Source organism: Myotis yumanensis, unplaced genomic scaffold (assembly GCF_028538775.1).
Source record: "Myotis yumanensis isolate MYYU_CA2020_CCGP unplaced genomic scaffold, mMyoYum1.0.hap1 SCAF_7, whole genome shotgun sequence".
In the NCBI taxonomy this organism is placed as follows: Eukaryota; Metazoa; Chordata; class Mammalia; order Chiroptera; family Vespertilionidae; genus Myotis; species Myotis yumanensis.
Genome location: NW_027223758.1, coordinates 39,072,605 through 39,143,228, shown reverse-complemented (window position 1 = coordinate 39,143,228; position 70,624 = coordinate 39,072,605). Strand labels below are relative to the sequence as shown.

The following is a 70,624-nucleotide window of genomic DNA, read 5'->3' as shown; positions in this document are numbered from 1 at the left end:
AGGGAGTTAGAAATCCGGTTGAAGTGGTCCAGGCAGAAGAACCACCAGTCAGATGCCCTAATGCAGAAGCACGCCAAGGGAGTCCGAGGCTCAGGGGAGCCTGGTGTGGCGGCAGTGGAGTGTCCAGATGCAAGAGTATTAAAGATGGGGAATCGAAGATGGCGGCATAGGTAAACACCGGAGACTGCCGCCGTGGACAACCACTTCAAAAATACAACTAAAAGTCGGAGCGGACATCAACCAGAACCACGGGAAGGCTGGCTGAGGAGAGTCTCTTCAACTAGAAGCAAAAACAACAGCATTCCGACGCTCAGCGGAGGCGCAGTGTGGAAAATTTAAAGGTACGGCGGTGCGGTGGTGAGGGTGCGAGCGCAAAGCCGGCTGGCGGCTGAGGGCGTGATTGTCGTTTTCAATCAGGAGCGAGTCTCAGACTCTGGGCTACAGATCCGGGCAAGTCTCTAGGGACCCAGACTCAAACGGGAGAAGGGGGACTGTCTGGCTACGGCCCCTCCGAGGTTTGCAGCGATTGCTGGGACAGAGAGGCAGAGCCCCTGGGGACGGACTGAGAGCGGCCATAGCTGCTCCCTCCCCCCGCCCTGTTGAGCCCGTCCCGCCCAAACCCTGTGCACAGCCATTTGCCGATAGCCTCAGGCAAGGGCTGGACTAGTGCCTCCCCTGAGGACTGAAGTTTTCCCACAGCTGATTTCCACAGCCAGTTGGCCTGGTGGTCAAATCCCTCTAGTGTTAACTACAACAATTAAGGCTTGGCTAGAACAAGACTGCGCACAGAGACCACAAGGGGGTGCACCAAGAAAGCATAAAAGATGCGGAGACAAAAAAACATGACAGAAATGGAGGATATGGAGCTAAGAATCGCAATTTTGAGGGCTTGCCATAAATTTGTGCAGAGCCTCACGAAAACTAATGAGACCCTCGATGCTACGATAAAGAAATTAGAAAGTAAGCATACACGGACTGAAATATAGAATATTATACCCAATAGCAGACCAGAGGAGCACAAGAATCAAATCAAAGATTCGACAAAAAACACCCAATTGGAAAAGCAAAATGAAAAAAGAATCCGAAAGTGTGAAGATAGTGTAAGGAGCCTCTGGGACAGCTTTAAGCGGACTAATATCAGAGTCATTGGAGTGCCAGAAGATGAGAGACAGCAAGATATTGAAAACCTATTTCAAGAAATTATGGCAGAAAACTTCCCCCACCTGGAGAAAGAAATGGACTTACAGGTCCAAGAAGCGCAGAGAACCCCAAACAAAAGGAGTCCAAAGAGGACCACACCAAGACACATCATCATTAAAATGCCAAGAGCAAAAGACAAAGAGAAAATCTTAAAAGCAGCAAGAGAAAGAGGCTCAATTACCTACAAGGGAATACCCATATGACTGTCAGCTGATTTCTCAACAGAAACTTTGCAGGCCAGAAGGGAATGGCAAGAAATATTCAAAGTGCTGAATACCAAGAACCTACAACCAAGATTACTTTATCCAGCAAAGCTATCATTCAGAATTGAAGGTCAGATAAAGAGCTTCACAGATAAGGAAAAACTAAAGGAGTTCATCACCGCCAAACCAGTATTATATGAAATGCTGAAAGGTATCCTTTAAGAAGAGGAAGAAGAAGAAAAAGGTAAAGATACAAATTATGAACAACAAATATGCATCTATCAACAAATGAATCTAAGAATCAAGTAAATAAATAACCTGATGTACAGAATGAACTGGTGACTATAATGAATCAGGGACATAGAAAGGGAATAGACTGACTATTCTTGGAGGAAAAGGGGTGTGGGAGATGCGGGAAGTGACTGGACAAAAATCATGCACCTATGGATGAACTCAGTGGGTGAGGAGTGAGGGTGGAGGGTGGGGTGGGAGCTGGAAGGAGGGGAGTTATGGGGGGAAAAAAGAGGAACAAATGTAATAATCTGAACAATAAAGATTTAAAAAAAAAAGTAAAAAAAAGGAAAAAAGAGTATTAAAGATGAAGCCAAGAGATGTTATGGGACTGAGGCATGGAGAGGGTGACCATGAAAGAGGAAGGTCAGGCAAGGGCATGGGTGGAGGCTTTGGAGGGTGTGACTTGGGTGTGGCAAGAGGGGTGGGTTATTGGGGGCGGGGAGACGGACGGAGCAGATCTTATTACTTCTCTGAGCAAAATGGGGAGGAGCCACTGGAGTGTTGAAGAATGATTTATAATGATTCCAATCATATAATGATATGATGTATAAAAAGCATCCCTCTGGCTTCTTTAAGAATAGCCTGAAAGTGGGTTGCAAAGGCATAAAGAAAGCAAAGTTTATCAGCTCCTGAAACAAGACAGGAGCAACATGTGGCTTTGACCAAGAGAGCGGCAGTGGAGGTGATACGAATTGGTCAGGTCCCATTGAACCTGCACATTGAAGCATACTTCCTTTCAACAGGGAAGAATGTGAATAAAATAATAAAATGATAGATCTGTTGCCAGGAAAATTAAGTTGGGCATCAATGGGCCAAGATAAGAGATGTGTAGGACACCTGTTGAGGCCATTTGGGGTTTCTTGTTAATATTAAAAAAAAAAAACACCAGAATTCAAACACTCTTATCTGGATGTTTAAACTTCGGAGACTAGAATGAAGTCCCACCCCAGACAAAAGTAGGTTAAAAGAAATTTTATGAGAGTCATGAAACATTTGAGGACAAAGGACTGTTAAGACACTGGATGAAAATCACTGAAGGGGTTGTGTGCTGCCTTCTCAGGAAATATGAGAGAATAATATAGACTAACCTCTTTAATTTTTTTTTTCGTTATTTGTTACTATGGACTCCCTAACATAATCTAAATGAAAAACAAAACAAAACACCTTCTTTTGAAAACTCACAATTAGGGCTGAATTCATCCTGGGAAGGGGTGGGGAGGGAAGAGAAATACAGAACTGAATAAGAAACATTTACATTAAAACTTCTCTGAGGACACATCTTACATTTTTTTGTCTATCTTAGCACAATGCTAAGTGCATAGTAAAGGCACAGTTGTTGTTTTTTTAAAGTGAGCAAGAACCCCATAAACACAATGAGTAATATTATATGATTCCACTTATACGAGGTACCTAGAACAGACAAATTTATAGAGGCAGAAAGTAGAATAGAGGTTACCAGGAGCTGGGAGCAGAGAGGAATGGGCAGTTAGTGATCAATGGGTACATGATCACTAACTGTTTGGGATGATGAAAAAAGTTCTAGAGATGGATGATGGCAATGACTACACAACAATATGAATGTAGTTAATGCCACTGAATTGTAAACTTAAAAAGGGTTAAAATGTGCCCTGGCCAGTGTGGCTCAGTTGGTGGGGGTGTCGTCCCATACACCCAAAAGTCACAGGTTCCATTCCCAGTCATGGCACATAACCAGGTTGCAGGTTCCTCCCTGGTTGGGGCATGTAAGTAAGGCAACTGATCAATGTTTCTGTGAGCAATTTATGTGCAATTCAAAAGCACAAATTGGTGCAGCTTCACCCCCCCCCCTTTCTTTTTTAATTTTTTAAAGCAATCCTATATAATAAAGAGCTAATATGCTAATTAGACTGAACAGCAGAACAACCATCCGGAAGACCTTCCAGATGAAGCCAGGACTGCGAGGACCAACCGAGGCAGCCGGGGCTGTGAGGCCCGAGCCCCTTGCAAGAATTTTGTGCATCAGACCTCTAGTAGTATTATAATGCTGAATCATTTTCAAGCATTGAGAAATTAGGGTCGTTGGGAAGCAAGTTAATCAGTAACAGTAACTATATTTCTTTTCCTAATCAGTTGGGTGATAAAAAGTACCCTTCTCAGAAAAGTGTGAGAGAGTGTGAACAAAGAAGCTTTCATAACCATCTTCTACTACTTAGAAGCAATAAGGAACATTCAGGGTCAGGGGCTGTGTTTCCTACCCTGGGGTTCCTCTATTTAAATTTAAATTGATTCATGCCATTCAATTATTCAAAGCTATTATTGAAAGACAGTTCTTTAAATATTTTTTAAAACATTTTATGTACAATTCATAAAATGTTTCAAATGAATCAAATGTGTGTATAAAATGGTGAAGGCCCTAGCCTGTTTGGCTTCAGGGCTAGAGTGTTGGCCTGCGGACCAAAGGGTCATGTTCAATTCGGGTCAAGGGTACATACTGTGGTTGCAGGCACCTTCCCAACCTGGTCCCTGGCTGGGGTGCGTGCAGGAGGCAACCAATCAATGTGTTTCTCTCACATCGATGTTTCTGTCTATCTTTCCCCTCCCTTCCTCTCCCTCTAAAAGATCAATGGAAAAATATCCTCAGTTGAGGATTAACCAAAAATAAATAAAAAATTAAAAAAACAAAATGGTGAAGGTGAGTTCAATTTGTTCCGTTTTAAAAGAGATTTTTAGTCAAATGTCTGGTTTTTGCCTGAATGAGGAGCAGCAAATAATCAGTGTGACTGGCAATTCACTCTTCAATGTATTGATTTGGTAATAAATAAAGTAGGTATACCAAAAAGCCTAAAAGCACTTGATTTTTAATGGGTTGCCCTAGAGAAAAAAAATTGTATAAAAAACAGAAATTGGCATTCCAAAAAGAGGAAAAGGACTGAAATTAGAACAGCCATATGAAAGTTAACATATCTTCCCATAAAATACCAACAATATTCCAATTAAATTGTTTCCATTAGATTTTTATTTTTAAGATTTTTTAAAAGTACATAGTGAATTGGATTCCTAATCATATTTTAAGGATGCATAGAGGAAATCCAATAATGCTTCAAATACATAAAACTGTAAGAACAGATTTCATTTAAAATTACAATGGCAAAAAATATATATAAAGATGCATAGAATCTTTATTAAATGATCACACAGTAACCTGATGCAATACTTCCTGATACAAGAAAATAGAATATGAACTGGTTTATAATATATGAAGGAATTCTCAAAACAAAATCTATAATAATAAAAGTGTAATATGCTAATTAGACTGCACATCCTTCCAGACGTCCTTCCGGATGAAGCTGGGGCTGCGAGGGAAGCCTGGGTCCCGGGTGCCGGAGGGAAGCTGTTGCTGGCAGCTGGGGGAAGGAAGGCCTACACTTGCTCAAATTTCCTACATCAGGCCTCTAGTTTGTACATAAAAATCTGTCTCTGCGTTTACCTCTTATGACTATTTCCCTCTATCTTACATCCTCCTTCCATACACCCATTGCCCTGTGCTATTCCCTGCACCTTCCCAAGCATGTTCCTCCTCCCTGATGGTGATCAAGTCCCTTTGTCTGGGGAGGGGGGGTAAGGGTATTTTTTACAGAAAAGTTTTTCGTGTTTTTTCCAATCGCCATTTATCCCCTCTATGCCCTCTTCCACCTCTGCCCACTGCCTCCCCTCTTCCCCCACCTTCCATCATCATCACACTGTTGTCCTTGTCCATGAGTGATTAATAAAAAAAAAATACATGCATGGTACTAAGATTTACTGATGTGAATTAAAGGAATGGCTTTTCATTTGGAGTAATAAATTTGAAGTAAAAAAGAGAAAAACAAATATATACACACATACTAAAATCCATACAAAAATATAATGTAATCTATTGGGGGTGTCCTCTGTGGACCTACTAATCTGCACAGACAACACATGAACTGTCCGCAATCGCTGTCAGCTAAGTGAGCCCACCGGGCTGCTTCACACCCGCGTCCCCCCTTCCACTGTGTGAAGAGCTCCAGGTTCCTTAGGCAAGTCCTTCTTTAAAAACAATGATAACAAATGAAGAACAGACATGAACTCATCAGCAAGCCTAAGGCAGGTTGATTGCCTGGTCCTCCTTGAATTTGGCGATCTTCTTAAACTCACTTTGTTTCTTGAAGAAAAGCTGGGCCAGGATGTGGTCTGCTGTGGCCTGGAAATAGTCGTCCATGTCAAGGGTTTGTAGCTGACAATGGAAAACAAAAGAAGCATCAGCACCGAGCTACTCGGGTTCCTACAGACACCTTACAGCCTCAGAACGGCGAATACTTGGCTGTGTGACTCCCCAGCTACAAATTCCTGCCAATGCTCACCTTGTGTGCCTGGTCTTCCCTTGCCATGGGGAGCTCACCTTTTCAACTCTGAGAACCAGGAAAGTCTGACTGGTGGCTACATGTGCGGGGGCAGCGGAAGCTTTCTCCATCCTCCTGAGAGATAGTTCCCTTCGAGGAGGGAACAGGACTCTCTGTCTTCCTGTCAGCAGGGACTAGTGCCAGAACTTCTCAGAGCACCATGCCCTGAGGCACAGGATGGAGGTGAATCTGTCCACCAAGTGAGTGGACCTCCTGCTCCACAGCCAGAGACTAACTAGATGGATAAACTGGGCATGCTCAGTTTAGCTTACTCCTTTATGCTTGGGAGCTGCAAAGCTTCAAAGAGCATGCCCAGTTTCTTTATGCCACAAGGCATACAGGGCCTGCCTCAACTTGAAGAAGCCAATCCAGTTCCAGACATTAATATTAGAAACCCACCTTCCCAAGATATTAGTCACATTCTCTAATATCTGCTTTATTAGAAAGAAAAATTACATCATGGATCTCTATATATGACTCTTTGGTCTTTTGTTCTTGGTTCAGAACTTGGGAAATTAAGAGGGGAGGTGATATATTGAATCCCTTTATAACCAAATAAAAAGATTACTTGATTCTCCTCTTTTCACATTGGCTCTGCCAATTTATTTATTTATGCACTCATTCAACACACATTGACTGAGGGCCTCCTATGGTCCAGATACGTTGTTTAGCAGAGTGTTCTGCCCATCCCCAGCACTTACTCATCTCTCTTAAGTGAGTTTATTCTCACCTGGTCTCTGGTGCTGAAGGCAAGAATGAAAAGCAAATCCTCATCGCATGCATTCTTGATGTAATGCTGGGTTCCAATAGGGAAAAATATCACATCGCCAACGTGAATATCAAACTCTGTGGTACCCTGAGTATTAATAATGCCCACCTAAGGAAGAAAAGAATATCTTGAAGTGAAGCAAATAAAATCAAATATTCATTAAGGATAAGTATTAATAGTGAAAATCAGATGAATAAAAGCCTGTGACTTTAAAGAGACTTATTAGAAAGAGTAAACGGCAGAAGACAGAGACCATCCTTTGCATAAAATCTCCTATTTCCAAGAGGTAGTCCCACAAAAATCAAAAGATACTCTATTTAAGGAAATGTTCCTCAAAATGCCATTAGCAAGTTCAATACTGCAGAACAACATGCAAAAAGAGCCTCAATCACCATGTTCTAATTAAGGGTTATAAATTACCCTTACATAATTACCTAATTAGGCAAAGGATTTAAATTTGAGTGTTTTACTCCCCTGCCTTCCTCTCTACTTGTTTGGAAAAATGCAGCCTTTAGGAGAGCAGCATCCTAACAGTCTTCCCTAAAAGAGGTAGAGATTAAATGTGCACACAAATGCACGCACACAAGCACACCAGAAATAAAATCTGTTCTTGAAATATAATTTGTGAATGATTACAACGCCTTTTTCCAATTTATTAAAGCCTTCACCTCCAAAAACATACAACAAAACTTCTGCTACGAATGATATAATAGGTGAAGTGCAGTCTTGTTTGAGTCTTTCTGTCAAGATTGAGACAGGTACAGGCTAGAAAAGGCCATTTTACCTGTGTATACCATGTAGGTTTCCCCAAGGAGCCCTATGAAAGTCCAGAACCAAATCACTATGGTAACAGGCGACTCAGTTTGGCTTTTACTAGGTAACCATATAATTGATCATCCAAATCAAGACTCTCTGAAGAGTGAAAGGGGGTGCTGTTAATAGTTTCACCTGGGTAGACTGGGACCTGCGGCCACTCTACCAACATTTCACACTCCCCAGCCACCCTGACTCACATTATACTGAGAAGCAAAGAGTCACTTCACATTCTCCAAAGGCAGAACATTAAACCCTTGCATTACCTGAGAACGCAAAACTCTGAAACGTAAGCAGGTGTTTCAGACCCTCCACCATGAGGGATAACTCTGTATCATTTCTGAAATGTTCGCAGCCTCTCTTCACGCTAAGACGTGGACGCTGTTCCCCAGAGCCTGCACGGTATCCTCTAAAAACTGTGCCCAGAAAGGCATTAGCACCCAGCCCTTCGATGTTACCAAAAACTGAACCAAAATAAAGAAACACCTCCCATTTGCTCCTTTCTGCATTAAAAGGAAAGTTTTTTTAAAAAGCTGTTCACAGAAAAATTACCTTTGCACATCCACTTATCACATATCCCATTTCATTGGCATTAAAATGGAAATGAGGCTGTCTCAATCCATTGTTGTAAATCCTGAGTGTACACAAAGTGAGGGCATTTTGATGCTTAAAAAAAAAGAACAATGAAATCCAGTTAGTTAGCCAACATCCTACTCAGCAACATAGCCATTAATTTAATTATAATTAATATTTATGAAGCCCTCACCAAAACATGCAATTTTTTATGTCCTTTACATTTATTATCTTACTTGTTCCTTATAACAGTTTTGTAAGGTTGGTAGTATTAGTCTCCCCAGTTTATGAGTGATGAAATTAAAATCTAGGTTGGTTGAGTAGTTTACCGAGAGTCACACAGTGACAGATCTGAGATTTGAATCAGGAAATTTAAAACCATAGCTGCCCTATTGGTCATTATGCAATACAGCATTTAAAACAAATGAAAAGCGATATTTCACAAGCACCCAGTCTTTTCGTTAATGTAACTATCAATGCCAAAAAATTAAGTTCCCAAATCCACACTGAGTCCTCAATTAATAGTGTACACTGATCAAATCAACCAATGTTTGACTACATCTTTCTTTTTCTTTTTGTCCAAAAGAATGCTGAATCCAACCTAAATATTTTATTTCATCCATGTTAATAATGATTAAAATATTTTTCTCAATTACCTGATTCAGGAATCTACTGAAAATTTTTTCATTATTGCTTAGTCCACTTTCATTTTTCCAATACTGTGCCAGCTGTATTATTCCTCCTGGAAATCGATACTCTTTTGAACCTGAGTCAGATGAGGTTTAAAAACAAAATATGATAAAATACTTCAAAATCATACTATCAAGGACATAGCTCTTCTATAGTCACCAAAACGTATGTGGTGGGAACTGCTGACACCAGATCCTATGTGCCCCCAAGATATTGACCGGATGTGCTCAGGTACTATCCTACCTCCCAAGCTCTCCTGAAATTCCTAACAAACAGTGGCCTCTTTCAGGCAGACAGTTCAACTCAGGGGACCTGACTAGGAAACTTGAGAGTCATCCGAAGTACCAACCCTGCTCTTCAAGTCAGTCACCTACGTCCTGTCAGCCCCATCTCTTTAAAGTCTCTTTGCTTCATAACAGTTCTCTCCCTATCACATCTGTCAGAGTGCAGGCCAGCATCACCCCTATCTGAGGGACTGGGGAGTCCCTGCCTCATCTCCCTGCCTCTCAGTGGCCCTTCCAATCCATTCTCCACAATCCAGCAGGATTGGCCATCACTTCAAGTCACAAAACTAACACTAACTCAGAAAGATATCTGCACCCCTATGTTCACTGCAGCATTATTTACAATAGCCAAGATATGAAAACAACCTAAGTGTCCATTGACTAGTGAATGGATAAAGCAGATGTTGTACAGATATGCAATGGAACACTGTTCAGCCATAAAAAAAAAAAATAAGAAACCTTGCCATTTGTGACTGGATAGACCTCAATGGCATTATGCAAAGTGAAATAAATCCAAGAAGGACATATAACAACATGATCTCATTCAAATGTGAAATCTAAAAAAAAAAAAAAGCTTATAGATACAGAGAACAGATTGAATGGGTGAAGGAAGTCAAAGGTACAGACTTCCAGTTATAAAATAAATAAATCATGGGGATGTGATGCACAACATGGCAACTATGGTTACTAATATTGTTTTGCATATTTGAAAGTTGCTTGACAGTTCTCACTACAAGAAAGAGTTCTGTGTGATGGTGACAATATTAACTGACTTATTGTGATCATTTCTCAATATATACAAATATCAAATCATTATGTTGTACACCTGAAACTCATATAATGTATATCAGCTATATCTCAAATAAATAAATAAATCTATAATAATAAAAGTATAATATGCTAATTAGACCGGACGTCCTTCCAGACATCCTTCCTTCCAGACAAAGCCACAGCTGGCAGGGGTCTGAGGCAGAGGCGACAGAGGCCCTGCAGCCACGGCCACATCAGGCGGGTCCGGGGCCAAGGCCCTTGCACAAATTTTGTGCATCGGGCCTCTAGTAAATAAATAAATAAATATATATATATATTATTGTGTCACTCTTCTATTTAAAAAACCCTAATTGCTCTTCTTTTCCATCAAGATAAAGTATAAACTCATTTGCAAAATAACCTACATAATTGGACCCCTCCTCTCTCATCAGCTTCTCCTATAATCCCCTCCCACAGCTCCAACACACACCCTCACACTTTGAAATCTTTTGCCATGATCTCTTTTACTTCCAGGCCTTTTTTCACATTTCTTACTCTGTTGAAAAATGTTTTTTTCAAACTTCTCTTGACTGTGACCCATTGTAAAAAAAAAAAAAAAAAAATACATCTCAGTCCAATACACCTATATCGTCACCTATATAAATATTTAAATAAGAAGGCTTCATAAAATAACATACTATACCTTTAAGGTCATAAAAGTATCTCCACACAAGGCTGTCTGGAGACTGTGCATAACTGGCATTCATAACCAGGTCTGCCAGGTTGGGAGGGAGGTTCACGCCCTGATCCTCCTTTTGCTTGTGGAATGACCTAATAAAATTGATTCCGCCTTCAGGCTGAAACACATAAGAAACGACATAAGATATCTGTGACACATCCTATAAATGTTAGCAGCAGAAGGGTAGGTAGCTGAGGGTAGGGTGGTATTGGCACCCTCTGGTTTCCAGTGGCCCAGTTAAAAGAGCTGACCTCAGTTAGCCTGATTTGTGATATTTATGAAAATTCTCCAAGTTTTCAATGTATTTTGATTTTAAATGTGTTGGTATTTTATAGTCAATAAAAATTCCTATGGGTTCCATGTTTACCGATACTCTCCCTAATAACTCATTTCTTCTCCCTATAACATGAGACCAGGACCTGCTGCAAAATAGACCTCAGGACTTTACTAGACAGATTTCTAAATTTTCCATGGAGCCCCTTTCAATTGCCAGTCATGGGCCATCACCAATTCTCCTGATCACTCATTTGCAATGTCAGCCTCCACATCTGACCCTCTGCACCCAGTGTTATTTATGAGTAATCCCTCCAATGATAACATAAATATTTGAAGAGACCCAAACCAGCTGTTCTTCAGGAAAATGGTGGGATCCTCTACATCAGATCAAGAAAACACAACATCATCTGTAGCAAACTTCTCCTTGTATTAGCTTATGGCGTTTCAGAGATGAAGATTATAGCAATTTTTATCAATTATATTATAACCTTTCTACCAAATTTATCATAGTTTTCTATGGAAGTCCTTCACAAAAGAAAGTATAGACACTCAACTTCAACAAGTTTTATATCCTTAGTGGGAACACAAGGTATGTTTTTGAGTTCATTAGCCAACTGTTACACTATTGATGGCTGCCCTAGACACACGAACACACATGCTCTCTTTGTGCCTGTGTAATGCGTACGCACATCCTGGGATGAGTTTTCAGTACAGACCTTAAGTGACCTGGAAGCAATGTCCTCGGGTGTAGAAAAAAAGACATCATCAACATCCAGCGTCTGAAGTTCATCATGTGTGGAAAAGAAGAGCAAGAAAAAGCAGTCTTCATCGCCCACGTTCTTTATCCAGTGAAGCGTGTTTTTAGGAAAGAAGATCACTTGTCCAGCTGTAACATTGTACGTGGTAATGACATGACCGTCATCAACCACCCCGATCCATGCTGTCCCCTGAAACATACACAGAGAAGCACATCCAGCACCACCTTAGAGCGATTCTCAACCTTTTTCCATTACCTCCTTCCTAAGGTAACATTTTAAGACTCTTTCTAATCACCAGCTCATGAAATTTTAATACTACAGACATACTATAGATCCGTACACTATATACACCTACTGCTTATGTGCTATACATATATTATACTTTAATGCATAAAAAGAGTCAGTACTTTTGCCCCCCAAAACCAGTTTATGCCCCCTTGGGGGCAATATTACCCCCATTGAGAATACATGCTTTAGAGTTTAAAAAGACTGCAAGCACATGTGTGCTCATATGCAATTAGATAGACATGCATGTTTGTGTAGATGAAAACAGTTGTGTATGTATTTTCAAGTTAAGAAAAAGTCTGCATACAATTTTTATAATAATAATATTAACAATACTAGCACTTAGTGCTTTTACTGTGTTCAGTTCAGGTAGTCTTCTTAGTACTTTACCTGATTTAACTCAAGTTCCTTACATCAACCCTGTGAAGCAATTTCTATTATTACCACCACTTTACAGGTGAGAAAACTAAGTCCAGAGGGAATATATCGTTTGCCCAGGGTTACTCAGCTAGTCGATGGCAAAGCTGGGATTTGGACCTAAGCAGTCCAGCTCTAAAGTCTACAGGTTTTTTATTAATTGTGGCAAGAACACCTAAAATGAGATCTACCCTCTTGATAAATGTTTAAGTGTACAATACAGTATTATTAATTATAGATACAATGTCGTGTAACAGTTCTCTAAAACTTAACTATCTAGTCAAATTACCCAGTTAAAATTATTTAATCAAATTATCTAGAAAGAGAGAGTAAAATGGCGGTTGCCAGGGACTGAGGGAAAGCCTATATGTTTAATCCGCACCATACTTTGATTCTGCTCATATAGAATTGTATCCTTTCTCTCATTTTCTCCTCTGTTCCTTAGTATTATCCTGTGAAGTAGGTAGAGAAGGTACCATTGTTTCTGTTTTACCAGAGACTCATGGTCACATAGTGGAGCATCCACCAGGGTGAATGAAAAGGAAGTCTTGGTTCTCTCTGTTCAGACATGTAAACAGTGGGTATTAAAGATGCAGGGGAAAGGTGAATCTCTAAGGAGCTCTCTCCAAGTCCACATGCAGCCAACAGCAAAAATATGCATCTATTCCTATTGGGGCATCAACTACTCCAGACAGAGCAGAGACAGCACGGTGGCCAATGGCACACCCACTAGTCACCTCACTGCCCCACTTCTCTCAGGAACACTCATCCCAAAGCTCTCATGAAGATACTCCAAAGCAAAAGCAATCTTCCTGGGTGAGTGTGCAGAGGAGGGATTTCCTTCATGCCCTGTTGCTTGCTTCCTTACCCTGATCAGGAGAGTGAGTGACCCTAGATTTCCTGGGATCTAGAGAATATTCTGGCCCACATTATTTTTTCTAGTTGAATTATTTCATATGTTTTCACTAAGATTGACATATAACATTATATAAGTTTCAGGTGTATAACATAAAGAGTCAATAATTGTATACACTGTGAAATGATCGCCATAATAAGTCTGGTTAACATCCATCACCACACAAAGTTATAATTTTTTATAACTTTGAGAACTTACAATGTTGAGAACTTTTAAGATCTACTCTTTTAGTAACTTTCAAATAAACAATACTGTACTATTAACTATAATTGCCATGCTGTATATTACATCCCCCAGATCGACTTTATAACTGGAAGTCTGTACCTTTTGATCACCTTCTAGCCCACATTTAGAAGCTCAGACCATAAACTCTTCTGAGCTGAGTCCCAAGCCTTTGATCTGTGGTACATTCTCCAGACTAATTCCTCTGGCTTGGACTTTGTTTTTTAGGGGCCCCCCTCCAGGAAAGCTCACTTAACTGCCTTTCTTTCTGCCTACCACTCTGCCAATACTCAGCCAAAAAATCCTTTGAAGATTATCCTCTTTTACATATTTTACACATGTGGAAAAGACAAGGAGTCAAAAAATATGGACTTTGTCCCAGTCTGGCCAACAACGACAGCTACAGTTTATCTTTATCTTTCTGAGCCTCTATTCTTTTATGAGAAATAAAAAAGGATTCAATCTTAGGTAGGTGAAACTCTAATCTCTCTTCTTGTTGTAAACTATAAAATTGAATGAATTGTCAAAAATAAAAAGAGGAGTTTTATTAACAACAACAGAAATATGTCACATAATATTGGCTGACCTATTAATAAGATTATTAGGATGAGACCAAATTCTGTAAGTTCTAGGGGGGCTTTAGTCACTACTGGGTCCCCAGTGTCTGAAATGTAGAAATATTTGAAATTCAAATAAGCACACTCATTTCACCTCCAACTCTTTCTATTTCCCTTGACTTCCAGAAAATTCCAAAAGTTCTGAACCACAATTGGCCTGATCTTAGGGATTCCAGGCTGAACATCTGCAAATTGGTTTGTCATCCAGTGCTGCTTTTTTTCTTAGAGCAAAGCTGCCTTCTCTTTGATCATTAGATCCGAGCCACCAATTTTAGCTTTGGCTCAAAGGTTGGAACAGTGATCTTATTTTAAGAACAGTGTCTGAAAAATGATTTCATACTAAAGAAAGAAGTTCAAAGCAATGCCAAGAATAATTAAAACAGCCAGGCTGGTGTGGCTCAATGGTTGAGCATCAACCCATGCACCAAGAGGTTGGAGGTTCCATTCCCAGCCAGGGCAAATGCCCGGGTTGCAGGTTCAATCCCCAGCAGGGGGAGTGCAGGAGGCAGCCAATCAATGTTGATGTTTCTCTCTCATCAATGTTTGTATCCCTCTCCCTCTCCCTTCCTCTCTCTAAAATCCATTTTAAAAAGGAATAATTAAAACAAACAGGTTGATGTTTCAAGGCATTGCTAACAAATCTAACTGAATACTTAGCCAAAGCCTGGATGTTGTCAATCACTTAAGCAGCTTTTGCAACAACTAAAATAATAACCTGAGGATACAACACACCAGCATAAATGCTGAAGTATAGAATGGGGCAAACTGGTTATACCTGTGCGAGATAGCCATGCTCATTTGCATTAAAGTGCCAGTGAGGGGCACGGAGGCCATTGCTTTTTATTCTCAGGGTCCCCAGCGTCATCTGTGACCTCTGGCTGTTCAAGCTGCTGCCAAAGGCCTCTTCTTCGATGCTGAGATAGTCTTTGATGTTGTTCCTGTACCGGGCCCACTGGATTGCACCACCAGAGAACTCAAACACCTGAAAAGTCATAAACAGGAAAGGCAGTGGAGATGAGGGGAGTAATGGAATTCCAAAAGGGAAAAAGAAGGATAGGTCAGCAAGACGCCAGGAATGACCATAGTGGTACAGGCTGTGCTCTCTGTCTAGTCCCTGTTAGACATAAAAAGAACACCTATTGCCCAGCTGGTGTTGTTCAGCGGTTAAGCATCAACCCATGAACAAAGAGGTCACAGTTTGATTCCCAGTCAGGACACATGCCAGGGTTTGGTGCTCGATCCCCAATGGGGGGCATACAGGAGGCAGCCAATCAATGGTCCTCACTCATCATTGATGTTTCTATCTCTCTCTCCTTCTCCCTTTCTCTCTCTGGAATAAAATAAAAGAATACCTATCTTGACAAGAGAAAAGAAGGCTTTCTATTTGTCCATCTGCAATTCTCCTCTCCAGCCAGTCAGAAGACTGGAGAGGACTACCTATCTATTAAAGAAAAGTTCTGCCTGGAACCAATATCAACTCAACTTTCCCTATTCCCTATCTCTCCTCTCCCTTCATGCAGAGAGAACGCACCTGATTCCTCCCCATGAAGACAGAGCAAAGCTTAGTAAAAACACAATGGAAACCTTGTTTTGAAATAGCCATTGAGCGTAGATGATGCTTTTCCTAGTGTGTGTCATTCATACCTTGGATTTAGGTAAATGATTAAGAAACTGGAACTTGGGGTCAACAGCTTTTTGCAGTGTTGGAATTGTTGTTTGTGGTTTGGGTTCCGAATGAGGCTGAGAGTTGTTGATATACACCAAGGAGAGGATCAGGACTCCCACTGCTGTGGTAACGGTGCAAGCCAAGAGACACACCAGGAAAATACTCATCAATGACCACTGCTTCTTCTTTTCCTAGGAGAGATGATCAAATTAGGGAAAATGAAGCCATCATTCTCTACTCATGATGCATTAAAATACTGCCTCCTGATATGGAGAGTAACATGCTAAGTTAAATAACTCAGTCAGAGAAAGACAAGTATCACATGGTCTCACTCATATGTGGAATCTAAATAACAAAATAAACTGATGAACGGAGTGGGTCCAGAGACATGGAAGCATGGAACAGAGTGTGGAATCTCAGAAGAAAGGCGAGGGAAGGTGGGTGGGTGGGAGGTAATCAACCAAAGACCTTGTATGCATATATGCATAACCCATGGACACAGACGATGGAACAGTGAGGGCCTGGGGCAGGGGGACATATGTAATATTTTTAACAATAAAGAATTATTTTTTAAAAAATATTGCCTCCTTTCTCATTTACCAGTTTCTTCACCTAAAAATTAAATAGGTTATAAAGAGTATTTTCCAAGAACTCCTTTCATTCCAGAACATACATCTACATTTACATGTACAGGTACATGCGTAGGAATAAGTAGCTTACCTGCAAAGAACTGGCCTGCAGGTCTCCGTTTCTCTCCCTCCTTTGTTTAAACAGCTTCATGGAACTCCCCTCCCTACAGGAGTAACTAACCCATCTACCAAGTCTGAGCACAGTATTTCCATGTATTTCTATGTTACTATTTCCTGGTTTCACGTCACAAATATGTGCTGAAAACAATAGTATCACTTCTGTGACTTACCATGCACATTACCGAAAGCTGCCAAGAGAAAACACATCCTAATCTTTGGGCCAATTTGCCCTTGTTTCTCTGACCATTAAAATGATACTCATAAGCACCGATGCCAAGGTGTCTTGTTCCACTGCCCTCTGAGTTCCTGACCTTTCTCTCTGAGCAGGCAGGCCTATCTCTGATCAGTAATAACTCTACCACAAACGTCCTTAGTACTTTAGCCTTCTTAAATGGCATATGTGGTACAGCATAATCATTTATCCACATATTCCATTTAACATTGCATAAGGGTATTATATGGGACAATAAATAACTCACTCGTACTATGAGCAACGATTCATAGAGAGTTGGGCCACGAAAGAGCTAAAGGAGGTGTGAGTTCAGAGATTGTAAGAAGGCCAATCAGGAAATACTGAGAGCAGGAGATGCTGCCTCGGTGAGGAAGGTCGCTGAGGAAAGCTGGTTGAAGAGATTCTTTCCTGAGCTCTGCAGGAAGGTTTGGAGGAGAACTAATCTCAAGATGGAAGCCCCCAACTCACCATTCTGGGGATGGCGCTCATCTTCCCCACATAGGAAACATTTGGTGCGGTGCCTTCATGCATTTCAAATGCTGCGTTGTCCATTGGCAGACGGGAGCAAGCAATTCACCAAAAAAGAAAGAGGGAGAAATGTCGCTTCAGCACACAGGGAGACCCCTGATGTCTCTGAGAGGAGCCGATGATGATGCTTAAGTAAGGGAGTGCTTATATAGAGCGGAAAGTTAAGGAAATGAAATAAGGAAGCTGCCTCTTAAACTATAATCTTGGTTTAAAAAAAACACCTAGAATTAATTGCCAAATTAGAGGCCAATAAAATACTCTGTATGGTCCCCAACTCTGCCCATTGATGACGCATACAGAGGTAATAATAGCAACACTAACATTTATTTCCTTATCTCCCTGTGTGCCAGGCAGCGTGCTAAGTGCTTTACATACATTATGTAACTTAATTATTAGTGATCCTAGCAGGTGCTACCATTATTCCCATGTTGTAGGTTAGGAAATGGAGGCCTGTAGAGGTATGGCAACTGCCCCCAAATCCCACAGCTAGTTTTAGTGTCAGAGCAAAGCACCCTTAAGCAAAGACTTCTCCGTGACACCGGTCCTCTGCAGCTCCCTGTAGGTGCTTAGTCTAGCACAATCTCTTTTTACCCAAAGCAGGCCTGCCTCTAAATAAGGTAACTGGTTTTTCTTCATGGTTTAGTGAATAGTTTGTTAGCTGAAAGTTAAATATTTGTTTAAAATTCATTTGCATTATATTACCCGGGGATGAGTAGTGGCCTGAGTAATCTGAAAACTGCTGCTATAAATCCACAAAGCAGTCATCCGTCCTTCTTTCCTTTCTGTCTTCCTCCCCTTATTCCTTCCATAGACATGGCTGCGTGCCTACTGTAATCCAGACACGAAGAGGCCCTGGAGTAGCTTACCATCCAGTAGGAAAAAAAGAAAGTCATTACCCCAGAAGGGGGTCTGTTATGCCAGATGTGCGAGGCCCTGCCAGGGTAGAGAAGAGTGGTTGTGTCTCGGGTGGGAAGGAAAGGCAAGGCTTCTCTGATGTCCTCATTTTAAAAATGATTTTATTGATTTCAGAGAGAGGAAGGGAGAGGGAGAGGGAGAGAGACAGAAACATCAGTGATAAGAGAGAATCATCAATCGGCTGCCTCCTGCATGGTCCCCACAAGGAATCGAGCCTGCAACCTGGGCATGTGTCCTGACAGCGAATCTAACCATGACCTCTTGGTTCACAGGTTGACACTCAACCACTGAGCCACACCAGCCGGGCTGAAGTCCTCATTTTGAGGACTAACACGGCTTCACTCGGCCGCACGCTTAGTCGATTGCATTTTATTCCATATTTGGGGCTTGTCCATAAGCAGCTCTGGAACAGACCCCGTGTGGTAAAAGTGTGGACCCTACCTGAGTTGAGCAGCTCAGGCACCACGGTTACTCTGTGTTCACCTGCCAGGGCGTTAACTTGGTGGCTTTCCTACCATAGCTCATGAAACCTAAGACACTTCAGTGCATCCTATCAATTTAATCTTTCCCACAAAGACTTGGAATGTAAAGGTGTGGCATTGATTTTGAGATAATAAGATACTTAAAATCCCTGCTTACCTGTGAGGCCGGCATGGTGATTTTCTCACCTTGTCATCGGGGTGCCATCAGGGATCACTTTCCTCTTTATTCCTCCTCCTGCAGCGGTGGGCCGGAGTGTGGTTCGTAGTGAGTGTTCTCTGAGACGCAATGACATATAGTTTGCTGCGTTTCTCAGGTCTTATCAGCAAATGGCACTATGTGAACTGTCAAAACAAGTTTCACTCCATTTCATGTTTTGCTGCTCTTTCCTTGGAATAGGAGAGCACAGCCCTCTGTCAACAGCATTATCTGGGAGCTACGTTTAGCGTTTATTTAAAAGACAAGACAAGGAAAGCATCAACCAAACTGTACGGAGACTCATTTTAGCACTGAATTAACGAATGCTGCGGCAGGGTAAAGTACTTCCATCTTTGCAGATTGAAGTCTATTTCCCCCAAAGTCACCTGCAGAGCCAGAACGGAAGCCCAGCTCTCCCACTTCCGGCCAGAGCTTTTCCTACATCTGCTGCAGGAGAACCTCATGCCTTTGACATACTACATGCAAATAGTTAGCGATGTTCAACCTTTTCCATCTCATGGCACATGTAAACTAATTACTAAAATTCTGTGGCACATCAAAAAATATATTTTTTGCCGATGAAAAAAAGATAGGTATAATTTTGATCCTTTCACACTGCTCAGCTATTGCGTTGGCTGTTGTCATTTATTTTATTTGACCATCTAAGGGAAAAGAGGTCAGTGCCTCTGACTAAATAGTCAGGTATTGTATCTTTTAAAAATTCTTGCAGCACACTGTTGAAAAATCACTGAAATAGTCTGGCAGGCGTGGCTCAGTGGTTGAGCGTCGACCTATGAACCAAGAGGTCACGGTTCGATTCCCAATCAGAGCACATGCCCGGGTTGTGGGCTCCATCCCCAGTGGGAGGCATGTAGGAGGCAGCCTTCCTCTCTGAAATCAATAAAAAAATATTTTTAAAGCAAGAAAAAAATATCACTGAGATAGGGCAAAGTGAATTGAAGCAGGACGACTCAAAGAAGGATAATTACAAAAATCATTTTAGGGCGTGTGAATGTAACGCTGTGGTGCAGCCCAGCGACCCCCAAAGCCCTCAGAAATGGAGTGTTTTCTATGAGACCAGAAACGCTTGTTTAAGGACCTGAGCCAGCCCCACTACTCAACTCCAATGAAGCCCCTTTGAGGCCCTATATGGGAGACTCTTCCTTTATTCTGACCTAATGTTTGAAGAAGAAATAACTAAAGCCACCATTTACTTCATATCACTAGCCAAATTTCAACAAGCCTTACAAGAATATGATCACCAAATAGACCTCACAGCTGCCCATACCCCTCTTTTATATGAGCCCTGCTCACAGGTCCTCATTAAGACCTGGAGAGATGGATCTCCTGGTTTGCAGCTCACACCCTTAAGGTAGGGAACAGACCCTGTCTTGCTTTCGACCCCTTACAGTAATCAAAGTGCCCAGAATTGCCAGCTGGATACATCATTCTGGCATAAAACCCTACTGTCACTCAGAGCCCATCGAGAAGGGAAACGAAGAAACTGAATTTACCAGTGAGCCCTTGGGAAACCTTAAGTTTCTTTTTAAAAAGGAAAACAGAACCACCAAGCAAGATAAGTAATGTGGTGGGTAGGATTCACTATAGCCGATTTCCGTGGGGGGATTTCAATAATTTTTATACTGCCTTGAAAATACTGCCACGTGCCAGGGAAGGCACATTCTGTTCCCGATGGGTTTAAAGGTGGGACAAGTTAACATGTACATGCTTTGACTAATTGTTGCTTACTGCTGTCCATCTCTAGCTATCATCTGGAAGAATAATTCTCCCTTCCTGACAACCCAAGGAATATTATCACAAATATCTAAACCCAGTTGTTGGGTATGTTCCCAACAGCCCACCCCAGAGCACAGGACACTGAATTAGGACAACCCCCTGATCCTACTAATATCCTTCTAAACTGCCCTTATCAAGTCCCTTTACCTTCCCCTAATGTAGACATTCGAGTTTCTGCATCAGAGGGAAGGAGGCTTGGTTCCCAAGTCACTGTGTAGAGCAGTGGTTCTCAACCTTCCTAATGCCACAACCCTTTAATACAGTTCCTCATTTTGTGGTGAACCCCAACCATAAAATTATTTTCGTTGCTACTTCATAACTGTAATTTTGCTACTGTTATGAATCGTAATGTAAATATCTGATATGCAGGATGTATTTTCATTGTTACAAATTGAACATAATTAAAGCATAGTGATTAATCACAAAAACAATATGTAATTATATATGTGTTTTCCGATGGTCTTAGGCGACCCCTGTGAAAGGGTTGCTCGACCCCCAAAGGGGTCGCGACCCACAGGTTGAGAACCACTGGTGTAGAGGAAGCCCACCTGCCAACCAAAAACATCGATCTCAAATTCGTGCTTAAACAAGTAACAATGTATTGCACCATTTTACTTACACTTGGGCTATTTTTACCACAAACTAAAACAAACATATTTATACCCTCTCTAGCCATTATTTTCACTGAGGTATGCTGCCAGGTTTATTCTTTGACATGTTTATCAACACAAGGGCTAGGAGCATACTAATACTAAATTTGGCAAGTGCTAAGAGCTGCTGGTTGTAATATCTATGAAAGGAATAAACTGAATATATATTAAGACATAACTCTCCATTAAATGACTTGAGTTTATTTTCCTGGAACACAGCCAATCACAAAAGTATAGTGCTTTCCTTAGAAAAACTGAGCCAAATAGGTCCTTTCTCCTTGCCACGTTGGTAGGGGAGAGAAGGCGGTGCGTCTTTGTTCCAGGAAGAACATTTCTCCAGCCTCCCCCATCTCTAAGTTGTGTGCCTCCTATAGTCATTCAGGGGGAAAAGCTGGTAAGACAATGTTGGGCAATTCTTTCTGATTACTTCCTTTTACATGTCTACCAGTAACAAGACTGACCAATGTTCTCATTACACAAATGCTTCTTATCTATTGCTTAACTTTCAGATGACCACTGGACATCACAGACATATGAGAATGTACTATAGACCAGGCGCTGGGTAGGGTTCCCAAAATCATGGAATTCATAGACCTCACAGACTTTACAATATAATGATTCATTCCAGTTAACAAATGCATGAGGAAAACTAAACAGGAAAACATTGTTTTATGGTACCCGGATAACAAGATGGGGAAATCACCTTCCTGGCCCCACAGATAAAATTTAAACAATTATTTTAAAATATGCATTGCTTCGAAGTCAATGCCATACATTTAAATTCCAGATCTTTGTGGGCAAAGGCTCAATAAATATTCCCACCACTCCCACAGCCCACCGTTTCCCATTCCAGAATGTTCTCAGGAAGAACTCTAACATTACCAGTGTTATGTGAGTATGGGCTTCTACAGTAAGCATCAGAAAACACTGGGAAGAGGCTCTGAACTTGTGAAGTTAAGAAAATGGAAAAGTCTATTCATTCAATTCTACCTAGCCGTATGATCTTGGACTAGTTCCTTAACGTTGCTAACTCAGTTTCCTTGTGTGTATAAAATTAAAGCTAGATTAAACCACTGTGTAGATTATTTTGAAAAATAACATTCAACTTCTAGCTTCCCAACACTCCCAGTTTTTCAAGAGCCCATTAACATAATTCAAGATATTTAACATTCCGAGTGTTTGTTCCCCAAAATAAGTGCTTCATATGTAATTTATAGCATAATAGAAGAGAAGGCCACTGAATGATGATAGGAATAACAATTCAGCTGAGGCCACCTGCAGAAAATTTCTGCTATTGCTCACATGCATTCATTCAACAAACATTGAATGAATGCTCATTATGTGCCAGGCACTGTTCTAGGCACTTGGGATACATCAATAAACCCAACAGTGCAGCTTACACTTTTGTAGAAGAGTCAGAACAAACAAACAAAAAAAAAAGTGGTAACTTAAATACTAAATTAGAAAGTGATGTGCTCTGGGGGGAAAACATAAGCAGGGACAGCAGGAGTATGAGGTGTGGGAGAGAGCAATTTTAATAAGGTGATCAGGATGGGCCTTGTCTGGAGTTTGGTAAAATTTCCTAGAAAATGGAGTTTTATGCTAGTTTCAGCTTTACTGATGACTAGCTAGGTGCCTGTAGGCGAGGAATATAAATTCTTCGTGTCTTACTTACTCTTCAGGTAAATGGGTAAAGTCATAAGGCCTTTCCAACAATCCACCTCAGATGGTTGTGGTAAAAAGACACAGAAAAAGCCCGGCCGGCACGGCTCAATGATTGAGTATCGACCTATGAACCAGGAGGTCACATTTTGATTCTTGGTCAGGGCATATGCCCATATTGTGGGCTCGATCCCCAATGTGGGGCATGCAGGAGGCAAACCGATCAATGATTCTCTCATCACCATTGGTGTTTCTATCTCTCCTTCTCCCTTCCTCTCTGAAATCAATAAAAATATATATTTTTTAAATTTATATAGAAAAAAAATGCTTTAGAAAACTTTTAAACTCACCATAACATTGAAGGGATTAGCAATTCTTGGTCTTTCCCCTTCAGAGAGAAATAAATATACATCTCGATTTCTCACACTCCTGGCATGACTTCCACATTATTCTTCCTTCAAGTCTTCACCCATTCTATCTGCTGTTGGGCCATTCCAGACGTGTGTTGAGATCTATCCTTTGAATAAAATTAAGAGAGTTTGCCAAGAAGAAACCTGGAAAACATAAACTATGATTCCTACCCTCAGTGAATAAATGGAAGTTTTCCTTTTTCATAGCAACTGACCTGAGGAAAACATAAACATACCCCCAAGCCTCGGTACTGTCCCAATGCCTTGCTGACTAATGACTGTGTATGCCATGTGAGTCATACACATTTGGGGGAACTTACTGTAAACAATGTCACTGCATATATGCTGACAAACACTGTCGTTATGACTGCAGTCACCATGGTGGCACATTCTCACCTCTTTTCATTCTAAGCGTAAATCAATAGTTTGTAAACTTTGAGCCTGTGAGACTATTGTACATTTACAAAACGTTGGAAGAAAAAATAATAAATTATTTCTTTAAGAGCAACATAGCTATAATTTCACCTCTTGCGTGTATGAGCCCTTTAATGTCTCCAAGTAGAGCAACTTCCTTCTGAACCTGGTTCCCTGCTCTTTCTCATCCACCTGACAAGTGCCATTTTCTTGCTTCCATCTATCTAAGCGCTCTGACACTTCAAATCAGGTTGTCCTATAATACATTCTCAGGACCGCCTATGTTTCCTTTGAAGTCCTCATTTAAGTTAATAGCTACATGAATGCCTCCACTGCCCGATCTAGGCTACACGGAGCAGAGGCATCGTCATTAAAGCATAGCATAAGGCCTAGCACTTCATAGGCTGAAATGAATAAATGATTTATCATTACATAACCTTTACATTCAATATGACCATATCCCTCCCCCAAACCACTGCCAACTACTGATTTATGCATCCAGCTTCCATCAGCCTCCCTTTATCTTACCCTTTCTAGAATGCTGTTAAATAGAAGAAAATCTAAGTGGTTGATGAGATTATATACATAAATGTTTTTTTGTTAAGTTATGGTATAGCAACATGATGAGCTAAATAAGAAGTATCAATGTGAATTTGTGTAGACATTTCTAGCTCTGTCACGACTAAAAGCAACACCTGCAGTAGCTATACTTTTGCTCTCCATCCACACTCACATGTGCTTCTCTAGTGTCCAGACTTTGGTCTCTAACACAACCCTCTGCTATGAGAACAAGATCTCCTGGTTGCTTGGGAGGAGATTATGATTATGTTTTATGGCAGGAAAAAACCAGGAGGATTGAGAAAATCTTGTTGTTTCCAGGAAGCAAAGATGCTTCAAGAATGTCAACACCAGTGAGGCTTTCAAAGACCCCCACAAACCAGAATGTTATTTGAGCTTCAAATAATAGTTTTATTGTGGTTAACTGGGATATATTGAAGCTGTAAAAGGTTCTAAGTTCATAATGATAATCAAAAGATAAAAGGTAATAAAAAGGTAGTTGTAATATCAAAGGATTAAGTATAATAGAATATATTCTATATTTTAATAAGTAGGAGAGTATTAGTATATAGGGACTTTATTTCTTCTACTAATGATATATGTTCTTATTCATTATAGATATACTAGAGGCCTGGTGCTGCACTCGAAGGGGTCCCTCAGCCCGGCCTGCATCCTCTCAAAATCCAGGACCCCTCGGGGATGTCCACCTGCCCACTTAGGCCTGCTCCCTGGGGGATCATGCCTACACTGGCAGTCAGACATCCCTCTGGCAGCCCAGGAGCCCTCGGGGGATGTCTTACTGATGGTTTAGGCCCACTCCCTGGGGAATCAGGCCTAAGCCATCAGTCAGACATCCTTAGTGTTGCTAAGGAGGCGGGAGAGGCTCCTGCCACCTCCACTGCACTCGCAGCCGTCAGCCTGGCTTGTGGCTGAGCGGCTCGCCCCCTGTGGGAGCACACTAACCACCAGGGGTCAGCTCCTGCATTGAGCATCTGCCCCCTGGTGGTCAGTGCGCATTATAGTGACCGGTCGTTCCGCCATTAGGGTCAATTTGCATATTACCCTTTTATTATATAGGATACTGATTTCTATGTAGATACCACAGTGAACACAGGAAAGAACAGTGAGTGAGCTGAGTAATCCTGGGAAAAGCAGCTACTGTACCCACACCAGGAAGGACTAAAGGTCACACATAATAACTGTGGGAAGATGAGCTCAACAGTTAATCAGCACCTGTTGTTAGACACAATTACCAACTAAATGAGGATTTAGCTGTGTGTCCCAAAGGGATGGATTGGCTAAATTTCTAAAGAGAAAAGTTCATTATAGAGTCAAACCTTATCTCCTAGGAGAAAAAACTTCTAGATGGTCCTACTAATTCTGATAAAATTCTTTGAGGAATGCATGTGTTTTAAAAATGCCAACACACCAGGTCAACAAAATATAATATAAGCAATGGCTCAGGCACTATTGGCCATGGTAAATTTAAAGGTTAAATTATTTCTGGGGGAAATGCCAAGTTTCAAAAATTGAAATCTGTAAGAAAGCTAAGTATTTAAGATCTCATGATATAAAAGGTAAAATTCATGATGTAATTGTAAAAAAACAAAACTACTCCATCTAATGCTCTTATAAACAGGTCCAATATCTCAACCAATACTCAACTGTTGATACTCAGCTCCTGCAAGAATCAAAATATTAAAACCCTAGGAAGCTATCAAAGAAAGTATAACAGTAACCCTTGGAAAGCACAGGACCTAAGACAGAAATAATTAAAATAATAGTGTTGATGTTCTATGGTTTAACCATAACCCTAGAAATACTTTTTAAATCATTGTATTTAAATGCATTTTATCTATTTGAAGTCAAAAGCATCAGATATACTAGTTTGAAAATGCAGTTTAAATTACTTCAACAAATTTAGTCAGTTTGCAATCATTTAAATATTTGGAAAAGTTAGATTTTAAATTGTATATGTTTACAATGTAATCATTTGTTGGTGGTAGTGTTCCTATCCTTGTTCAGAAGTCTCTGGGGAAAAGAGTCTATCAATAAGAATTTAAAATATGTAGAAAACTTCCAGCCTCAGGCCTCAATTGAGTCTCTACCGAGCTATTGGTATTCACTGTATGTTTCTGCCATGTTACTCCTCAATCCTATGTTCCAAGAACATTCCTCTCAAGCAGGGGTTCAATCAAATCTTCCTGTAAAGAACCAGATAGTAAATATTTTAGGCTTTGTGGACCAAGAAGCAAAATCAAAGATATGATTACATATGTACTTCTATATCAAGAGAGAAAATAAATTTCCACAAATGTTTTCACAAAACTCAAAACAATGAGTATAATTATTTTTTGTAATAAAAAACCTACATAGAAAAACAAATCAAGTTCTTGGGGGCCAGGTAACATTTTGCTTAACTGGGTTTCAAAATTAGTGCTCTTCATCAAAACCAATTATAAATGTTCAGCTGTTAATGTTCATCCTTATGGTGTTTTATACATTTCAACTTTGAAAAAGTCTTCTCACACAGACAGTTACTGGCAAATATGGGAACCATTCCACAAGCATACTATTTTAGTCGAGCATCATCATTATTTGGAAAGCATTTATAGAATTCTATTAGATTCTTTTCTTGATATTTGCCTTTTTAAACACATCATTATGTTAATCACCTCCAATGGAAGGTAAGTGGAAAGTTATTGAATTGCACCATCAAATGGATTTTTAAATTTGGAAATCTCCTGGAACTAGTCTGAGCTTAGAAAATGTGTCCACTGCAAGTCTGTGTGGGAGTGGAGACCTGGATTCTTGCTTTAACGTTTGAAAGCATGGGAATTGTTTGACATTACTTAAGATTCAAGGTGCCCACTCTTATGAGAGAGCTGATAGAAATTCCTGGCTTCCAGCAGACCCAGTGGCCTGCCCAAGAGGGTCTTAGCCTGGCTGAGGACAGGGAAATAGTCTGGGCACACATCCTCCACCTGCCTTAGGAAGGCCCCGTGCTGCTAAAAAGCCAACCTGGGAGCTCAACTTGGCTCCTCCTGTGGGCAGATAAGCCCAGTAAAAGCAGCTGCAAGCTGCGGGTCACATAACACTTTAAACAGGATGCTGATAGCTATGCTTGGACAGCTTCTGACATTGGCTGGCACAAAATACTTCCTGGAAGCCTGAAATCAGCATACAAAATGGTTAGCCTCAGATGGCATAAGAGCAGGACCCAAAGGGAAATCCTAGCAGGCACTAAAATCTGCTGGGACAAACTTCACTGCAGAATATACATTCTTCTCAAGTGCACATAGAACATTCTCAAAGATAAACCACATGTTAGGACATAAAACAAGTCTACAAATTCAAGAAGATTGAAATCTTATCAAGCATCTTCTTAGATCACAACACCTTGAAGATAGAAATCAACTATAATTTAAAAACTCAAAAACATTCAAACACAAGGAGGCAAAATAGTATGTTATTAAACAATGAATGGCTTACCAATGAGATGAAGAAATGAAACACTTCCTGGAAACAAATGAAAAAGAGCCCACAGCAGTGCACAGTGAAAGAAGTCCTGAGAGGGAAGTTCACAGCTTTATAGGCCCACCATAAGCAACAAGAAAAAGCTCAATTAAATGATCTAACCCTACAACTAAAATAATTAGAAAGAAAACAACATGAAAAAAACCCACAGAAGTAGAAGGAAGGAAATAATAAAGATCAGAGCAGAAATAAATGACATGGAGACTAAAAAAAAAAACCAATACCAAAGACCAATGAAACCAAGAGCTGGTTCTTTGAAAAGATAAACAAGACTAATGAACCTTTAGCCAGACTCACCAAGAAACAAAAAGAGAGGACTCAAATAAATGAAATCAGAAAAGAAAGAAGCACAGTAACAACTGACACTACAGAAATATAAAGGATTATAAGAAAAAACGATAAGCATCTATTTGCCAACAAAGTAGACAACCTGGGCGAAATGGACAAATTCCTAGAAATATGCAATTTTCTAAAACTCAATCAGGAGGAATCAGAAAACCTGAATAAGCCAATAAGAACTAATGAAATTGAAGAAGTAATAATAAAAAACAAACAAACAAACCAAAAAAACCTCCCAACAAACAAAATCCCTGCACTGGATGGATTTACAGGCAACTTTTACCAAACATTCAAAAAAGAACTAACACTTGTCCTCCTCAAACTATTACAAAAACTTCAAGAAGACTTAAATTTGAGAAGACTTCCAAGTTCTTTTTACAAGGCCAGCATTATCCTAATTCCCAAACCAGAGAAAGACATTACAAAGAAAGAAAATTATGAGCCAATATTCCTAATGAACAAAGATGCTAAAATAATCTTCAAAATATTAGCAAATCAGATCCAACAATACATCAAAAAGATTATACATCATGACCAAGTGGGATTTATTCCAGGGATGCAGGCTGATATAATATTCACAAATCAATAAATGTGATTCATCATATAAACAAAATGAAGGATGAAAATCACATGATCATATAAATAGATGCAGAAAAAGCATTTGACAAAATCCAACACCCATTTTTGATAAAAACTCTCAGCAAAGTGGGAATAGAGGGAATATACCTCAACATAATAAAGGCCATACATGAAAAACCCACAGCCAACATCATACTCAATGGGCAAAAACTAAAAGCGTTGCCCTTAAAAACAAAAACAAGACAGGGTTGTCCACATTCACCACTTTTATTCAACTTCTATGTTGATCAGACAAGAAGAAAAAAATAAAAGGCATCAAAATGAAAAGAAGGAAGTAAAATATACCCTAAGAATCCTGAAACACCAATCATAAAGAATATATGCACCTCTATAGTCATAGCAGCATTATTTACAATAGCTAAAATCTATAAATAGCACAAGTGCCCATCAGTAGATGAGTGGATAAAAAAGCTGTGGTACATTTACACAATCGGATACTATGCAGCAGTGAAAAAGAAGGCTCTCTTATTCTGAGACTGTGTGGATGGACCTGGAGATTATTATGCTAAGCAAAATAACCCAGTCAGAGAAAGACAAATATCATATGACCTCACTTATATGTGGAATCTAATGAGCAAAATAAACTAATGAACAAGTAGGTCCAGAGACATGGAAGCAGGGAACAGACTAATAGATCTCAGAGGGAAGGGTGGAAAGGGGGCTAGGAAGAGATTAACCAAAGAATTTATATGCATATATGCATAGCCAAGGACACAGACAATAGTGAAGGCCTGGGATGGGGCAGGAGCCAGACACGGGGGGGGGGGGGGGGGGGGGGGCTGTGGGCGGGCAAAGGAGAAGGAAATGGGGGACATCTGCAAAACCCTTAACAATAAAAATAAATTTTAAAGAAAGATTCAAGCAACATTGATTGCTATCAAAATGACTACTACAGTTTAAGATTGTATATCATTGATATTTTGCCTTGCAATTTTAGGTTCCATTCATTAGGAAACATTATGTCTGCCTCAAAAGCTAATTTCCCAAGCCATTCAGTATTCCATTATAGTTGGGGCTGGTTCTTTTCATTAAGAAAAAAATTCAATATTAGATAAGATTTTTAAAAATCTGCAATGAAATTTTGCTACTGCCAAGCCGAGAGGGAAGATTCCTGACAAAATTTGACAGAACTGATGGTTAAGTCCACAAGAGCAAATGAAGTTCACCATTCACACTACTGTTTCAGCAACACATGAAACAGTCAAATATTTTCTGCAAAGCACCTGCTAATGAATAAGCCTTAAACGTTACATTTTCACAAGCTTTGTAAATTTGTGAAGTAAGCTTTTTTCTGCTTCACACATATTTTTATAACGATAAGTTTAATACATCTTAGCACAAAGAAGTTGTAGTACTTCCCCTTTAGTTATAACAGACTATTCATAGAGACTAATTCTTTTTTCACTTCAAAGTCAGCATTGACTTTTAGAATAAAAAACAACCTAGTAGTATCAGTAACATCTTTTGGATTCATCAAGAGTCAAAAAAAAAAAAAAAAACTTGAAAAATCATTCACCCTGATTTTTAATTGACTATTAATGTTGTTCCCCATATCATCAATTCTTTGGTCAACTAGTCTCCCAAAAAGAATAATAGTCTTAAACAAGTTTATTTTCTCTGGACACATTCCTTCAGTAGCGGCAATCAATCACTATTTAATTAACCCACTCTCGGTTTTCCTTATTTGGCTAACAAATAAGCCACTCAGACTTACTGTGGCTTCAACCTCGTCTTCACTGTTTATTTTTGTCAAGAAATTCCACTGTGATGATTTAAATGTTTTTTCTAATTGTCACTTCGCTGTGAGTTGGGAATATTGTAATGAATGCTTAGTTTAGTAATGTTGATGTAGATTGTACTTAATTTTGGTGTCATAAAATATTATTCATATTTTATTATTTATTATTCTTTAATCCTCACCCAAGGATATGCTTATTGATTTTTTAGAGAAAGAGAAAGAGGAAAAAAAACACATGGGATTGATGTGAGAAAGAAACATTGATCAGTTGCCTCCCACACACACCCCCACAGGGGATTGAATCTGCAACCTTTTGGTGTATGGGACAATGCACCAGCCAACAGTCACCCAGCCAGGGTTATTCATTTTTTTAATGTTATACAACCATTTAAAAATGTAAAATCATTCTTAGCTTGAGGACTGTCCAAAAACAAGCAGCAGGCTAGATTCAACCTGTGGGTCATTGTTTGCCCAGCCTGGTCTACAATACAGTTCTCTCCACTCCCAGATTCAGGAACCAGGATCATCAGGAAATGTGTGATAAGAATCAGTTAATCACCATTTATTGCCTCTCTTCCAGGTAGGGTGGATACTGCTTTACTTGAAAGTGTGATTATTTCTGATTGTTTATAACCTAGTATCCGTAGAACCCATTGTTACTCATTTTTAATTAAGTCAATACCTTTGGGAAAACCCCTTCGTTATCTCTAATTTCATCCTTTATTTAAACTCTGCCAACATTAAAAGCATTTACCCCCCACCCCCTTTTTTTATTTTACATTTTTATTCATTTCAGAGAGAAAGGGAGAGGGAGAGGGAGATAGAAACATCAATGATGAGAGAGAATCATTGATCGGCTGCCCTCTGCACGCCCCACACTGTGGACCAAGCCCCCAACCCAGGCATGTGCACTGACCAGGAATCGAACTGTGACTTCCTGGTTCATAGGTTGACACTCAACCACTGATCCACGCTGGCTGGGCAACCCTTCCCCCTTCTTATTGGAAGTCAGGACATGTGGTCCTTGGCAAGATACTGTACAAATTATTGAACCAAAGCCCTGGTTTGGGTCATTCTTGACAAATGAGGCCTTCCAATAGCCAGAAAGGCTACTGATAACACAGTTAATGCTAAGAGTTTGGACTTGATTTGAATCTGAGACTGTGGGTCATAGAGAATACTGTGAAATATCGATGGGCTACTAGGGATCCAGGTCCTAGATTTACAACTCAGGACTCCACAGAGATGACTCAAAGGCAAGGCCCCCTCTATCCCCACTGGGCATTAGAGAATCCCTAGCCTTCCAGTCATCCTGATAGATTCTCCACTGTACTCCTCACCCCTTATCTCTGTATCCTACTCACCCTTTCATGCCTGGGGGCTCCCTTTGTGGCCTTGGCTAAGTGGAGGCCTGACAGTAACTAGGCCAGGTAGGAATTTAAAGCTTCTACTAATCCATGAAGAAAGTCACCTAAGCAGGATCTATTAGTTCAAAATAGTGATGTTATCAGTCTTTACTTCACCTTTTGTTGCCTTTTTTCTTCCCCTACCTCACACCTTCTCTTTTCTTCCTGACTGAAAGTGAGAGATGTTGGGGAGACTAGACTGGTTTTAAACTTGCTTTCATTATATGTATGGGAAAGAGGCCCCAAGGGTGAGAAATAATAAGGGTACTACTTCCCTTGAACCTCCACTTCCAGCTCAGAATGTCCTGCTGAAGACCCAAAGTTAATAATCATTCGTTCAAGGGCCATCCCTTTACCATGGCAAAAGGATGTGCCAAGGCTCAAACATCCTTTTATTCTTGAGTATGGGGAGGGCTGCTCTGAATATGGTTTTACTCATTTTAACCCATTTTAGTTTCTGCGCTTATTTCATTGATTTTACATCAGTGCCCCCGCTTTTTCTGTAGAACTTGTCATGATTTTTAATTACTACATTTGCTGGCTCATTTGTTTATTATCCCCACTAGACTACAACCAACAAAGTCAGAGACCACGTCTGTCTTCTTTGTTGAATGGGTACAAGGTTTCGGTTTTGCAAGATGAAGAGAGTTCTGGAGATGGATGGTGGTGGAGGTTGCACAACAATGTGAATGTACTTGACATTTCTGAACTGAGTATTTAAAATGGCCAAGATGGTAAGTTTTATATTTATGTGGATTTTATCACAATTTAAAAATAGGTAGAATAATACACTGAAATGCAGTATCATAAGTGTTTTTGTTTTGTTTAAATATATTTTATTGATTTTTTACAGAGAGGAAGGGAGAGGGATAGAGAGTTAGAAACATCGATGAGCCGATGAGCAAGAAACATCAATCAGCTGCCTCCTGCACGCCCCCTATTGGGGATGTGCCTGCAGCCAAGGTACATGCCATTGACTGGAATCGAACCTGGGACCCTTGAGTCCGCAGGCCAATGCTCTATCCACTGAGCCAAACCGGTTAGGGCTCATAAGTGTTTTTTAATAGTTGTTTGTAGTAAGCTAGTTTAATTAGTTTTAGTTATCATCATCATTATCACTTTATAAAAACTAATATCCATTCATAACTTTTAAAAATTCTTAAAATTTTAGAAATAGAATATACGATGTAAACATCAGCCAACATCATACATAATGGTAAAATCATAGAAGCAGTCTTCTATTTTTATCCTGGAAGTCCCAGAAAAATAGCCAAGGATGTTTAATGTCCTTAGCTAGGAAACTCCAAGGTCTTTTTTTTCAATTTTTTTTTTTAATCCTCACTAGAGAGAGGAAGGGAGAGGGAAAGAGAGAGAGAGAGAAACATCAATCAGTTGCCTCTTGTATAAGTGTGACTGGGGATCAAACGCACAACCTAAGTATGTACTCCGACCAGGAAATGAACCTACAACATTTTGGTATACAGGCCAATGTTCCAGCCACCTGAGTCACCCAGCCAGGGCAGAAACCCAAGGTCTTCAGAGTGAAGAGCTGATGTGGTCAGCTAGCGTGATGAAAGATAATGAGCCAAAGTCATGTATCGTTGTCCTGGAATACCCAAGTACTCAGGCAAGAAAGTTAACAATTCTCTCAAGCCAGGCAGTTTAAGTAACTAGCCACAAATATCTCAGTGATTTAGTTAGCAAGGAAGGTCCAAAATCATTGTTCAGGGAAGCCCAAGTTAATTAATCATCCAGATTTATTAGTCAAGAAGGTTGTTTGCAAGGGTCATCCACCATGGATAGAAGGAAATTCCAATCTCATTGCTGAGTTTATCAGTCTTTATCTAGGACTCCATTCCCCAGGGCACATCCCTGCCAGTTTTTGAAGGAAGAGGACCACAGCTTCTCATGTCTGTCCACATGGCAGAGGCTGCCTGAGTCATTTATATCATTACTGAGCCCACATTGGTCCCCTCTTCAAAACCAGTGACCTTTAATGAGCCAGAAGCAAAACGAAAGAGAGAGAGAGAGAGAGAGAGAGAGAGAGAGAGAGAGAGAGAGGCTGTGGGGTTGGAGGACCCAAGTAGGGGACTCAGGGAGAAGGAGGTGCTGAGACCCTGGTGGAAAGACCCTCTGTCTCATCTCAGTCTGTCAGAGCATCCAGAGAGGGCTTGGGGCTGTTGGAGACTCCAAAACAGGCCAAGATCCAGGGCATGAGGCAGCTCAGGGAGAGCCCAACCTGCCTGAGAAACCCCAGGGGGCTGGAATGGTGAAGGCTTCTACTAGGCCTCAGTTCCAAACTGCAGGAGCCGGAACCTATTGCCTCCGAAAGATGCAGTAACAGAGGAGCAGTAAGAAGGCAAGGAGGAGGATGAACAGGTATAGTGAGGTCTCCAGCATGGTGATCATTCTTAGTGTGGGGGTGGAGCCTGGAGCTCCTGCAGGCCTCACAGGGCCAGTTGCTGACTTCCAGCCTTGACCCTGGGCATCAACTTCTTGGAAGAATCTTCCCAGCCAACGGTCTCATTTCCCCCAAGGGAAGGGGCTCTCTCAGCTACTGTGAGGTCACACATTCTAGATTGGTGGAATGTTGGCCTCAGAGCTACAGCCCAATCCATTATTGATGCAACCAGTATGTTGAAAACAGGACTCCTCATATGTAATCATAATTTTTTTTTTTTGCCAGTCTCTTTAGACTTTCTAAGTAGAAGTATCTTTCTCCTGTCCCTAGAGAAATATCAGGCAGGCCTCATAGCTTTTCTGACCATTCTTAGGTAGTAAGTCTTATAATCACTAAAAATAGGGAACACAGTTTCCATTCAATTATTTTAAATGTCAAGTCTGGCCCACTAGACTTTTCAAACAGCACACTTGCTCTGCCTCAAAAATAATCCCACAGGGTCCTCACAGTGACAGAAGCCCTCAGCTTTCTCAGAAGTACTAAAGTATTGCAACTACCATGCCTTCGCCATGTTCTCTGTGGTATGCTCTTGCTATGAATCATTTCCCTTAATTTTCACAGCAACACTATGAGGATGGAGCCCTGGTTCTGCCCATCTTTCAGAAAAGGAAAACTAAGGCTAGGTAGGGAAGTTAGGTAACTTCGCCAAGGTTGCATGGAGAGTAAGAGCAAGAGCAGGAGGCAGGAGAGGGCAGCAGGCTGAGTGGCCACAAGTGTGTATACCTGACCCCTTTGTCCAGTGTCCTCACAGCCATAGCATCCCATGGTCCCTCCCCATTACAGAGGGTCTCCCACCCCCAATTTTCTCACAGTCTTAGAATCCCAGCAACTTCTCCCAGAACACTGAATATGGAGTGTTCTCATGCTCAGAGACCCCATTTTCTCTCGGTTGCATACATCTGGATCGGACTTCTGCATTGTGCTGCATTGAGCACCAGGAATCTGACTGTGGGCCAAGGGTGCACTGTTTTACACTTCAGAATGTGGGCTGAGTTAGTGGCAGGGTTGCCCCGGGTCTGAGAGGTACACCTGGGCTGGGATGCAGGCAGTGCCAGAGCTTGTGAGATTTGGGAGCCATGAGTCCCTTCCCAGGCCAGTGTCTTGTGTGATGTTTGGAGCACAGGACCTCTGCTTTCTCTGCCACTATGCATATCTGATCAGGTTCCTCACATACAAATCTGATCAAGTCCCTTCTGCTTCAAGGACTCTTATCCCATTTAATTTTAGGAAGAGATTCAGTAAAGCACCTGCATACCCCTCTAGGCTCCCTCACAGTCCAGTCTCAGACAATATTTTAGACTGGTGATGGCCAAATAAATACATGGACAGAATTCACTCATTTATTCAACTGTGCCAGCCACTAAAGCTGGTGCTATGAATACAGTGGTCACTCAGACAAATTCCTATTGCCCAAACTAAACACAGTGAACAACAAGATCCTGCTAATAAAAGTTCCTCACATGGAAGAGTGATCATCCTATATAATAAAAGCCTAATATGCTAAGTGTCCGGTTGACCAGTCAGCTGTTCAACCAATCAAAGCGTAATATGCTAATGATATGCTAAGGTGGCTCAACCACTCTCTATGATGTCCACTGACCACCAGGAGACAGACAGTCGACTGGTCGACCAGCCGCTATGATGTGCACTGGCCACCAGGGGGCAGGCACACTCAGACGGGTAGGTTAGCTTGCTGCTGGGGTCCAGCCAATGGGGACTGAATGAGATGGGCTGGACATGCCCTAGAGCCCTCCCGCAGTCCCCTCCCGGCTGGCCAACCTCCCGCATCCCTCCCCAGCCTCAATCGTGCATCAGTGGGGTTCCCTCAGCCTGGCCTGCACCCTCTGGCAATCCGGATCCCTCAGGGGATGTCAGAGAGCTGGTTTCGGTCTGATCTCACAGGCCAGGCCGAGGGACCCCACTGGTGCATTAATTCGTGCACCAGGCCTCTAGTTTCTACATATTAATGACACCTTCAAGGAACACCTTCAGAACAAATAGAATGTTATTTCTCTAATTTCAGACTGCTTTGGGAAATTATCCCTCCAGAGTCAGAATTTGAACTCCGCTCCACCAGGGGGCGCGAGAACCGCTTTCGCGGGCTCTGTCCGGAGAGGTGCCGCTCTGGGCCGCAGCCCGCGCCCCAGCCGCGTTTCCGCCGGCGCCGAGCATCCGGAGGAGGGTTTTGGTCGCGTGGCTCATGTCTGCAGTCCACCCAGGCCACCTCCCGGAATCCTCGGACATCCACGCCGTCCCGCAGTGTCGGCCCTCTCCGCCGCCTCCCGAGCCGTTGTTCGCGGCAACCAGGTGAGCCCACTGCGGAGAGCGATGGGCGCGTGGTCTGCGCCTTCCAGGATCGGGAACCTGAGGCCGGAGGTCAGCTCCGACTCTGGGCCCGGCTCCCACTCCGGTGCCCGTGTCTTCCGCCGGGTGTGGGTCTCTCCGGGTTCGTGCCCTGGAGAGAAGGGCGTCAGGTCGGCCGCGCCCTCTGCCGCCGCTGCCTTGGAGCCGGTGCGGGCGCCCGATCCCCGCGCTCACCCGCCCGGGGGGAGGCCAGTGTCCGCTGACGGCCAGAACGGAGGGGCGACAAAGCCCCCGGTTTTCTCTGCCCCGGGCATTTCATCTCCCGGAGCCACCCGTCTGTTGCCTACACGGTGCTTTTATGACCGTAATACTTCCCCGTTCATAACCTTAAAGGGAAGTGTTGACCTCCGTTTACCGACCTGCTGGCCGAGCATTAGACTCGGGGGTGCTCCAGGGCCCGGAGCCTGGCGTGCTGCCCCCCGCTCTGCACTAAAGCCTCCCCCTTGCTCTTCCCGGCCCGGGCCAGGGGCTCCGGCTCTTGGAGGCCGTGACAGCCCTCCCTCGGCCGGCCTTTGGGGCTCCGCACCAGCCAGCGCCCCTCCTCTCCAGGGCCTGGTGCGCCCGCACTGTGGCCGGAGGGTCAGGCTGCCCCCCGGGTAAGTGCTGCTGCCCCTGAGCCCCTGAACTCCGGGCTTGTTGCCTTCCTGCCCCCCCGCGAAGCGGGTGGTCCTGGAGTGCACCTGGGCTCCGGGAGCTGCCTTGCCAAGCTCTTGTGCCCGGGGGCCTGGTGGTGTAGACGGGGCTGGGTTTGGGGGCCAGAGAGGTTCAGATCCTGACTCAGCCCTTCCTTAGCTGCGAAAAATTTTTATTGATTTCAGAGAGGAAGGGAGAGAGAGAGAGAGGCATCAATGATAATTGGTTGCCTCCTGCACGCTCCCCTCCGGGGATGGAGCCTGCACCCTGGGCATGTGCGTGACCCGGATTCGAGTGAGGATGTTCAGTCACTGAGCCAAGCGGGCGGGTCCTATGGACCCTTATGATGAGGGGAGATGGAATCTGTATGGAGCGGTGATAGAGCTCAGGGTCCTGGGCTTGGCCGTTTACATGGGCTCCTCTTTCTGGCTCACATTCTGCCCTTTTCTGCCCCTGCATTCGAAAGTGATCGTGGGCTGCCGGTGCCCTGGTCATTGGTAGTGCAGGGAGAGGAACTGCGAGAGCATTTCCCCGTGTTTGGAGGGTCCACCCCGTCCCTTGCGAACCCTGGCGCTTTCACACACCTCCGCCCTCCCACCACCTTTTAGAGGCCTCCAGGCCCCTGGTTTATTGCGTGTGGGCTCAGGGCTGGTTTCTGTGAGGCCTTCACGGGAGGAGAGGGGGTCCTGCCTCAGGCAATGCATGGGCTGCTTGTGGAGCCATAGCTGTGGTCTGCCAGCTCTGTCCTTTTCCCTGCCTGTGCTTGAAGTGAGTGAGGGTGCCTGTGTCCTGTAATGCAGGCAAAGGAAAATTGTAAGGTTTTCCTCATCTTCAGAGGACCCACTCCTGCCCCTTCCTAAGGGGACAGCCCTAGGTGAGTGGCAGTGACCAAGCATGAAGTAGACTGAGGTTCAAGGGAGACAGGCTGTCATTGCATTCATATCCTCACCCTTGGATTCCCCAGTGGCTTTCTGTTGAGCATGATGGTTTTCTGGACGTATAAGCAGTGCCAAGTGGCCCATCACATGCTGGCTTCTTGTCCCCTGCAGGAGTGTCATGTGACTGCTGTCCCATGAATGAGAAATGTCCTCAGGGAGATCCTGGATTATGAGATCCCAGGTAAGTGATGTCCTGTCTGGTTCTCTAGAGCTCAAGTTCTGTGCAGGCTAATCGGCCAGAGGTGTGGGGGGTGAGGGCGCAGGCGAAGGCTGCTTCCCAGTGTTCCTGGGTTTGACCCCATGGGCCAGCAGGCACAGGTCCTGGCCCTCTTCTGAGAGCCCCTGGTGAAGGCTCCTGTGATGTGGAGAGGAAACAGTGGATAGAGAGCTGCGTTTTAGAGCCAAGCCTGGATGTATGTGTGACCAGCGGTGCTCTCTGTGAGCCTGAGTGGGAATGCTGTCTAATGTTCAGTGTTGGTACCACTCACACCCCATCTTCCGGAACTCAGGGACTCTCAGTATACCTACTGTTAGTCTTCCCTTTAACTCTCAGCTCTTGGCAGGGACTTGGTAAGTAATCTCTGACAGTCAGGCGTGGCTTCTGTAATCTTAGGTTGTAATCTGGTCATTGACCCGTCTGCTGGTCCGTTCTCACTTCAGCCATTTCTCAGGCTGCGGGCAGTGGCCTCCCTTCCCGCCTCACTCACTGCCCTTTTCTGCCCCTGCATTCGAAAGTGATCGTGGGCTGCCTGTGCCCTGGTCATTGATAGTGCAGGGAGAGGAACTGCGAAAGCATTTCCCCGTGTTTGGAGGGTCCATCCATGTCCCTTCCAAACCCTGGCGCTTTCGGACATACCTTCCCACCAGTTTGTGTTACTTCCTGGTACCTCGTGCTGTGTGGCTCTTTGAAGAGTCCCCTTTGCCCTGCCGCACCGAGTTTATGGTTGAGGGATAGTCACTCCCCTCCTAAGGCTCCCCTCCTGGAACCTTTCTGTGCCTCCCTCCCCATCACATGCACCCTTCCCACATCCCCAGTCCCACCTCCTAGTGCTAATCACACCTGGGAAGTGTTGGCTTGTTTATCATGTCCCCATGCGATGATCTTGAGGGCAGTGCCTCAGTCTTGTTTTGCATTGTGCTCAGTGGCTGACATACAGCACCTGGACAAAAACGAGGCTCATCCCATTTTGGGTGGTTAGGGGAACAATAATAGAGCTGGGCCAAGCACAGTACAGTTGAGGATATATATGTAAGCAGCTCTTAAACTAGAAGGTAGACATGGGACCTTCCCCTACCCGATACCCCCCGCCCCCCCCCCCCCAGTTCCTACTAGTCACTGCCAGTCAGCCATGGCACCCTCCCTAAAACTTGGGTTTGGCATCCTTTCACATAGACTTGTTAGCAACAGATTGATCACAGTTGGCACATGGATAACACAGATGTTACTCAAGATCACAGACGATCTGCAGACCCCTTCCTGGAGTTAAGTTGTTCTTGTTCCTGAGATGGCAGTGTGGCTGTTCAGGTACTCATGGTAACAGCCCACCTTTCCCTGCCAGCTACTGTGCCGTGTTCTGTGCCCCGGGGCCTGCTACGAGTGCCTGTTCATGGCTTGTCCCTTGCAGATGGGTCTGCGGGTGCAGAGGTGCCATGGGAGACGGCAGTCATCTTCATGTCAGTCTACATATCAGCCGGGCGCTAGACCATGGGGTCCTGAGGTAAGTTTTTTGGACCATTTTCTGGAATTTGTTGTTTTACATCTGAAAGTCACATGCGTATTCCCTGGGACTTGGATGAAAAATGTAAGGGGAAGGGAGGTAAATTCATGAGTCCACAGTTGTGTCCCTGCTCTGGGCAGCCCTTCACATGTTTACAGAGAGGGGCCTCTAGGAACCTGCCTGGGTAAGGGGCTCCCTGGGGCATCGCCCTTCCAAGTGCCGGAGTGTCAGCAGGTGCTGTGTTGGAAAGCGTGTAGGTTTAGATGCCAAAGACTCTGGTCCCACCTCTGAACCTATCCAGCTGTGACCTAGTCTCTCTACTTCTTCATCTGAAAATCAAAGCTGGGGTAGCACAGAAGGTTTTTAACTCTCTTACATGTTGGTGTCATGACCACATGATCCTGATCTTTCCCAACGCTAAAGCATTTCTAATTTTTTATGCTGGTAGTGTCTAGGCTCTGGCAGAGATTTCAGAGGGTCTTTGCAGGACGCAGCAGAAGCTGTTGGGGTTCTGCTCAGCTGGGCCGCTCGCCCGTCTCAGCCATGCCCCTGGTACCAGCCTCCCGCCCTGACTGTCCTTTTCTGCTCCTGCATTCGAAAGTGATCGTGGGCTGCTATGCCCTGGTCATTGATAGTGCAGGGAGAGGATTGCTGAAAGGAGTTTTCCCCGTGTTTGAAGGGTCCAGCTGTCCCTTCCAAACCCTGGAACTTTCACACACTAGCTGTTTCCTCCTGCCATTCTCTTCGCTGACCTCATGTGATATAGTGACTGGGCTACCCCCTGACTTGTGGGCTTCACTCTGTCTTTTCAAGTTAAGGATCCACTCCCCAGAAACCAGTCCATGTGTTTACATTTGTACCTCACAGTGGAGTAAATTCAGATAGTGCTGAATGAAGGGCATGCATAATTCATGGGTTCTGCTTTATAAATTTATAGGAGTGTAGGATAATCCATAATAATACATTATTCAAGACAGCCAGTGGTGTTTGTGTGTTTTTACTCCTTGACTCTTGAGCACGACTATATTGCTTCTCCAGGAGCCGTCAGTAATATCAAATTAATGGAGGGAAAAAATAAAGTTGGGGGCCAAGTGTAGTGGCAGAAAGGGTTCTATCAATTCCGAATCAGTTTGTATTGTCACAGTCTACCAGAAGATTGAGGAGTTTTCTTGTCAGTCACGGAGCAGAGTCGAGCACATTGACTAATTATTCTCCTTTCGCTGACATTTAACCTGTGCTTTTGTGGTTTCTCTTGAAAAGGGTGATCCTGGGTGTTACTAGAGAAGACATTTTCAGGCCTGTGGATCTTTGGAATCTGTATTTGTAGACTCGAACCGTGGCTTGCATTCTGGTTCATGTTAGAGTGGTGCGTTGCTGACTGGACACCCAGACATGGAGTCAACCATTCTTCTGCCTTTTGTTCCGTGCAGGTGTGTTCTGTAGGAGGCAGAAACCTGTGGCGCTGCCTTCACTTTGTGTACTCAGAAGATGCAACATGGTGCCCCTGAAAGGCATGTCTTAGCTGAGGTGAGTTGGAGGTGAGGTCAAGGTATTCTTCTCATTGGTCTCCACTTTTGGTCTGAGGACTCCTGTCTAGTTCCCAGGTGCTCTTCTGTTGACATTCATGTCGCTCGTCTTTGAGGATGGGATGCAGTTTTGCCATGTATCTCATGATGTGAAGGTAGTGAGAATAACACATGTGAGCCACCTGGTACAGGCAGCCATCTAATAAACGTGAGATTTCCAAACCTGCCCTCTGCCCCTTTTGCATCAGAGGCTTGTCCTGTCCCACAGCCTGGTTACCAGGCCTGGGGCTCCTCAGTCATGTTGGAGGATTTAGGGGACAGTGGTGACCATTTTAAAAAGACAGTTTATCACCACCACCACTCCCACCTGGTAATTCATACCTCTGGGGTAGCAACCTGTGGATTGAGTTGGGGCTCGCTTATGTAATGTGTTGAGGCTTTGATGATGTTTTCTCATTTAGCTTTCAGTGGGTCTGGCAGTCTTTTTTTTTAATGTTTTTATTGATTTGAGAGAGAGAAACATCCATCGGTTGCCACACACTGGACTGGCGACCTTTCAGTGCATGGGATGGTCCTCAGCCAATTGAGCCACACTGGCCAGGGCAGGGCCTGGCAGTCTTGATCTTCAAAGATCTGGGCGCCTAACAAGTCTTGCTGGAGGTTTATCTTTCATTTGCCTTTTTTGGCTGGGTCATAGAAAGTGGGTCTTTGCAGAATCGGATGACTGTTCCTGGGGCCTGGTCACAGGCTAGGCAGATAAGTAATGACAATGCGATGTGAGAGCCACTGAAGATGGTGGTCAAGATGCCGTGGGACCTGTGTCAAAGCCCCTGACAGAGGGCTGAGCTGTCCTCTTGAGAGTTACTCTTATCTGGGTCAGCTGTCCTGATCATGAACCACTTGAAAGAAAATCATTTCCTATAAAAAGTGGGCTCTTAATTTTTAAGTCGTTTTCCTTTATTGCCCTTTCCGTTCAGGTGCTACCTAGTTTGGTGTGCATACACTGGGAGCTTGGGCCTGGCTGATCGGGGCCCTCTTGGTGATGTCGCTTGGGGAGAAGATGGCACTAGAGGCTGAATGCTTGTATGCTTCCTCCTAGGCCAGCCTTAGATCACAGACTGTTGAAGAAAGTCCCACGGCCATGAACCAGTGACCCTCGGGATGATTTGGGAGCTGGGTTTCCTGATATTTCTCACCAAAGTGAGTTACTGCCAAGGGCTGGAAACCGATAGCTAGAGGATAAGCTGTTTTGTGTTTATGCAGGTGCGAGCTCCAAACCACTGGACTCACCTTTCCTTTCTTTTAGATTCTCTCGGTGGTGTTTGTGGAGACCAGAGGGGCCGAGAATTGAGAGGCAGGTCCCCACATGAAGCCTCACCACAGCTCTCCCCTCTGCCTGCTCAGAGCATCACGGACAGCTTCACTCTGCACAAGAGATCAGAGGGAAGCTTGGGGTCCACTTCAACCAGCTCTGTGTCTTGACAGCAGCACCCATAGAGGGCCAGCCCGTGTCCCTCAGCCATGCCCGGAATGACTTTAGTAGCCAAGAATTTTTCTCTTGAATTTGTAGCTGCTCATCAGTTTCCTCCACCACCCATTTAGTAAACCTGATCAGCGTGCTCTGTCTGCCTTTTAAATCAGCATCAAGCCACGTGCCAGCAAGGCTGGGCCTGGAGAAAGTGGGTCATGAGCCAGACCTCGTTTTCAGTCCTGGCGTGTTCTCACTCTCCTGAGGCGTGGCACGTGGGTAGTTGTTTGAAGTGTTCAGTTAGGACTAGGAGGTGAACAAGGGGTGGTACTTGGTTCAGATTTAGGACCCATGACAGTTGAGGTGTTGAGCAGTCAGTCCAAGGCTTTGGAAGGGTGGCTGGTGACAGAGTGGACTAGAGAGACGGATGCTGATGTCAGAGAAAGTGGGGTGTCCTGGAGTTCTGGGGCTTGGCTCATAAAAAATTGCCTGCTGTGTGACCAACTGTCCAAGTTTGCCTGGGATTGAGGGGTTTCCCAGGATGAGGGACTTGAATTGCTAAAACCAGGTAAGTCCCAGGCAAACGGACGAGTTGGTTGACTTATCTGGGGTGTAAAATAAAGGTAGGAGCAGGGTGAATGGAGCAGCTGCTGTTGGACCCTGGTGTCCTCAGGGTCAGGCTTTTTGGAGATCTTTGGTTTAAAATAAAAAACTGCCACAATGTGAGGATGTGTGTGCATGAATTTTTTAATCCCATTTTACAGATAGAGGGGTCTGTACATGAGTATGTCCTGAAGGCCATGAAGAAAGGCTTGAGTTAATTGTCCACTTTCTACATTTGAAGTAGAAACCACATTGGCTGGGCTGAGGCAGAATTCAGGCTGTCTAGCCTGCCTGAGTTTGGTACCTTGGTGGCCTCTACTACAGGGGCAGGCATTCTTCATGACTGACATGTTCCACTCTGCCCCCAAGCTTCCTTTTCTGCCTTGTCCTTTAACGCCTACCCAAGGCCCTGGCTGGGCCTGTGTTACTCAGGGACACTCATGAGAGAGGAAGCGAAATGGTCACAGCCACTGGGGCTCCACAGGGCAGGCAGGGCGAGTCCAGCTGTGGTGTGTCCCCTCCAGCCACAGGTGCTCCTCAGTCTTCAATCTAGTCGATGTTGGCCCCTACGAACAAGAAGTTCTGGAGAGAAGGCAAAAGGGCAGACAAGAAAGGTCATTATCTGAGTTGCATAGGAACTTCCTGAAAGGGAAACTTTCATAGGGAGAGGCAAGTTATCAAATAAAAACCCAGTCAGTGCAGAAACCAAGACCTTAGGCTTTTATAAAAGGACTTTAGCCCTAACTGGTTTGGCTCAGTGGATAGAGTGTCGGCCTGCGGACTCAGGGGTCCCAGGTTCGATTCCGGTCAAGGGCATGTACCTTGGTTGCGGGCACATCCCCAGTAAGAGGTGTGCAGGAGGCAGCTGATCAATGTTTCTCATTGATGTTTCTAACTATTCCTCTCCGTAAAATCAAATTTTTTTTTTTTTTAAAAAAGGAGGTCTTTATAAAATTGTCCTTGCCCTAGCTGGTTTGGCTCAGTGGACTGAAGCGTCCTGGGTTCAATTCCGGTCAAGGGCACACCCAGGTTGCAGGCTTGAGCCCCAGTGTGGGGGAGGCAGCCGATAAATGATTTTCTCTCATCGTTGATGTTTCTCCCTCTCCGTCTCTGAAATCAATACAAATATATGTTATAATAAAACTGTCCTTATCAGCTGTTGGCCCCCAAGAAATTATTTGCATATCCTAAGCTCTGGTTTCTGGAAGACATCCATGACCACTCTCCGAAATGTTTTCTCCCAAGAGAATAATGTATACTCAGGTGCCGCTTGAATTATTCCCCTCACATAATTTCTGAGAAGGTAGTCCTGGATTACCTTAGAGTAAAAAATAGGATCGATACGTTTTTTTAAAAAGTTTAAAAAGAACATAGGAACAGTGAAGACATTGCAAACTAGTCCTGGATTTATATCATAAGTTGTACTATGATGGTCCCTGTCCCCTGCCCTGATAAGTTCCTACCACTAGAAGGCATGGTCAGTTTTTCTCCAGGACCATCCCTTGCTGCTGTGGGTAGGAGGGCTGGTCAGTGCCCAGTGGGGACCCTCACTCCACCAAGGACATCAGGGCTTCTTCAGATGGCCTCTCCTCAACCCAAAAGTATTGCATCTGATCTGATGCCTTCGCACATTCTGCCATACATGGCTAAGGACCTTGCACACTGTAGATGTTCAATTAACGTTGGACCTGAATTATTGAGGACTGAGCTATTGCACATGAAGCCCAGATTTCAGATCATCAAAACCTGCCATTTATATTCCAAAATCATTTTTTTCTATGAAAATTAGGTCTAGGATGTAAGTGGGAGTTAAGGACTCCCCCTAATATCCATCAACCCGAAAGCAGCCCTCCCAGGCGTTCTTAGAGCTCCCCACCAGGCCCCACTTCTCACTGACCTTGTGGACTTGGAGCTCCAAGCTGTTGAGGTAGGTGTCCCTGGGCAGAGGGAGTGGGAAGCCCTTTTCAAACTTTGCTGGAAGATAAACAGCAGAGAGTGGGCTGGACAGAAAACACTGGGAGGTGTGGAGACACAGACATTGCATTTGCAATGAGAGTGGGCCCCTGAAATGGAGACTATTGGATTCAGGGCTGTGTGTGTTTTTTTGGGGGGAAGGGAGTGGTACACACAGGCAAACACTTGGGAAATGCAGCCTCTAGGAGTCTACAGCCTCCTGGGCTTCTATCCCTTCAAGAGCCTTTTCTCAATCGTCACCCAAAGTGGCCAGGGCTGGGCCGTAGAGTGTTTCTATCCAGGGACTCATCTCCAAGGACCACAGTCCTAACCTGGCTCAGCACCCACGGGTGTTAACTCCAGGTGTTCTCCACGTGCCACCTGGAATGCTCCCTCTTCTTGGGTCTAACTCAGGGGTGGGCAAACTTTTTGACTCGAGGGCCACAATGGGTTCTTAAACTGGACCGGAGGGCCGGAACAAAAGCATGGATGGAGTGTTTGTGTGAACTAATAAATTCAAAGTAAACATCATTACATAAAAGGGTACGGTCTTTTTTTTTTTTTTTTAGTTTTATTCATTTCAAATGGGCCGGATCCAGCCCGCAGGCCGTAGTTTGTCCACGGCTGGTCTAACTCCTTGTGCTTTGGACTCAACTTAGCCCTCACCTCCTGGGGTGACCTCTAAGTCATGTTCAGTGCCTCCTCCTAGCTCCTGCAGCCCCCAATGCTTCCTCCTGTTGTGGCATTTATCAACTTACACGTATGCCTTCCCAACCAAGTGCAAACTGTGAGGGACAGTACCCCAGCCGGCACAGAAGACAGGCTCAATTTGTTAAATGAATGAACCATAAATGCTACAGGAAGGGTAGAATTCAGCCTTCACACGTGGCAGTCAGTAGCAGCTATTCTTACCATTGAGAGAGGGATATATAATGTAGGACGCGTAGTAATTGAAGATGGATTCCAGCAACTGCACCTGGAACAGGAGGGGCCAGAGCAAAAGGATCAAATGAGTCCAAGAAAAGAACATCTGCCCCCACCTCTGGGCACATCGACATGTCATTCCACTTAAAAAAAAAAAAGGTTGACTGCCCTGTCAGCACCACAGATAAACAGCTCCCTGTTCACAATCCCCCAAACTCCAAATCTCTGAACTTCATTCTCCATAATTGCATGCGAGCTCATTTTAAGGCAAAATGACCACAACTGTCACAGGGCTGTCTACTTTGTGTGAATATTTTTAAAATTTGGTGGCAGAAATAGTAATGTGTTTGATTATAGAGTGCTGCCCTAGATCCTGCTGGAATTGTTATATAATGTGGTACATGCCCCATATTATCTCAAAAAGTCTCAATTTTGAAAACCATCAGGGATTGTGTACGTGGGCTACTATTATTACAATAATGAACATATGTTGAAAGCTCATTATGTGAGACATTTTGTCAAAGTGTCTTACTGAATTCATTGCCCCATTTTATATTACAGCCCCCATTTGAGGTAGACGCTATTATTCCCATTTTATAGACAGGGAAACTGAGGCTTAGAAAGGGTGAGTGATTTGCTAAGGTCACACAGCTAGCAAGTGGCAGAGCTGATCTAGGAGCCTAAATCTATCTCCCTTCAAAGCTCATACTCTCAGTGTCCCTGTCCTGTCGCCCCTTGAGCCCTCAAGCAATGCCTCTCTTGGCCAGTTAACTTTCAGATATGGTGTCTCATTTCCAGCAAGACTGCAATGAGTCTTCTTCTGGGATTTTGTCACTTCTTGAACCCCAGGATGCCCTGCTTGGACAAGACAGTCAAGAAATACTGAAGAGAAAACAACTCACATTGAAGAAACCGATGTTGGAGTGTTTCAGTTCCAGTTTCAGCTTACTGTGTGGAGAAGAGAGAAGCATGGTCACTCCAGGCCTTGGCTAATACTTTTTCACACTTATGCCATGGGGTGTGCAGTCCCTATGGGCAAGGGCATTTCAGGGGCTTGGCCCCCAATGGCTCCTCTGCAATTTAAGGCTTTCAGCATGCGCTGTGATTTAAGAAGTAGCATTAAAAAATAGTGTTACCTGAGCACCTTTGATAACTTGGAAGAAACTATAATGACATAAATATTAACTATAGAAAATGGAGTATAAGAAGTAATGCACTGTATGTTTCCAGTTATATATAAATGTATAAAAAAAGACTGGAAGGAAACATGAAAATATTAAGAGTAATAGTCTCTATGGGGCAAAATTATGGGTGATTTTTGATCTTGCCATGAGCATGGATTATTTGTATAATATGAGAATAGACAATAAAAATGGAAAGGAGGCCCTGGCTGGTGTGGCTCAGTTGGTTGGGCATTGTCCCGTGCACTGAAAGGTTGCCAGTTCGATTCTTGTGGGCTTGACTCCCCAGCTGGAGCACATACAGGAGGCAGCCAATCGATATTTTGCTCTCACATCAATGTTTCTCTCTCCCCTTTCTCTAGTGTTCAATTTAAAAAATATATTTAAAAAAAAAACAAACAGAAAGAGAGGCACCACAAATGGTAATGGCAGGCAGCTGGCAGCCACTGGAGTGAAGGAAGGCAGAAGGACTCGGCACCTGGATTGCTGTCACTGTAAGAGCCAACACCAAATTCCCCATTGCTCCCTTTGGCTGCTGACCTGGTTCCCTGGTTCAGGAATTGTAATTACCCTGGACAGATCTCTGCTTTCTGCTCATGGGGCAGAGTCATTTTAATAATTCCAGAGTAAATTATTGGTTGAGATCCTCTGCTCACTTTGCTGTCTCCTCAGTCTAAGCTCTTGGCTGTCCTCCTTGACACTGCAGAGACCCCCCCCAAGCCAGGTCTATGCATAAACTCAAATTCAGGGACCTCCAAAAGCTCACCATTAACGTCTTTCTCTTTTTAAAAATGATTTTATTGATTTCAGAGAGAGGAAGATCGAGAAAAACATCGATGAGAGAAACATTGATCAGCTGCCTCCTACATGCCCCCTACTGGGGATCAAGCTTGCAACCCAGGCATGTGCCCTGATGGGGAATCCAACCTGCAACCTACTTGTGCATGGGACGCTCTACCAACTGAACCACGCCGGCTAGACTAGCTTTTCTTTTCAAAGACCTCTTACGGAGATGTTCATTTGAATGGGGTTAGGCGCCGTAGTCAGCAAACTGCGGCTCGAGAGCCACATGCGGCTCTTTGGCCCCTTGAGTGTGGCTCTTCCTAAGCCTTAGGAGTACCCTAATTAAGTTAATAACAATGTACCTACCTATATAGTTTAAGTTTAAAAAATTTGGCTTTCAAAAGAAATTTCAATCGTACTGTTGATATTTGGCTCTGTTGACTAATGAGTTTGCCGACCACTGGGGCATTCTATCAGCCAACAGACATCTAAACCTGAGGCCAGGAATTTGTTCTTCTAATGAACCCATTGCACCTGTACCTCAGCAGGGAGCAGCAGCCAGAGCAGCTAAGACATGTGGCACAGGTGAGAGCTCTCGACAGAGTACCACTAGGGCAAGTGCCAACCACTGGGGGGCGGTATAGTCTCTGCTATCCAAAGCCCAAACTCTGATTAAATAAATACTTGCCTATTGATTGGGTACCTGGGCAATGGAGCAGTAAGCAGTGGCTTGGGGCACCTTTAATCCTCCATCTGAAATCTGCACTTTCTGATGTGTAATATTGACAGTGTTTCTCAATCTTATATGTAAAGTCTTTGCAAATACAGCTCCAAGCCCCACCCTCTCCAACTGGACTATTGTTCCTAAGTACTCTCTTTGCAGAAGTTTCAGCTCCTTCACTGGTGCCTATGAGGGGAAGTGAGGAGCCCATAGTGATGGGGAACCTGAAGGTGACCTCTGGTACCTGACAGCTTTTCTCGGCTTCTGGCTTTTCCCCTGAGGCATTGTCAATGTGCATTTTTCAGAGGGGCCAGATTAGAGAATGAGACAGCCCCAGTGGAGACTTCTGTTTCCAAGAGGCAGCTCCAGCCCTATCAGTGAACCAGACTAGATGCTCTGACCACCCATTCCACACGCTCTGCTCCCCACACCCGTGGCCTCTTACCTTCCTGGGGTCAATGAGCCAAGGACCCTGCCGGAGCTCACACTGATGGTGGCAGAGATGTCAGTTCTCTAGAAAGCAAAAGGACATCACCCAGATTCTCAGGCTAAGTAGGCATCGTGTTGGCTCCCAGTCCAGGAGACAAATCTCCAGAAATAGAAACCACAGCCAGATGTGAGACTTAGGAGGAAAAGGCAGCTACTCAAGGATTATGGACTGAGAATGCAGGATGTTGGTGGCTCCATAGCTAACTTTAAGAAAGGTGAGCTAAGATTTCTGAGGTTTCCATCATTTTAGAAAATTGCTGGAAGCAAATTCCAGCAGGACATAATAAAATGCAAGAAGTTCATCAAAAGGCTGATGAACCTTGGGATTTCAGCGGGGCTCAAGATCTGCATATATTATTGCCTGCTGCCAGGCAGCCGAAGGCAGTTCCCCCAACCTGATAATCTTTTACTGTTTACCAAACCTTACCTTTGATATGTATATCTGCTTTGCTATAGGGCAAAATGTGTGAATAAAAAGCCCTGGGTCCTGAGATTCAGGGCACTTAGTTACTAAAGCTAAGCCTCCCTTGGTTCCCCCAAAATGCCTCCCAAATTTATATTTCATGTCTAGTCTCTTTATTAATTTGCATCACAGCCCTTTCTCCAGATTCCTGAACCCTAGTAGATGCAGATAAGACCCCGGAAAAAAATTATTATTATTATTTTATTTATTTATTTGAGGGGGGATGGGGAGATAGAAAGAGAAATCCATTTGTGTGTGTTTTTGTGTTAATCCTCTCCCGAGGACATGTGTCCATTGATTTTTTTTGTAGAGAGTGGAAAGGAGGGGAGAAACATCAACATGAGAAAAACACATCAATTGATTGTTTCCCCGCATGCAGCTGGGGGCTGAGCCTGCAACTGAGGTACGTGCCCTTGGCTGGAATCAAACCTGGGATCCTTCAGTCTGCAGGCTGATGCTCTATCTACTGAGCCAAACCATCTAGGGCTGAGGTTTCCATCTTAATGGAAGCATCGAAAGGGGACGAATAAGCACTGTCTGGTGTGGCTCCATGGTTAGAACGTTGTCCCTTGAACCCAAGGGTCTTGAGTTTGAATCACAGTAAAGAGCATGTACCTAGATGGCGGGTTTACTCGCTGCCCCTGGTCAGTGCATGTGTGGGAAGCAACCAGTCAATGTGTGTGTGTGTCTCTCTCCCTAACTCCCTCTGAAAAGCTATGGGGGAAAAAATATCCTCAGATGAGGATTAACACACACACACACACACACACACACACACACACACACGAAAAAAAGAAGAAGAAGGGGTAATAAGCCCAAACTACACTCAGAGTATTCGAACTGGGAGACTGCCCCTATAAGAATGACTTTGGAGCAGACTATCAAGGAAGTTCAGAGAATCTCTGAGCCCTTGTCAGATACTGAGCCCTTGTCAGATATATGATTTGCAAATGTTTTCTCTGATTCTGTGGGCTGTCTTTTCACTTTCTAGAATGGTGGTACAAGCTTCTAAGTCTGATGAACTCCAATGTACCTATTTTTTATTTTGCTGCTTATGCTTTTGAGTTGATCTGAGAAGGCTCTGCCTAACCCAAGGTCATGAAATTTATTGCTATATTTTTTCTGAGAGTTTTATAGTTTCAGCTCTCACATTAGGTCTATGATCCTTTGGGAGTTAATTTTTGTGTATGGTGGTCTGGCTTCATTCTTTTGCATGTGGATGTACAGTTGCCCCAGCACCATTTCCTGCAAGTCTGTTCTTCCACATTTAATTGTGTTGGTTCCCTTGTTGAAAATCAATTGACTATAAATATGGAGAATTAATTCCGGATTCTTAATTATATTCCGTTAATCTATATATCTGTCCTTGCACCAGTACCAAACTATCTTGATTAATATAGCTTTATAGTACATTTTGAAATAGGAAAGTATGAGTTATGCAACTTTATTTTTTTTTTTCAAGATGGCTTTGGCTATTCTGGGTCCCTTGGATTTACATATGAATTTTGGAATCAGCTTGTTATCTGGCAAAAAAGCCAGCTGGGATTTTGATAGGTGTTATGTTGAATCTATAAATCAACAGCAAGAGTATTGCTATTTTAAGAGTTCTTTAAATTTTATATCTTCTTTAAAAATATAATTTGATGACTTTCATTTATAACAATTTAAATAGGCTTATGCTTTAAACAATTTTTTATAGCAAACATAGCAGTGAGAAAGCTAAAATTTTCAACTCAGCTGGAGTGAATGACTTTTAAGGTTTCTTGAAACTCTGATATTAACTACTAGAGGCCCAGTGCACGAAATTTGCAGTCCTCTCGAAGTCCAGAACCCCTTGGGGGATGTCCAACTGCCACCTAGAGGCCCTCTCACAATCCGGGATCCCTCGCTCCTTACCGCCTGCCTGCTCATTCCCTACTGCTCAGCTCGCTGCTCCTTAGCACTGCCGCAGAGGCAGGGGAGGCTCCCACCACTACCACTGTGCTCGCCAGCTGAGAGCCCAGCTTCTGGCTGAGTAGCGCTCCCCCTGTGGGAGCGCACTGACCACCAGGGGGCAGCTCCTGCATTGAGCGTGTGCCCCCTGGTGGTTAGTGTGCATCATAGCAACCGGTCCTTCTGGTCGTTTCACCTTAACGGTCGCTTAGGCCCATGGTCGGCAAATTGCGGCTTGCAAGCCACATGCGACTCTTTGACCCCTTGAGTATGGCTCTTCCTAAGCCTTAGGAGTACCCTAATTAAGTTAATAACAATGTACCTACCTATATAGTTTAAGTTTAAAAAATTTGGCTCTCTTGCCGAAACCAGTTTGGCTCAGTGGATAGAGCGTCGGCCTGCGGACTGAAAGGTCCCAGGTTCGATTCCGGTCAAGGGCATGTACCTGGGTTGCGGGCACATCCCCAGTGGGAGATGTGCAGGAGGCGGCTGATCGATGTTTCTCTCTCATCGATGTTTCTAACTCTCTATCTCTATCCCTTCCCCTCTGTAAAAAATCAATAAAATATATTAAAAAAAAAAAATTTGGCTCTCAAAAGAAATTTCAATTGTTGTACTGTTGATATTTGGCTCTGTTGACTAATGAGTTTGCCAACCCTGGCTTAGGCTGTTATATATAGAGGTATAGATGCCCTTGGGAAGCCTGGCGTTCAGATCAGAATTGCAAGGCCCACTTATACCTCCAGTGGAAATAAATAGCCTCCAGCATCTATCAGCTGTGCAGCCTCCTAGTCTTTCAGCTGAGGGAGGGGCTTACACCCATGGCAGACATAACCCTTTGCTGCCCCAGCCAGAATCAGACTTACCGCCCTGAGTTGGAAGAGTGGCTTGCGGTTAGAAGAGTTGGGCAGGAGGGCGAATGCCTGGATGTTCATCACTGGCATGCAGGTAACATTTCCAGGGGTGAACATCAAGAATGGAGCTGATTCAGGTGACATCTCAAGTTCTAGCTCTGTATTGGGGTACAACCTGGCCAGCTGGAGAAAGAGGGCAGAGACTCAGGGGAGGGCAGAACACAAATGAAGGGACTCTGGCTCAATCTCTAAGGGCCTGAAATCAGCAGTGGAAATATCTCAGGATGGAGAAACTTGTATTTTCCAGAACTCCTTTTCAATAGATGGCTGTGTGGTTGGAAAGGGCACTTGGGTAAAGTGTGTGAGATGGGTGAGACACCCCAATGGGCATGTTCCAGTAAGAATAGATGGTTGCCTAGCCAGTGTGGCTCAGTGGTTGAGTGTCAACTTATGAATTAGGAGATCACGGTTCAATTCCCAGTCAGGGCACATGCCCAGGTCACGAACTCGATCCCCAGTGTGAGGCATGCAGGAGGCAGCTGATCAAGAGCCACAAAGTTTCGATTGCACTGTACGTGCGTGCCCACATGTGGTATTTTGTGGAAGAGCCACAGTTTGCCGACCACTGGTCTGGTCAAGAAGCTTGCCTTGTCCTCTATGATGAGTAGGCAGAGGTCTTACCTGAGGAATCACGGCCCCTAGTGATTTGGTGTGCAAGTGAATTGGAAAGTCCAGGGGACTCTGCAGCAGAAGCAGGAAGTTGCTTAAGAAGCAGGACATCGTGGTGATGAAAGGCGTGGTCTCAGAGGCCAGACAGCGTGGGTTCCACCATTCTTTAGCTGAGTGGTCGCTGAGAAACTCGGTTAGGATCTGTATCTGTAAAATAGGGATGATAATAATGGCACTTGCTGTACAGGCTGTGCAAGGATTAAATGAGATAGTATGTGGAGAAAGCACCAAGTGCAGCGCCTGGAACATATTAAATGGTACTTAATAAATGTCTGTTACTGTTATTTATTATTTTTCAGGATGATCCCCTAAAAGGCCAATGAGGACTGCTCACCACCACAATCTGGATTTAGTGAGCTTCCAGATATAGCTTCCCCCAAAATCTGTTTCTCACCATCTCTTGTGGTGTCATTCTCTATCCACCTCATGACTTGCTGATCTTTCAGCTTGGGGAACCCTGCCTATACCTGTTCTTAGCCAACCTTCCTTCAAGATCCCCACTCTCTACCTGGGCAGCTCCTAGGGCACTTATCACTGCATAGGCTCTGGAGCTGTGCTTCTCAGAACTCCCTTCAAGGGGGTCAGCAGAGAGGAGGGCAGCTGGCTGACACTGCCTCACATTCAGGCCCCACACCATTCACACCTGAGGCGCGCTCTCCCAGGTGGCTCCAGCCCCTGCGGAGCATGGCTGGGGTGGTAGAGCTGGAGGATTTTGTCAGATCACTGCCAGGATTTGAAATGGTAGTATAAGCAAGAGACCAACAAGAAAGGGTGCTCCCCCACCCCCACTGCCCATTTTCCCCTGTGGCATGGCATCTTTGAAGGTCAGATGTACCAATGCAGATGGGCTGGGGGATCATCTTATTGCCAAGGGAGCCCTGAACAAAAGGCCCCTGCTGTTCTGTGGACTGAGGGGGAAGAGGTGGAGGAGAAAGGGAAGGGCCCCAAGTAGAAAAGTATTGAGTACTGAAACTGAAGAAAACTGTCTTCGAGATCTCCAGGAAGGTCTCATCGGAGGCACATGAACAGTGTCTTGGCTGAGGTCCCCCTCCTCCCCCACCCATAAGGAGACCTCTGAACGGAGGTGTCTAGACTAGGAATGCTGATATGCCAGCCTCCAGTGGGAGTGGGGTGGGGCTTGAGCTCCTTCTAGAGATTAACAAGCACTGGCCCTGCCCCAGTGTAATCGCCTGTGGTCAGGTCTGAAAGAGCACATGGTACCACATCGCATCGCAGTCTGGGGGCTCTCCCACCTCCTCCTCCTCCTCCTCTCTTCTACCTTTCACAGGTGTTTCCCTAATAAAACTCTTATACGTCTAATGCTGTCTTGGCATCTGCTGCTCGGAGAACCTATTCTGACACACCAGAGTCTGTCTTATTTTTGTAAATCCCTGCTAATCATAGCTAATGTGTATTGTGTGACAGACACAAGCTCTTTACAAGCTCTCATAGAACCCCTGGGGGTCCATGTGCACACGCAGGGAAACTGAGGCACAGCCTGGCTTGGCACTCATGTTGGGCAGGCTCCAAGTTCCACATTCTTCCCCTAGCTTCCGAGGACACCCAGAGTGGGTCTACAGTCCCACTTGATGCTCTCTCCTGGACCCCCATCCTCCTCCATGCCCTACTCACGTCCTCATTTCGGATGGTGAAGTTCATGTGCCCAGCCTGGTGGTAAACCCGGCTGGCCGAGTTGAAGACATATTGGGACACTGCAAAGTAGGCCATGCGGTCATGCTGCTGGGGCAGTCTGATGGGAGGAGCATCAAAGGGGACTGGGGAGCGCTGGCTTCGGCCAAAGAATTCACCCTGGAGACAGAAGGACATATCAGTCACCCAAGGCTCCTTCCAGAGAGGATGTCAGGCAGAGACATCCAAAGCCTGCCTGGGGGAGGCCTCCTGTGCCTGGGGGAGGCCTCCTATTCCTGGGAGGTGGCCGGGGAGGGGGGGGAGGGCTGAGTTGTTGGGGGGGGAGCGAAGTTTCTCTCCAGAATGTGTGGTCAGGGGTCCTGAAAGATTTCCTCTGGCGCCACAACATCTAGGTCCTGACAGCTGCCTGAAATCCCTCTTTTGGTGGGGAGATACGTCCTGTGTTCACTCAGGCTCAGGACATGGGACAGGAGGCCCAGCCAGTGGTGGAAAGCATGGACTCTGGAGCTTAACAGTATGGGTTGGAGCCCTGGTCTGCCACTTACTGACTCTGCAACCTCAGGCCAGTCACTAACTGCCTGTGCCTCAACTTCCTCACCTGTAAAATGGGGATGATGCTAAAAGTTTTTACTTCATGGAGGTAATATGAAATTTAAAGAAGTTAATATTGAACAGCACCTGGGACATAGTAAGAAGCACATACGTGTTAGTTAAAGAAATAAGGTTGGAGGGCGTGGCACTCCAGGGCCTGGCTCAACCCACGGGGGAGCTGTGGAGGAGACCGGTATGAAGAGGGGGTGTCCTAGTTTCCTGCGGCTGCTGTAATAACTTCCTTAATCTTAGTGGCTTAAATCAGCACAGATTTATTCCCTTACATTTCTGGAGGTCGGAAGCCTAAGCTCAAGATGTTATTATGGCTGGGCTCCTTCTAGAGCAGGGGTGGGCAAACTTTTTGACTCGAGGGCCACAATGGGTTCTTAAACTGGACCGGAGGGCCGGAACAAAAGCATGGATGGAGTGTTTGTGTGAACTAATATAAATTCAAAGTAAACATCATTACATAAAAGGGTACGGTCTTTTTTTTTTTTTAGTTTTATTCATTTCAAACGGGCCGGATTCGGCCTGCGGGCCGTAGTTTGCCCACGGATGTTCTAGAGGCTTCAAGGGTGAATCTGCTTCCTTGTCTTTTCTACCTTCCAGAGGTCCCTCTGTTGCATCACCTCTTGCTTCATTCCAATTCATGCTTCCATTGTCACATTGCCTTCTGTCTCTTATCTACTACCTCCCTTTTATAAGGATTTCCGTGATTACAACAGTCCAGGATAATCTTGTCATTAACACCCTTAATTTAATCACACCTACAAAATCCCTTCTGCCAGGTAAGGGAATTTTTTTTTTTTTTAATGCTCACCCAAGGATATTTTTCCATTATTTTAGAGAGAGTGGAAGAGAAGAGAAAGACAAAGAGAAACATCAATGTGAGAGAAACATATCGACTGGTTGCCTCTTGCATGAGCTCTGACCAGGGCCCAGGCCAGGGAGGAGCCTGCAACTGAGGTACGTGCCCTTGACCAGAATCAAACCCAGGACCCTCCAGTCCACAGACCGATGCTCTATCCCCTGAGCAAACTGGCTAGGGCTATAAGGTAACATTTACAGATTTCAAGGTATAGAACATGCCCATTGATCCCCTCCAGCCCTCCCCCGCCCCACGCCCCAGGCCTTCACCATCCTATTATCTGTGTCCATGGGTTATGCATATATGCATACAAGGTTTTTGGTTGATCATTTCCCATTCACCCACCCACCCTCCCCTGCCTTCCCTCCGAGATTCCGCACTCTGTTCCAGGACATGGACATTTTAGAGAGCCATTCTTCAGTGTACTATAGGCGTGGGCAGATAGGGATAACAATGCTACCCTATATATGTGCTGTGTGCCAGGCACTTGCTAAGCACTCATACACATCTCACTTAATCCCTATGGCAACTTTATGGGGAAGACTATTAGTATTCCAATGTAATAGAGAGGTTAATTCTTACAAGGTTCCCCACCACATAAGGGACAGAGCCAGGATTCAAGCTCAGGTCTCTCTGGACTCCAGAGAGATTTACCACGTTGGTTCAGAAACCTTGTTTCAGGTTTTGCTCTGCAGTGCTGAGTATCACATCTGCCCACTGTGGGCCTGGTCAAGGATGTGGACTGACAGGCAGGTGGACTGGAGAGGGAGGGGTAGGAGCTGACTCTGAGAGGTGGAACTGATTTCCTGCCAGTTCTCAGCTCCAAGACCCTTTACCCACAACCCCTTACCTTGAAGGGCGTGTCCAGGCCTTGGGAGGTCACCTGGGGAGCTCCTACTAAACTGTAGTCAATGCCAGCAACCTGGTCAATCATCAAGGTGACTATGGAATGGGAAAGAGGCAGCATTGTGAACAGTGGCTAAACACAGTTGTGCAAATTCTATACTGGGAGCTCCTTTCACATGGACTGTAGCCTTTGGTGAATGGAAATGGGCTGGGGCATATCTATGTATCTTCTGTCACAGAGAGAGTACTTCATTTATTCATTCATTTATTGATTAATTCATTAATTCAGTGTTTACTGAGCATAAGTCCAGAGGAGGAAAAAATCAAATACTCAAGGAAATAAATGTTCAATTGCTAGTATGTTAGATGTTAAATAGAAGTCCACAGGATGGTGCCAGCCATATAACAGGGGGTAAAGTGACTCGCACAGGGAGTCAGGGAAGACTTCCCAGAGGAGGCGTTGCTTTGGCTGAGATCTGAAGGAACAGCAGGTGTTGACTGGTGAAAGGGAGTAAATGTGGAGGAAGGCACTGGCGGAGGGAATGGTATGTGCAGAGATCTTGCACTGTTATGGAGCACCATATATTAGAGGGATGACTAGGGACCAGAGTGGCTGGCTGAGTTGGGGAGGGGAGCAAGGTAAAGCTGAAGACAGTGCTGTGGTGGCCTTGTCCCCCACGGCTGGCCCATTTTTCTGAGAGTCGGAGGAGTCTTTGATAGATTTCAAGAAGAAGGGGAGACCTGACCTGATGTGTGATTGTAAAAGGTACCTGTGTCAGCCAGAGGGCCAGGGCTAGGAGGGTCCCCAGCCCTGCACAGGGAGGTCAGAGCACCCCTGTTTTGTAAAAGCAAACACATTCTCCCACATATTCCTAATTTTCTGCTCACCTTGTGCTCCCAGCAGGTTTGCGAGTCAACACCCTTAATCACCTTACTCCCCAACCTCTAGAGAACAGACGCCCCCCCCCTCCCCCCCGCAAGAGGTGGTCATCCCATATCTAACTCTATAAGATGGAGAGATACCTAATGGGGAAAATTCTCCCAGGGCTCTTGCGGGGGTGGTGGTTCCAGGGCTACTGGGTGCCATGACATTTGATGGCACCCGAGAAGCGAGGGGGCTCCTAACCTGGCAGAGTCCGGAGATAGGGCTCCAGGTGTGAGGATGTTGACTTCCTGACAATTTCGCAGATCTGCCGAGAAAGTGGGTGAGAAAGTCAGGTAAGTCCTTCCTTCTCCTTCCTCCCGCCTCCTCCACTCTAGGAACTGTGTGTTATATCCCCACCTGGTAGGTAGGTATGTGAGGAGAGGGAGAGAATATGGTGAAAAGAGAGAAGAGACCACTACCCCCATCAACACCTGGTTATTGTCCCACTTGGGCTGGCCTCTCAGACAGATGGGCCCAATTTAAGTTCCTAGAACCCAGTTACAGTGGATGATGGTCAAGTCAGCACTGCCCTAGGGTCTACCACTGTCAATGGTTTTCTGTCAGCTGAGTGGCAAGCAATGTAGTACATAAAGGCTGATATTAGAGAGCAGAGGGACAAACCAGAAGAGCTTCTAGGTACAAGAGGCAGCTCTTGAATGAGAGGTTCTGCCACCCCAGCCCCCAGCACCTTTGCATCCTTTACCTACTGGGGTTTCTGTCATCAGCGAATCTGTCAAGGAGCACGGTGCCTGGTCTGTGGGCAGTACTAACTATGGCCACCAGAGGGCTCCAAAGTAAAGCCAGATGGAGGATCTGCTCCAGAATTGTATTCCTCAGTAGGCCAACTTACTCCTCTGTAAGCCAAGAATTACAGCTTGGGAGATCCCAGAAGCCCTTAGTTTTGTGATTTCCTAATTCCAGCTATTCCTACTCCATCTCTGATGCTCCAGGATGTGTGTTGATTTGTCCAAATATACACAAAGGGTAAATGTAAGAGTTACCTCTTTGCCTCCAAGGCCAAGGCCTTTTCCAGAGGTGAGAGATACTGAGGGCCAACTCCAGTGCGGTTCTCAATATGATGCCTTTTTTGGAGGGGGCAGTCTTATTTAAAAAACATTTTACTATCCTCAAGGTGAGAAAGATATCCTAGGTTTATCTACTAAAAAGTTTTCGATTTGTTTTGGCATTTAAATCCTTAGACCATTGGGAATTGATTTTTGTGTATGGTGTGAGGCAGGGATCCAAAGCCACTTCTCCATATCTCTCTAATATTATCTACAACTAGATATCAAACACTGTCAGTTTCAAATGCCCATTTAGCATATGTGATCATTCACACTGGGGAACGCCTTGAGGTTTGCCTTTGCACCACAAATGAGTAAGGTTGTTTTAAGCAAATTCAAATGGTAACCTACTTAAAAGACAAGGCTGTTTCCAAATATCAAATATGCACCTGTCAATGGAAAAATCTACTTGTCCTTTCTTTACCTCTTGTTTCAAGATATCTTTTAACTTGTTTTCAATTCTTTTATGGAAGAGGTTCAGGATCCAGCTGAAGAAAAGAGGAAAGAGGGTCAGGATCCACTTTACGATGAACTGAGATTTCCAAGAAGAGGGCTGCCCATAGATTTAACCTTCCCCATGTTATCCCAAGAACATCGCAGCCAGGTGAATTTAATCCAAGGGTGGGTGACCCTCAGATACTGACATACTCTCACCTTTCAGACTGGCAGAACGCTAAATCTTTGATAATATGCTGTGTTGACGGTAATGGGGGGAAACAGCCACTAACCAGCAAGCCACGGCAAAGGCAATTTGTTAGTATATGTTAAGATGACAAAATGCACATACCATTTAAATATTTATTCTATAACTTATTTGCCCAGATGCCAAATGATATTATGCACAAGGTTATCCTTTGTAGCATTGTTTATAGTAGCGAAAGACTGGAAGAAAACCCCTTACACTAAAAATAGAAGTCTATCAATAGAGGACTAATTATTACATTTTAGTGTCTTCATATAATGGAGTACTTTGAAAAGGAAGCTCTTATGTTCAGGTGTGGAAGAGCTTACAAAGACATAGTGAAGTAAGGCGAGCTAGGGATATACCCCTCTCTGTACTATAGCATGCTACCAATTGTGTTTACATAAAGTAGTAAAATATCTAAGTGTTCAGGCATAGACACTCAGGATGAGACATTAGACACTTAATATTGGTTGCCCTGGCAAAGAGAGTTGGTTGTTTCACTCTGTACCCTTTGCACTTTTTGTATTTTGAACTATGCAAATGAACTCAGAAGCATTTACATTTTTAAAGTTATGATAAGGAGAGTAAGACCTAGTCTTTGTACCCTGCAAAATCCACCACACAACTTACCTGGCCACTTAGCAATTAATCATTCACTCATTCCTTCATTTGGCAAACGTGCACTGAGCCCCTTCTACCTGCTAAGGTAGGTGCTGAGGGACATTGCTGAATAACCTCATGGTGCTCAGGCTGTGAGTCTAACCCACTTCAGGTAAAGCTGCCCACCGAAAGCCCCTCCCAACCACAGACACCACTCTGTGAGAATCATGGCCCCGAACAGAGCCTCTCACACTGTGTTCTCACCTGGGGGTGAGGGTGAGAGGTTGAGGGAAATAAATGAACTGCGTTAGTGGAATTATTTCCAGCAAAAATTTTTCTCCCATAAAGTTTTCTTGACCATTCGATGCTTGCTGATTAAATGATTAGTGGTATGTATTAGAAATGTATGTGTATTATAAGTTGATGTGGTAACATTAGACACAAGTGCTTCCTGGGGTTCTGCAGGTTGCATCCTGGGGTTGACATGTACAGATTCATCTCTCAAGCCTTCTTGCTCTCTTGCTTCTAGTTGTTTTGGCCAAAGGGAGACACAGGTAGGAAAGAGAGAGGAGTTGGGATATTTACACCCAGGTCCCTCCGCCAGCTGCCCCACTATATTCCTGTCTCAGAGCTCTTCTCCAAGGTTCCAGCTCTTTCCAGGCTCTGGAAACACCCTTCCCTTCCTCTTACCTTCAACCCTAGGGGTGGTAGTAGCTCCCTGCTGCTGCTAGTCTCCAGTGAATATTCTCTTCATTAGATTCTTGTCAGTTAAGCTTTTTGAGTTGCCCTCTGTTTCCTGCCAGGATCTGAGTGATGCAGTGCAACCAAAACAGAGTGGGGAGGCAGTCACCATCATTCATTTGGTATTCACTGAGCATCTGCTCCAGGCACATAGCTTTGAGATGCTGGATTTCCCCTAAAGGCAGTCTTGCAAGAGATGAGCAAACTTTCTTAAAGGGCCAGATAGTAAATATTTTTGGCATTGCATGCTGCATGGTCTCTGTTGCAACTACTCAACTCTGCTAACACAGTGCTAATGCACCCAGAGACAAATGCAAACAAATGAGCGTGGCTGTGATCCAGTGAAACTTCATCTACAGAAACAGGTGGCCTGCCGGATCGGGCCCACAGACTTTAGTTCACTGACCTCTGATCTTTTGTTTTTTTAATCCTCACCCGAGGATATTTTTTCCCATTGATCTTTAGAAAGAGAGATTGGAAGGGAGAGAGAGAGAGAAAAAAAAAAACAACAACACATTGATGTGAGTGAAACACATCGACTGGTTGCCTCTCATGTGTGCACTGACAGGGATTGGGAATCAAACCCACAACCCTTCAGTCCGTGGGCTGGTTCTCTAACCACTGAGCACACTAGCCAGGGCTGACCTCTGATTTTGATGAATCTTAAATCTTGCTCTTCTGGCCCATCAGGGACATCCTGTGGGCAAGCTGGATGCTGAGGCAGTTCTGACAACTTCCAGCAAGTGTATGGGGTGACTTACCTTAGGTTTCCAGAAATGTGAATGCTGACGTGGCCAACGGAGTTGCTGCAGTGGGCCACAGAGGCAGTGGGTCGTCCAGACCCGTCCTCACCCAAGTTCAGATAAATCGAGATGGAAACACCATCCACACTCAGATCAAAAGTACCCTGTAGGGTGCTGGTTGGGAGAAATGAGAACCAAATGGTGAATAATCAGTGGCCTCCTGAAAGAGGAGCCAGAAGAACTCAGACCCAGGCGTATCTCTTAGTGCCCCATTAACCAGCTGCGCATCCTACCTGAGCCCTGGTGACCTGAAAATCGAAAGGCCTTTCAAGGTGAGAGGCAACAAACATTTATTTGAGATCAATAACAATAGCTACTCAGGAAGCATTGATAAGGCAGAAGCCCAAGTAATGTTTCAATCAGGAGACAAAGGCAATGGGTATTTGTGAGAAAGGGAAGGGGAACAACTATGTCAATAGAAGGAGGGCATTTCTATTGATGAAGATGTAACATAGTGATATTCATTCTAAATGCTGTTTTTAATTTTAACTCCAGGAGTCATCAGTCCAGTAGTCATGTATCTACTCTCTTGTTATCTTTGCAAACAGTTCTTTGGGGCACAGGATTGTTTTAGACTCGGTGCAAAGGTTATTTTGCTCTGTTTTAACATTCCAAAGGTTTGAGACATAAAACATGCAAGGCAGTTCCTCTGGCATGGCAGCTCCGGCTCTATTTTCAAGTGGCTCCATTTATATTATTTTGACAGCCTCTTCTTACCACTAACTCAGACAGCCAGTGTTTACTGAGTATTTGCTATGCGCCAGACACACTGCAAATACCTTACATCTGCCATTTTATTTAATCCACAAATGCATCTGTGTTGGGTTATAATTAACCCTATTTTACAGCTAATGAAACTGAGGCTTAGAGATAATCAGATCTGGGCCCTTTATAGATTGGACGTTTTAAGAATCCAGAAATGGAAGTCCAGAGTAGGACATGCCCTTGCCCAGAGCTGAGAGATATCCTAACCCAAGTACTACTTACATGAAAGCCTTTTTCACCTTCCAGTTCCCACCGATAGACACGTAGTTATTGGACAGGGAGGCTCTGACACCCCTCCCTGGGAGTAGACTCAGATCGGAGTTCCGGATTTGGAAGTTACTGATTCTCAGGCTAGGGAAGGAAGGCAGACTATTAAATCCAGAAAAACTAGTGCCACATCAGTCCTCTGAATGAATCCCCAGAATCCTCTCCAGCCTCTCACACGCTCTTCCTGATTTATTGACTTAAACCACAAAGGACAATCAAACCATTGCACCCACATCCTACGAGGTCTGCATGGGCTTTCCCTCCTCCAGGAAGATTTCCCTCGAGACCCAAGACCTTCCCCTTGTCTGTGACACCTACCTCCACTAGCTGCTCCTCCCCATTAACTCCTGGCATGCTCACTTGACCCTCACCACTGCGAGGACCCTGTGAGCTGGCTTCGCATTATGTGTCCTGTCTCCAGGAGGCAGCTTCCTCGCTCTGCTCCCCACGCTTCAAATACAAATAGGGCTCACAATTTAGGTCTGAGATCACGCCCTGGTGATCTGTGGGCCAAACATATGATCAATATGCTGCACTGAACGTTTTCCTATAACGTTCTTAACAATTTGAATCAGTTGCCAACATTTAAATATGAGGACATTTCCTTGTAAACATATGAGGAAAAACAAAACTAAACTAAAATTCTGGTTTCTCTCGAAAAAGTCAAAAGCCCTGGCCAGTGTGGCTCAGTTGATTGGAGCATTGTTCTGTGCACTGAAGGGTTGTGGTTCCAATTCCTGGTCAGGGCACATACCCGGGTTGTATATTCAATCCCTGGTTGAGGTGCCTGTGGGAGGCAATAGATAGATGCTTCTCTCTCACATTGCTGTTTCCCTCTGTCTTTCTCTCTCCCTCCCCCTCCCTCTCTCTTCCTTACCCTTCCTCTCTCTCAAATCAATTAAAGAAAAGAAAAAGTTAAAAGGGAATGTTCTTATTTCCTTACAGCATCAATCAACTACAGTGCATAGCAGCTGCCCCTTTAAATGGGGCAGATACCCTTCAGACAAACATCATACTTATAATTTGCCTATTTGCTCTCAGGTTCATTCTCTTTCTCTTGCTCTGACCTATAGTGGATGTGACTGACCTCTGAAAACTACATTTCCCAGGATCTTTTGCAACTGACTTCTAGTTAGAACTGGTTCCTGCTGGACATGCTCTTAACTCCTACTTTGAAGCCCTAGCTACTGTGCTCTGTTGGATCCCTTCCCTCTCTTTGTCTTGCCTGCTCTGGGTCTGTTAATAACTTTTTGTGGTTGCTAATTTCTGGGTTGCTTCATCACTCCCTATTTGGCTTTTCAGCTCTTCTATTAAATTCCCTTCATTGAAGTTCCCTCTTTCCCACTGATCCCCACCCACTGCATATAGTCACTCTGCCTGGAATACTCATCCACATTACCCACTCCCCTGTGGCCACTGGAGTTTATGACTGTTGCCAGATCGATACTTAGGAGTTCCCTCATTGAACATTCATTGAGATCCTGCTCTGTCTGACCTGGCTGTAGGCACAGAGGCCACAGAGATTCAAAACTCAGTCCCTGCCCTCGAAAAGCTCATATCTGGTGGCAGGTCTGGATGTGTTAACAGACCATAGTAACCTACTGTGGAAACCAGATGTAAGAGGTGGTTTAGGGATACGGGAAGGGGCATTGACCTCTAAATGGCATGGCCTGGACAGTGTGTGTGTGTGTGTGTGTGTGTGTGAGCGCACGCGCGCGCAAATTTAAAATAGCTCTTCTTTGCCCACTGTATTCAGGAAATTGTCTCCAGGAAGGATTCCAAGAGGAGCCTTTTCTATCATTATCCCCAAGGGCTGACTCTGGACACGGAGGAGGCTGGGGAAGAAAAATCCATGCAACTAAAGAGTGGATGAAAAAAGAGAAAGGAGCCCAGACAGCATGGCTCAGTGGTTGAGCGTCGACCTATGAACAAGGAGGTCACAGTTCGATTCCCCATCAGGGCACATGCCAGGGTTTCAGGCTTGGTCCCCATTCCGCCCTTCACCCACCCCACCCCCATCTCATGCAGGAGGCAGCCAATCAATGATTCTCTCTCATCATTGATGTTTCTATCTCTCTTTCCCTCTCCTTTCCTCTCTGAGATCAATAAAAACATATTGAGAGAGAGAGAGAGAGAGAGAGAGGAGTGAGGACTCTAAAACTGAATATGTGAAAGTTGGAGGGAGAATAAGGTCAGTTAAGTCTTTGGGGGAGAGAGATGAGGAATCAGAACTTGTTCACCAGGAACCAGGAGGCCCCCTGCTTTATTCCTCACTGGGGACATGTGTGGATGCTGTCCTCAAGAGATGGCATGCAAATAAAATATGAATAGGTTCCAGAAAGACTCTAAGTCCTTGCTTGCAGACCCACAACAGGCTCTGGAGGGATGGATGGTTTGTCTCAAGTAGTTTCCTAATCTGGGCTATCAGGAGAGTGCCAGGGATTCCTGGTAGAGGGAAAATCCAGGGCTGACCTAAGGGCTAGTGAAAGATTTCAAAGGGTTTCCCTCCCAGCCTGATGATTCAGGAAACACATAGCATTTTCCAGAGGCCCCATAAGAGCTGACTATAGTCCTTTTTCCTCTAGTCCAAGTGTTGATCCCATGTTTATCTCCCTTCCCCTTGACCTTAGGCCCCCATTTTTCCTCCTCCATTGCCCCTGTAGTAAAGAATGGAGACCTCACCTCTTAAACTCATAGCTCACACTTCCCATCCAACCGACTTCAAAGCTTCCTGATAAATCAGGCACGTTGATGGTGGACAGTTCCTTCTTCAGGGTGGCCATTCCATATTGGCGGGCTGGGGGCAAATAGAGGGGGTTAGCTCTTTCAGTGGGAGGTACTAAGCATAATGGTTGAGTGGCCAGGTTAATGCAAGATTTGCCACTTACTGTTGATATAATTGCAAGAAAGTTTCTTAAATTCCATAAACCTCAGTTTCCCCACATGTAAATGGTAATAATAATAATAATAATACCACCAACCTGAGCCTGAGAATTAAATTAGATCATGAACTCAAAGTGTCTGGTAAATGGCAATCATTGTTACTTATTCATTCAACCAGATCATGGAAGCAATGATGGAATACAATGGGACTTTTGAGGAATCATTCCCCATAGTGTGGTCAAACCTTAGGGTTTTCACCATTGCTTGGACCACATGTCAACAATGCAGATTCTTAGGCCCAACATCAGTCAATCTTGGGTAAATCTCCAGAATTGTGCCTCAGCAATTCTAATGTGGGGGCTCCACAGACCACCCAGGAAAAAATACTGATCTAGTCCTACCCTTAATCTTTGATAATTCAAGATGAGGAAACTGAAGTCCAGAGGGTGACATAAGCCAAGGTTTCTAAGCCAGGCAGGGCACACCTGAGATTTTAAAAAATCCTGGTTACACCACTTTGATGGGCAACAATGAGCACCAGAGGAATGACCAAACCCACTTACCATATTCGAGGCCTTTTCTGGTGATCCTGACCACAAACCCAGGATTAGAAGCTCCTTCTCCAAGCCTGGAGACCTCTGCTAGCAGCAGTAGGGCCACTACCACACAGTATGGTCTGGCCATCATCTTGTCCTCAGCTTCTTCCTGGGTAGAGATTGATCAGAGTCTCTTTGTAGGAGCCTCCCTTACTAAAGGTGACAGCAGAGACTGAGGTGCTTATAAACCCGGGGGCCAGATGGGGAACTGAGCCAGCTGGGAATGAGAGCAGGGAGGAGTCAAGGCTTTGGGGCAGCCCAAGTTTCAGCAACTTGAGATGAGGAGAGGTTGTGGTTTATTTTTGGCCTGAGAGTAGCAAAAATGGTGCTCTAATTTCCAGCTTCTTCCTCTTCCAAGTACAGCTGAGAGCCAAAGGGGCTCCCCACCACACCTGGCTCTAGCTGACACCCTCCATTCATTCCTCATTATCTACAGACTGAAATCTAAACACCCAGCCTCGCAGTGAAGGCCACCACAACTTGGCTGCAATGAACCTCTCCAACCGGAACTTCCACTGCCCAGCCTGCTGAGCCTTCACCCTGGCTTTGCTGGAATCCACTGCTCTTCACTTATATAAAGCAAGGCCATCTCAATTCAGTCTGCAAATACAACAAATGGATTCTGCAACTCTAGGCTCCAGAAACTTTTGATGTTCTCTTGCCTACATTGTTTTTCAGTCAACTTATTAAGGTACTAGAGGCCCAGTGCATGAAATTTGTGCATGGGTAGGGTCCCTAGGGCTGGCCGGCGATCAGGGCCGATCTGTGGGGCAATTGGTGGGGTAGTTGGGGGGCCCCCACTGGCACCTGCCTTGGCTGACCTGGGGCCTGCGGGCTGGGGGCAGCTCCTGTGTTGAGCATCTGCCCCCTGCTGGTCAGTGCGCATCATAGCGACCAGTCATTCCACCGGTCATTCTGCCATTTGGTCGATTTGCATATTAGGCTTTTATTATACAGGATAAGTTGCATTCAATAAAATGCACATATTTTAAGTGTACAGTTCAATGAGTCTTGACACATGTCTACACCCATGTAACCACGTTATAATCAAGGTAAAAAACATTTCTGATATCCCAAGAAGTTCTCTCACGCCTCTCCCAATCTCCTTTCCCACCTCCTATTCCAGAAAACCACTGATACATTTCTGTTACCATTTATATTGCCCACTCTAGAACTTCACACAAATGGAACCATCCAGTACATCTGCCCTTCTGACTGGCTTCTTTTATGCAGCATTAGGTTTTGAGACTAATCCATTTGTTTTGTGTATCAACAATTCATTACTTTTTATTGTGGGCAGTACTCTGCCCAGTAGTGAGAACAATTCTTTCATTGCATTACATTTTTAATTTTCTTCAAAGAGGAAATGCATTCATGGTTCAAAAATCTATCGGTCATAATAAGATGTAAAAAATCTCATGTTCATCCCTCTTTTCATCTTCCCAGTTCCTATCTCCTCTTTATCAATTCCACATACAATCCCACTGTGGTAAGTGCTAGGAGACATAGAAGGTGCTTTGAGAGTTTATATTCCAGGGCTGATGGGAACACAGGGAGGGAGCAATTAAGATGGTAGAGGTGCTCGAGCTTGGTTTTGAAGTACACGTAGGAGTTTAGTAACTGAGAGAGAGAAGTTATCCTAGGCAGAGAGAATAGCATGAGCCAAGTCATGGAAACCTGAGGGAGCACTGCACATTCCAGAAGGTACAAAGACTTGTGGGAGAGTCAAGGGTGAGGGGTGCGAACGGAGGAGAGGTGGTGGAAGAAGAGGAGGCACAAACATGGGAAGGGATTTCCTTTCAAAAGGCCTTGTTATTCAGTCCTTGAAGCATAAACATGGAATCATTTTCAGTTTCCAGTAATTGACACTCCCGATGCTGTCTTAAATTCTCCTTTTTTCTGAATAGGGGGCTCCCTTCATGACATCTCAGTCCTGATTCCATGACTTTCCAGCTGTGTTTGGTTCAACTTAAGATTTGGTCCTGTCCATATCAAATCTCAGTCTCATATTCTTAATGTTTTCCCTCTACCGCCATGCAGGCTTCCATTGTTCATAGCTTGGAGTGAGCAAGCATGTGTGTTCGTGCATGTGCTTACTTGTCTGTGTGTGCAGTGTAGGGATGGTCTTCTCTTTCACCTACCCTTCTCTCTTCCCTGTTCTGTTACTGTGCTCCCCTAGGGGAGTTTGGTATTCTCTTCGTTTATCTTAGTGCTGGTGAGGTGACCCTTGCTGAGAGTCATTACCAAGCTTGATGTCTGTCAGCTCAGGGTGGGTAAACAGAGCCTCCTCAATTCCAAGCAACTCTAGGCAAAGATCAATCCTTGGGAGAATCATCTTCTACCTGCAATTCCCAATTTCATGACCTCAACCCTAGGCCGGTGGCCAGAACAGCACCTCAGGGAGGTGGTCCTTGCCTCTTGTTCATCTGCCCATAACGTCCTTTCATTCCTCACCGATGCTCTTTTCCCTGCTCGGGGTCACTAGGGCCACTCAGCAAGCCCAGAAATAGCTGATGCCCAATTAGGAAATGAGAGGTCAGTCTGCTTGGTGCAGAGCCCCTACATTTCTCGGAGCTGTTCTCTTGGGGGCCCTTCTGCCTTGGCTTTATTTAGGGGAACCAACCAGTAGAGAATGCTTTGCTGTAGGATGGTATGTGGAAGGGATAGCCGAGGTCTTTCTTTACAATTTCTAGGAAATAATTTATCAGGAGAGTGGTCAGGAGAACAGCAGCAGTTGCAGGATGGAGCAGGTCTACATTAAGGAGGCCCACAGGGTTGGACACAAGAATGATTTAGAGCCCGGCTGACATGGCTCAGTGGTTGACCTATGAACCAGGAGGTCATGATTTGATTCCAGGTCAGGACACATGCTCAGGTTGCCGGCTCGATCCCCAGTGGGGGCCGTGCAAGAGGCAACTGATAGGTGATTCTCATCATTGATGTTTCTATCTCTCTCCCTCTGCCTTCCTCTCTGAAATAAATTTGTAAAATATATATTACTTTTTAAAAAAAAATAATGATTTAGAGAACAAAACATACTGCCTATATTCATGTGCTAGGGCTGCCATAACAGGGTGGCTTCAACAAAAGACTTATTTTCTCACACTTCTGGAGGGTAGACGTCAGAGGTTGAGGTATTGGAGGCACTGGCTCCTTCTCAGGGTTGTGAGGGAAAATCTGTTAATGTCCTCTTCCCTGGTTCTGGTGGTTTTCTGGTAATCTCTGATATTCCTTTGCTTATAAATGCATCACCTGAATGCCGCCTTCATCTTCACATGTCGTTCTCCCTGTGTGTCCATCTCCAACATTCCCCTTTTAATAAGAACACCAGTCATATTGACCCATCTTAACTACTTATATCTGCAGTGACCCTATTTCCAAATAAGGTCACATTCTGTTAGGCATGAGGATAGCAGTCATGAAGATGCTAAATCTGAGTCATGATTGTTTCTTCGTGAGCTTGGATCTCATCCCCC

General features: G+C 44.3%; 2 protein-coding genes, 1 long non-coding RNA gene and 3 other non-coding genes across 9 annotated transcripts; 4 read left to right on the top strand and 2 right to left on the bottom strand.

The window, feature by feature from the left end:
• Positions 1-4,907: 4,907 nt before the first annotated feature.
• Positions 4,908-19,001, bottom strand: LOC139014564 (oxalate decarboxylase OxdC-like). The gene is made up of 10 exons (XM_070421526.1): positions 18,936-19,001; positions 17,322-17,392; positions 15,851-16,063; positions 14,982-15,188; positions 11,708-11,938; positions 10,680-10,833; positions 8,909-9,018; positions 8,232-8,345; positions 6,828-6,974; positions 4,908-5,931 (listed from the first exon to the last, which is right to left on the bottom strand). Exons 2-10 carry the CDS (start codon positions 17,382-17,384, stop codon positions 5,797-5,799), a joined length of 1,374 nt encoding a protein of 457 aa, XP_070277627.1. The 5' UTR covers positions 17,385-17,392; positions 18,936-19,001; the 3' UTR covers positions 4,908-5,796.
• A 17,770-nt stretch (positions 19,002-36,771) lies between these two features.
• Positions 36,772-44,992, top strand: LOC139013887 (uncharacterized). Of its 3 annotated transcripts, XR_011472154.1 has the most exons (7): positions 36,772-36,892; positions 38,632-38,701; positions 39,914-40,045; positions 40,146-40,238; positions 41,669-41,765; positions 42,864-42,964; positions 43,071-44,992. It is a non-coding gene; the product is annotated as an uncharacterized lncRNA (long non-coding RNA). The 3 variants fall into 3 exon arrangements; XR_011472155.1 differs by lacking the exon at positions 39,914-40,045; XR_011472156.1 differs by lacking the exon at positions 39,914-40,045 and having other exon boundaries at positions 40,080-40,238.
• LOC139014737 (small nucleolar RNA SNORA71) lies at positions 38,034-38,165 on the top strand. The gene has a single exon (XR_011472294.1). It is a non-coding gene; the product is annotated as a small nucleolar RNA SNORA71 (small nucleolar RNA).
• LOC139014736 (small nucleolar RNA SNORA71) lies at positions 39,241-39,373 on the top strand. Its single transcript, XR_011472293.1, has one exon. It is a non-coding gene; the product is annotated as a small nucleolar RNA SNORA71 (small nucleolar RNA).
• LOC139014738 (small nucleolar RNA SNORA71) lies at positions 40,825-40,956 on the top strand. Its single transcript, XR_011472295.1, has one exon. It is a non-coding gene; the product is annotated as a small nucleolar RNA SNORA71 (small nucleolar RNA).
• Positions 43,973-67,255, bottom strand: LOC139013885 (lipopolysaccharide-binding protein-like). 2 transcript variants are annotated; one of them, XM_070420310.1, is made up of 15 exons: positions 67,116-67,255; positions 66,352-66,466; positions 63,625-63,753; positions 62,596-62,751; positions 60,233-60,296; positions 58,946-59,009; positions 57,824-57,915; positions 55,497-55,673; positions 53,817-54,011; positions 53,148-53,318; positions 49,843-49,910; positions 47,615-47,660; positions 46,701-46,764; positions 45,733-45,809; positions 43,973-44,417 (listed from the first exon to the last, which is right to left on the bottom strand). In XM_070420310.1, the coding sequence occupies exons 1-15, from the start codon at positions 67,237-67,239 to the stop codon at positions 44,385-44,387; spliced, it is 1,575 nt and encodes a 524-aa protein (XP_070276411.1). In that variant the 5' UTR covers positions 67,240-67,255; the 3' UTR covers positions 43,973-44,384. The 2 variants fall into 2 exon arrangements, with proteins under 2 accessions (XP_070276411.1, XP_070276412.1); XM_070420311.1 differs by lacking the exon at positions 55,497-55,673.
• Positions 67,256-70,624: the final 3,369 nt, after the last annotated feature.

Excerpts from the sequence above, each read along its gene's own strand:
- LOC139013885 (XM_070420310.1), bottom strand. The coding sequence starts at position 67,239 with ATGATGGCCAGACCATACTGTGTGGTAGTGGCCCTACTGCTGCTAGCA. Across the intron at positions 49,911-53,147 it reads CACTCTTCCAACTCAGGGCG|AGAACTGACATCTCTGCCAC; the intron begins GTAAGTCTGATT and ends TTTGCTTTCTAG. Across the intron at positions 44,418-45,732 it reads TGGAGCTCCAAGTCCACAAG|AACTTCTTGTTCGTAGGGGC; the intron begins GTCAGTGAGAAG and ends CCTTCTCTCCAG.
- LOC139014564 (XM_070421526.1), bottom strand. The coding sequence starts at position 17,384 with ATGCATGAAGGCACCGCACCAAATGTTTCCTATGTGGGGAAGATGAGC. Across the intron at positions 11,939-14,981 it reads AGCATGGCTATCTCGCACAG|GGGACAGCATGGATCGGGGT; the intron begins GTATAACCAGTT and ends TGTATGTTTCAG. Across the intron at positions 10,834-11,707 it reads TTGCTTCCAGGTCACTTAAG|CCTGAAGGCGGAATCAATTT; the intron begins GTCTGTACTGAA and ends TATGTGTTTCAG.